This window comes from Octodon degus, unplaced genomic scaffold (assembly GCF_000260255.1).
Source record: "Octodon degus isolate 3935 unplaced genomic scaffold, OctDeg1.0 scaffold00044, whole genome shotgun sequence".
In the NCBI taxonomy this organism is placed as follows: Eukaryota; Metazoa; Chordata; class Mammalia; order Rodentia; family Octodontidae; genus Octodon; species Octodon degus.
In genome coordinates, this window is record NW_004524620.1 from 10216891 (window position 1) to 10288554 (window position 71664).

The 71664-nt window shown below is 47.6% G+C and overlaps 1 protein-coding gene across 1 annotated transcript; it reads left to right on the forward strand.

Moving 5' to 3' along the window:
• The first annotated feature begins 3681 nt into the window (after positions 1–3681).
• On the forward strand, positions 3682–24500 carry LOC101576878 (histone H2A.V-like). The gene is made up of 4 exons (XM_023715855.1): positions 3682–3876; positions 3946–4057; positions 18844–18993; positions 24445–24500. The coding sequence occupies exons 1-4, from the start codon at positions 3682–3684 to the stop codon at positions 24498–24500; spliced, it is 513 nt and encodes a 170-aa protein (XP_023571623.1).
• The last annotated feature ends 47164 nt before the right edge of the window (positions 24501–71664 follow it).

Below are 71664 nucleotides of genomic sequence, written 5' to 3' on the forward strand. Positions count from 1 at the left end.
CTAAGCAAAGTGCTAAGAAATAAGAAGGGCAGGAGAATGAGGCAACTAACTGCACTGGGCAGCACAGCCCACGTGACCTATAACTCTCAGATGGTCAAGGGCTGGAGGAACTTGGTTGTTGGGACAGAGGAAGAGGGGCTTTCAGCTATATGCATTGTACTGCAGTTACAAAAAAGATTGAACAAAGTGTAAGAGACACCCAGAGGCTATGGTCTTTTCTCAGTCTGTGGGGACTGCTGTAACAAGGTATCATAGGCTGGTAATTTACAAATGTTAGGAACTCACTTGGTACAGTGGTGAAGACTAGGAAGCCCAAAGGAAGGCACAAGCGGGACTGGTGTCAAATGAGGGCTTAGTCTTTCCTCAGGGATGGCACCTTGCACTGAGCATTCAGGTGGTAGAGGGGATGAGAGAACTCCCTCCCTGGAGCCCTTCCCTCATAAGGGCTCTAGTCTCACTCGTGAAGCTGGGGCTTTCTTGGCTAGCCACCAAGGGCTCTCTTCTTAGTACTGTTGCACTGGGAAGTAAGTACCCATGTGAGTTTTGGGGGGACACAAACCTTAAAACCATGGCGAATCTGAGCAGGCATTTGATCTGATGAAAAGCCAAGCTCCTGTGTTTACAGCGGCAGCACAGGTGGCCATCTGGGCTCGCAGCACAGCGCTTCAGGGTCATGGGACAGAAGACTTCAGATACTCGGTTACTTCTAACTTCTAGACACCCCTGGGGCAGACAGCACCTGCCGCTCAGCCTTCAGGGAGAGCTGAAATTGGGCCCAAACTGCTGTCTATCCTGATAGGTAACTGGGGGGAATTATCCCAGATCCAGGGTGACCTAGAGCCCCCTCCCCCACCCTGTCTCAGGGCAACTAATTACATGATTGGAAAGTGGCACACTGGGAATGATTTGTTCTGAGAACACTGTCAATGCCACTGTTGGATCATTTGTGTTTTGTTAGAGGGCATGAGTGTGCTGGACACTCCCCAGCAACGGTCCTATGCTCTGGCCTTTGGGCCATTTCCACAGCTGCTTATTTAAGGTGACAATTAACAGGAGAAGGTGGCAACCGCCCCAGGGTGGTCACTCTTCTGAGGGACTCATGTATTAAGTTTCAGTTCCTGGTAAGTCTCCTGTTTAGGTCTCTGAAGGGAAATGAGCCACTTTTCTACTTGTCACAGAAAATCAGTTTCTTTCTTTCTTTCTTTCTTTCTTTCTTTCTTTCTTTCTTTCTTTCTTTCTTTCTTTTTTTCTTTCTTCTTTCTTTCTTTCTTCTTTCTTTCTGTCTCCTTCTTATTCTCTATTTTGCCAGTCCAATTTCAGGAAGTTCAACTAAGAGTTAAACCGAAAGGTTCCCTGGTGTCTCATCTGTAAGAAATGCGTCTATTTCTTCTGCAGTCCAAACTGTAAAAGACAAAATTGGAAGTGGAGACAATAAGAAGCAAAAAATAAAGCCAAATGACACAACCTGTGTCTGGCTCTTTCTCTTCAGGACTCTGTCCCACGTGACTCAGATGCTCCAGGCAGAGTCTCCGGGAGGACACGCATGTCCCACGATCTCCTGCCTCCATGGTCCACGTGCTCGTTCATTCTTCTGCGCATCCTGACCTTGGGTCCCCAGAATGGCACGTGGGCTTGCAGGGAGCAGGGCTCCAGCTCAGCCATGTGCAGTGCGTGGCAGTTTCTGTTGGCTGCGGCTGCCGTGGCGCCCTTGTGCTGCTTCTACTAAGACAGCAAGCAGGGTCTGTTTGAAGTCTGGTCTCTGAGAAGGAGGCCCAAGAGAACATGAACTGGGCTTGTCTGGATATCAAAGTCCAAATTAAAAATTTATTCCAGTGTTTGAAAAACTCCTGGCCAAAACCCTCACATGGATTTTTAAAAAAATATAAACTCCCTGGTTTCTTCACTGTCTCCAGTCAAGGACCAGAGGATTTATTTTGAAAAAGTAAAAATAAAAGCAAGGCCAAATAGGTCCATAAATGGACTCAGGTCAGACAGCTTCTTAGCTAAATCTGTAAGGAAAGTAATCTGTTACAGCACTTGGAGCAACTGCGAAGTGCCGGTTCTAGTGATCATTTTCCAGTCTTCTTTTTTCTCTCTTCCTCTTACGCATCGGATCATCTGGCTCTTTCCCAGGGCTGGAGGGTAGAGAACAAGAAAGAACTTTGTCAATACCGTTCTCCTCACTCCTGCCCCAGTCTACTCAGAAAAAAGGGAAGAGAACTTTTTTTGTTTTTTAAGTTACAGGAAAGAATGGCAAAACAAGTAATCTAGTAGGAGTTATGAAATCATTAAAATTCATTAGATAATGACAGGAAAAGATTAAATAAAGGGGTGAAAATTAAACAATAAAATTAAACCAATGTCATTAATACGATTTTGAGAATTAGTACAACTAACGTGATGGGAAACGCATTTAGGGAAATACTGAAATGGAAGTTGAGAATGAAGAACCAGCTCCAAGGTTAAAACAGTGAGATAAAGACAAGGATCAATATATCAAGTTCAGATCGAAAGCAAACCGCAGACTACAAGAAGCAAGGCGCTGGAGCCATCTCAGCAGCCACAAGCAGCAGGAACTAGGAGCGGAGGGGACAGCGCCGGAACTGCAAAGGCACGGAGCACCCCGCCGGGCAGGAGTTGTGCACTTCGAGTGAATTTGCCCGGGGCCTCTGCTCCAGGGTTTTTGCTATTGTGGTTGCTTTGGCAAGGTTTGTGCTTCAAAGTACAAACTGTAGCCTCATCATGAGCGCATAACGCGATGGATCTTTCAGCGAACCTACTCATGTGACCGTCGTTTCCATCGCGCTGTAAAGTATTGCCACCGCTCCTACGCTCCAAGTCGCAGAGGAGGGTAGTTTTTCCGGTTTTACAAGGTCACATAGAGCCATACAATATTTGTATTTCTTTTCTCTCCTTTTATTCAATACTATATTTATGATTCTTCATATTATGTCACAGAGTGGTAGTTTGTTCACTCGCATTTACACAGGTCACGTGATTGTGCGTGTGCCGTAACTTAAACCATTTTATTGTCCCATGGGCTTCGGTGTTGCTCGGCCTCTGGCGACTGAACATAGCACTTCTGTGAGCGTCCTCTTGTTCGTGTTTAGTGCCCTATACACACATTCCCGGGCATATTTACCAAGAAAATGCTGCGATGTTGACGCACGAGATTCATATGTTAGCTTTGGTAGGCATCATGAAGGGTTTGTTCATTCTGTTTGTTTGTTTGCTTGCCTGTTTCTCGCTTTGAGGCAGGGTCTCACTATGCAGTAGAGGCTGGCCTTGAACTCACTCACTCAGGCCTAGCTGGCCTCAGGCCCACAACGACCCTCCTGCCTCAGCACCACCCTCCCCCCATTGCTGGGATTACAGGCATGCGCCGCCGTGCCCAGCCAACGCGGTTCGTTGAAGCAGTTGCGCCTGAAATATGTGAGTCTCTTGTTGTTCGATTTCTTCACCAATATTCAGTATTGTCCATTTATCTTCAGTTTGCATTGGTGTGGATAAATGGTTGATATTGAATTGTAATTTACAATTTACATGCCCAGTTTTGCATCTTCTCCTAAATTTGTTGCCAACAACTTTATTTTTTCTCCTTTGTAAAGAAACTTCAGGGCTGCGCAGGGCGGGGTGGCAGCGGGCGGTGAAGCGGCTGAGCAGAGGCAGTCTGCCACGACTATGGATGGAGGCGACGCAGCGAGGGACAGTGGCGCGGCCAAGGCCACGGCCGTGCTGCGCTCGCGGAGCGCTGGGCTGCAGTTTCCTGGGGGCCGCATCCACAGGCATCTGAAGACGCGCACTACCTGCCACGGACGAGCGGGTGCCGCCGCCGCCGTCTACACTGCTGCAATCCCGGAGTACCTCACCGCCGAGGTGCTGGAGCTGGCAGGGAACGTGTGGAAGGGTCTCAGAGTCAAGCGCATCACTCCACGTCACTGGCAGCTCGCCATCCGCAGAGACGAAGAGTTGGATTGCCTCATCAAGGCTGGCCGTGGTGTGATTCCTCACATCCACAAATCTCTGATTGGAAAGAAGGGACAGCAGAAAAATCACTGCGGGTTGTCACCCGCCCTCCGCTGCCTCATCCTTCTACTGTCACCTGGACAGAAGACACATGGCATTATTAAAAGCAATTAAATGAAATGTATAGGCAATGATATAGACGTAAACAAACATTGGTCTGCTCTTAGACACCAAGTTCTTTTTTCTGGGGGGGGGGAAAGGGTCTACAGGGTATTCAGGGTCTTACTACTAGATCAACTTGTAGTGATCTGCCTGTTTACAGCCTCCCAAAAGTTGGGATTATACTTACCTGGCAGGGGAGATACCATGATCACCAACAGCTGGGATTACAGATGCATGCCACCATCCCAGTCTCAATTGCCAGCTCAGTGCCAGGGCGGGGCCAGCACCTTAGGCCCCAGGATTGAACCCCAGCCTCTGTGCCTGCTTGCAGGTGCTTTAATCCGCTGAGCTAATTGGCCAGCCCAAATATTCTTGATTCAGCTCCTGTGCTATATTTAGTGAAATGTCTTCTACCCTATGACTTGCCTTTGAATGGTGTTAATCACAGGGCTGTATTTTTTTTATCTTTCATGCAAAGAAATTCATAATATCAAAATGTGTAATTTATCAGTTTTTTGCTTTCTGGTTAGTGAATGTTATGTCTTGCTGGGATTTAGCTACTCCACAATCATGAATTGATTCTCCTGTGTATTATTTTGGAAGCCTTATTGTTTAACGTTTACATTTAGGCCTACAATACATCTATAATTAATCGACTTGTGTAAGGTGTGAGAAGAGGCTAAAATACATTTCTTTTTCTTTTGGAAATCCAGTTGACATAGCTGTCTATGTATTTTGCCTTATTTGTGGTGCTGGGGATTGAATCCAGGGGCTCATAGTTTTCTTCTTTATTCTGTTACTGTCATATTTTTTTTTTATATAGCATCTCACTTCTAGTGGTCTTCCTGTCTCAGCCTCCTCAGTGCTGGGATTACAGGCATGTGCCACCACAGCTGGTTTCAGTGGCCGGCACAGCCGGGTTCCAGAGCCAGCATGGCATGCAGTACCAGGGATCGAACTCAGGACCGTGGGCTTGCCAGGCAGGCCCTTAGACTTCTGAACTATCTACCCGGCCTGCTGTCAAAATTATATTGCTTAAATTTTTAGTGTTAAACCAGCCTTGCATTTCTGAAATAAATTTGATATGTCATGGTACTTGATCCTTTCAGTGTATGTGTAGACTTGGTTTGCTGATATTCTGCTTCGGTGTTTCATGTCTGTGACAATTCTATTTATTTGAATGTTGTCACAGTACTGAAAGGATCAGCTAAGTTGTTTGTGTACTTCATGCAAAGGCCAAGGATTTTCTGAAGTTAAAGAACTTCCTAGAAGGCATCGCAACTCAACTGCATATAATGCTCAAACTTCCCCCCATCAGGTGCCCGTCTTCAGGAGATGGAGAGATTAATCAGAAAGCAGCAACTGCCACTAATGAAATTGAAGGGAACATTTGTACTTGGAGGCAACGTTCCTTCGAAAGAACACGGGAAAATGAGCCTACCAGCGTTATATTACAGTGTTGGGACGTCACACCAGGCAGTGTGAGTAATTGTAACGATTTGTACAATGAATGCTCTTCCTCACATTGCTTCTAGAACTCGTTCATTCTCTTTCACTTTTGGAGTGTTTGGATTCCTCAGCAGGCTTGAAGAGCAGCTTTTATTAGGCTCAGATCATTAATCCAAACCTCTCAGGGTGGGTGTCGCTACCTCCGAAGCTGAGGAGACATTCCCTAGCTAGACAGCAAGTGCTAAAGAGTTACTACTTTCCTCCACCGGTGGGCCAGCCCGCCTGTCACGGAGGCCAGGCTGGCCTTGGAGCTGACCCTGTGCTCCATGTGCCCTGCACACTGTCCTCCACACACTGAGTTCTGAGTGGCCTCAGGCAAGCCTTGTTTCATGCCAAAGCTGAGTTCTTGGGAAAAACACATGTCTAAATTGAATTTGGCTTCTTTGGTTTTATTTGTACTGAATCAGATACTTAGAGCCATACTTCTTCCTGAAGCAAGAGTGTGTCCTGGTCTGATCTGATTGGTTCCAGAGATCCTCGTTTGGGGAGCATGCACACCTTCTGCTCATTGCTGTGGTGACCCCGTAGTCAGCTGGCTTCTCCTGGCCTTTTGGGCTACCTTCACAGCAGCAAGGGTGTGCTCAGCAGCACTGCCTTCCACAGAGCTCCGTGGGGGTGGGCCCTCCTCTCCCTGCTGTCATCTTCTTTCTGTCTCTGTTCCTCCACCTCCCCTCCAGAGCTCCTCAGACCTCCTTGGTCTTGTCTTGCTTGGGCTTCTCTGTGGAAACCATGCCCTTGACCGTTGCGGCTGGCCCGTGCACCTTGGCCTGTTTTGTTAAGACCTTGTGGAATCTGCAGGGACAACTCACCAGTGACCAGGGGCAGAGCAGCTGTATCAACTCAGCTCAGGGAAGCTCAAGTATCCAATGATCTTGGCCATGTGGAGTTTGAAATTAAGCCCAACGCATTACTCACGGCAAAACCTGGGGCCAGCCAAGTTAAATAGAGCACTCCCCGAAACATTCATGGGCTGATTAGAGAAGGAAGCTCTGACTTGAAGAGCAGCTATTTTGCGCCTGCTTTTTATTTTTTTAAACAACACACTCTGTGCAAGTGAGATGAGAAAAGTGGACCCTCAAAGAGCAATATTTATTAATTTCAAAAGCTGAGGCCTAGGAACATATGCCAGGTCTCTTTAATTTCATAACGATGGCCACAATTTAATGGAGCTCTTCCTTTGTCCGGGAACAGCGCTAAGTGCTCTGTAAGCATGGTCCTGTTTAAGCTACATGTAAACACTGTGCTAGGGCATCACTGCCCGTCCTCTTTGCAGATGGGCAAGTGAAAGCCCAGGGAGCAGGCATGTGCTGCCTAGCAGTGGAGCTAGAACCGGAGCCGGGCCGCTCACGCTTGTGTTAGCTCTGCCCCTGCTGTTTTAAGTACTGCGGATGAATCCCAGGGTCTTCAGCAGAGTGAATTAAGTGCTCTACCACAGAGCTATGGCCCCAGCCCTCTTGCCTGTTCTTGAGCAAATGCAGGTACCCAGGAACTGTCACCTAGCGGACACCACAAGAGGAAGGCCTGACATTTCCCCACAGGTCTACAAGTGGAATCTGGGCTGTGTTGGGTAGAACTCTGAAGGTCAAAAGCTGAATAAGGCAGCATGCACTCCACTAAACCAAGCAAGGCTTTTGAGTTTGAAGCTTATCCTCCTATCGCGAGTTCACTGCCTTGCAAGAGGAAAGGCGATCACTTCAGGGACTGACAGACAATATCTGTCTCCTGTTTGTTCTCTCCCAGGACATCTGAACTCTTCCAGGCCACGGTTCACTCCCTCCATTGGCCTTTCTACCTGGGACTGTTTTGAGAGCCCTGAAGCTACACCCTGGTGTCCCCCACTGGCCAGGCCTGCCCTCGCGCTTGATGAGTGTGCCCACACTGCCCTTTGCAGCTGCGTGTCCACCTAGACATGTTTATCGAAGCACTGAGAATCCTGCTTCTCAAAAAGCCCCGGGAATTAGGTTGTTTTCCACACTGAAAGTTTTGATTTGAAAAATAACCCTCTTTGTTTAACTAATGAAAAGGAGGGGCTGCCGCTTACTTCCCTGCCTGGGTAAGAATTCCACGGGCAGTAATTCTATTTCTCAGTGGAAAATGTTTCGGCTTCTTAATGTTGTTTTGCAGCCTGGTCCCTGCCTGGCCCTTGCTCTGAGGACCACACATACACACATGTGCGCACTCACCCATGCGTGGTGCAGCATTTTCCACCCTTCCCTGTTGAGGGGGTGGGGGTGGCTGCATCCTCTTCCAACACCTGCAGGAGGTGGGCCGGTGGCTGTCACCCAGCCAGAGGAACCCCTTCTTGCTGGGAACAGAATGCCTTCCCTGGCCACACTTTCAACCCCAGCCCCAGAGGCTGGGTGGGCCACAGAGGGAGGAAACTGAACTCCAGACTTCTCTTTTTTCTGCACACTTCCATGTCAAGCCAGTCTCTCGCACCAAGTGGGAGGGAGCTCTGCAACATTTGCCCTCGTTATGTTAGTACGAAACAGTGAGAAACGCAGCACAGTCCCCTCGGGGCTACGTGGCCAGCACAGTGCTGAGTGGTCTAGATTGGACAAGTCAAAGCCAAATACAGCCCTAAGAGGCAGCTCAGTAGGAGCGTAAAAAAGGACACATACTAAACAGAGCTGCTCTGTCCCCTGAATAGCTCAGCCCCCAGCAAGTGACCACTCCACCACTCTAAGCTTTAGTATCCACAAATGTGGACAAAGAAGGTAATTTACCTCCCCAGACATGCAGTGCTGTAGACAGTTTGTCCCCTGGAAGGAATGTCCATCTTCTTCCTTTTCCCTTGTTTTCTGTAAACCACCCTCCAGCCATTTAGCTCCATTCCATAAAACAAGCTACCAGCAGCTGAGCGCTGTCTCTGAACACAGAGCCAGGTGTCCTTGCTGAATTCATCACAGAGCAAACGCAGGCTGATATGGAGACAGAGAATGTTCCGGAGCGGTGTGCCCTGTCTGCAGTGGGAATGGTAACGCCTGCGACCCAGGGATGTGAAGAACTCCTGCTCTTTAGATTCTGTGTGTGGGGAGAATTCATCTGCCCTAAGCGTGTGGCTCAGACACAGTGCTGCTTACGGCAGGCAAGAGGAACAGGCCAGAGCTGCTCATGAGAAGGCTTCTAGAAGGTCCATAAATGTAAAGGGAAGCTCGGTTGCTGGCATTAGGTGATGGGTGGCTTTGCAAGAACACATAGATAGGATAAAACATTGGTCGGACGGCTTTTGGTTGTAAGTAGTAGAAACCCTCTTCTATATTAACTCAACCAAATAAACAGATAAGGAATTCACTGGGTCATATACTCAAGATATTAGGGGCTAGCTCTTCAGCTGGGGCATAGCACACAGTCACACTATGCTGCTAGGCCTGCCTTGTTTACTCACTCTCTCCACCTCTTGTCTTGTCTGATAGCCTAATTTTCTCTCCTTCCTGATTCACTTCTTGCCCATCTTAGCAGCAGCTCAATGGAGAAAGGAATGATCTCTCTGTCTCTCTCTGTCTCTCTCTCTCCCTCCCCCTCTTCCCCTTTCCCCTTCCCCTCCCCCCTCTCTCTCTCTCTCCCTCTCTCCCTCTCTCAATATCTGAATACCAAAGCCAGGGAAGATTCTAGCTGATTCAATCTGGAGTCTGTCACTGGCCAGAGGAGAAAGTGCGATGCAGCAGCTCTTTCTTTGCTTGCTAAGTACCTCCTCTGTAGCAGACGCTGTTCTAGCCACTGGGACACTGAAGTAGACAGAACAGCTGATTTCCTGCTCCCTGGAGCTTACTGTTTTCTGGGAGCAAAAATTTTGGTTGAATACTACTGCCTCCTGTCTATGTCAGGAACAAAGCAGAAGTGTAGTATCCTCTCAATTCCCCCCAAAGCCAATTTCTTTGCAGAATTAATAGAAAGCCACCAAATATAATTATAATAGCTGAAGAGCCCCTGTGCAAGACAAGCTTACATGGTGTTGCCTCGTCACACTCCAGTGGCAGCCCAGCGTCAGTGCCCTGTGGAAGGGCCCCTCCTGGAGGCATTCCACAGACAATGCTGCCAGCTAAAAATGCCAGTCTCTGAAGAGATGTCATGGCTTTGGGCTTCCTCACAGAAAACTCTCACATCCATCTGACACAAGGAATGTAAAGTGCTTCTGCCATAGGTCAGGGTGAGCCGGCCGACCCTGCAGCTCATGGCATCTGCCCTTCTCCTGCTGGCTGCAGGAGGTTTCCAGAGACAAGCGCTGCACAACTCCTTCTGAATCACCAATTACTCCACAGAAACCCACAGAGACCATAATAACCCAAGGGCTCTTTTTCAGAGAGAAAACACACACACATAAATTATTTACATGCATATTATTTATCTATATGTTTATTTTTATACAATTGTTTTTATAGACATAAATATTCCCAATTTATGTATTTGAAGAGACCAATAGACTTGTATTTCTTAATAACTTGGATGTTTGATGAGCTGGGACAGAGGTCTCACCAAACGTAATTGATTCAATATTTGTTGAATACCTTCTATGTGCCAATCTGCAGGTCCTCCATAGAGAAACATTACAATGTCTCTGCTTTGTGGATAGAGTGGCTAAGGGAGAGTCTGCACACCAGCCCACAATGCAGTGGGCCTGAAGGCTGTGTGCGTGTGGGACATTACATACAGTTGGCTCTCAGGACTTGTGGCAGGAATGAATTGTTTTCTTTCTGGTTCAGAATGGCTGCCTGAAACCCAGGCGCGAAGCCTTGGTTGGAAGCCAGCAGATCGCAGGACAACAGGAGGACAGGCCTTCACGCGAAGCCCTCCAAGCCATCTAAGGCCACTGCTTGTTAGACGTGCTTAACCTTTGCCGGCCGGAGGTGGTGTGGAACACGCATCCCTGGGGCTTGCTGGACAATCATTACTTTTTATTATGCCTCTTCCTGTCAGGTTCTCCAAAATCCACGTGGACTGCTCCTGCGATTTCAGGTTGTCCCAGAAGAGAAAGTCAGGAGTCGGTGATGAGCACAGCGGGAGAGGGAGCTGGCTGCCCGTCTCTAAAGGGCACATCACCATAATCACAGAGACCGTGAGCATATGCAGAAAGAATGTGCCAGGGGAGTGTGTGTCAGGAGGCGTCCGGAGGATACATAAACCAGGTGCCCCTCCCTGTTTCCTCTCCCTCAGTGAGCAGCACCTTTGAAATATGTGACGGGTATCCACAGCGTCTCTCTGGCCACTCAGGCCCCCTCCCCCAGCAGCCACCTTTGCAGCGATTCCATTGAATCCACACTGGGTCTCCCCTGGGCTGGCGGTTGGCTTCATATTTCATGCGCAACGCACAGCTTCCCAGGAGCCCGAGGCATGCCCTGCATTCTGATGCATCGGCCGCTCTGACACCAGCCTACTCTGGAGCATGCCTAATGAGAAGGCTGACACCCAGGCGGTGGAGTCAGGCCAGGCTGCACTTGGGGCCTGCTGCACATGTGGAGCAGGGTGACAGGAAAACGCTGTGGGCGACCCAAGGAGAACAACAGCAAGGACATCTTTAAGACACCAGGCTAACACGGGACATGACAAACGTGAGTCAATGCCAACCACACCAGGAATGGATCAGTGCTTCAGATAAAGAGCAGTTTGGATCAAGGCTCATCCTTGGGAAAAGTCCAACATTAAAAGGGAAAGGAGAAGCCCTGAAGACTAGGGAGGGTCTGCGGCTCTGCATCCCTCCGTCCTAGGGGCAGGCCTGCTGCCCGCTGCACTATTTCTTTTAGTGGAGAGCATTTCAAGTTTCCTTTGAGACCACTTCATTACCTAAAGGATCCTGCTGAACATAAGCTTTTCCTTCCTTAAAGCCTCATCTACCTTCATTTATGCATTATTCCTCATTTTGACTAGCTCTATCAGGATAAATTGACCTTTCCATCCCCTGGCACTTGGGCCTTCACACACAGAGGAAAAAGAAAACTGACCATGCTCCTGGACTTGCTGGTCAGTGGCCTGGCTGGCACTTTGCCCAGTGCAGCTCCCTGATCACCCGGCCCGCTGGATGAGGTAGGTCAGGCCGCTTCCATTCTACGAGGGTACAAACCAAGCGCGAGAGAAGTGGAGCCAAGACCAAGGTCCCAGCACAGGCTGCGCTTCCAGACTTTTAGTTGAGCTTCACACCCATTTGTGGACTAAAGCCCGCCATCCCCATGAGTGTTTGTAGGAAGAGCTGGCAAAGTATGACCCTCAATATTTTTTTTTTTTAACTTAGATAGTTCAGCTATCAGCTGAGACCTGGAGCCATGTGTTGAAGATTTGGTCCCTGGCTGTGGTGCTATTGGGAAGTAGTGGAGCCTTTAAGAGTAGGGCCTGGTGGAAGGAGGTTAGGTCACTGGGATACCCCTAAGGGTCACGCCACTGGGACCCCAGCCCTTTCTGGTTTCATTTGCTTTCCAGCCCTTAGAACGTGAATGGGCTTCCTCTGCCACACGTCCCCACTACAGGGTCTGTGGCACCATGGGTCCAAAACAATCAGGCAGCCGTGTACTGAGGCCTCCGACACCGTGCAACAAATACCTCTTTCTTCCTTTATTGATTTCCTTGGGTATTTGGTCACAGTGATAGAAAGCTGACTGAAGCAACACGATACTGGTATGAGCAAAAGAAGCTTCACGATTATAAAGAGGGGTCATTACGTGTGACATGGAAGGTAACAAACAAATGTCCTTTAAAACTTAAGGGGTTTGTTGATCCCTGTGCATACCCAACAATCCACCTGTGTGTTTCTGTAGTATCACTCTGTGTGTGTATGTGTGTGTGTGTGTGTGTGTGTGTGCGTGTGTGCATGCACATGTATGTGTATCATATATAATAAACTCTGGAGCCAAAATTTTCTGATAAGCATAGTGACCCATTGTTGAATTCTTACCATGTGCCTCATATATTTCATTGATCATTTCGTGTCACCCTTCTGACTCAGAGCCAGGTAATGCTGCCCCACTCTTTAGCTCCTCAGTCAGAGAAGCTGCACAGACAGGCCACAGCCACAGAGCGCCTGAGAGGCAGGGCCAGAAACAGCTGGACTTCAAAGCATAAGCTCTTACCCGCTACAGACAACGTTCACACCGCTCCGCCGTGTTTTGCAACCACCTCGCACTGACGCATCGTTAACATAACGCAATGCCCCTTTCCTTCTACACCATTGTTACTCATGTGCTATCTGCTGGGTTTGTCAGCACGTCCCTCGTAGGAACCTGTACTTATCTCAAGAGATATCGTCATTTCCACATTCGCCACAGCACTATTCACAACAGTGAAGATATGGAAGCAAAGTAAGTGTCCATCAGCAGAGGAGTGGATAAAGAAAATTCTATGCACATACAATGGAATACTTTTCAGCCTTTCAAAAAAGAAAATCCTGCCATGTAGTACAACACGAATCAAACTGAGGCATATTAACTGAAATAAGCCAATCACAGAAGGATAAACACCACATATTACTTCCTTGAAACTCTGTGATGTTCAGACCTGGACTTGAGTGGGGAACGCCCAGCTGAATTGAGTCAACATGGCTCTGGGCGTGGCAGACCCACTTCAAGGAAGATTGCTGACAGACCGGTATAAAAGGAGAAGAGGAGGCGAGGATTTCAGCTGGCTTCCTTGGGAAGCCTCGGCTGTGCTCTTTGGAAAAGCGCTTCACCTCTGCCTTGGGGCCCTCCCCGGGCTTGTGGCACAGATTCCCTGACTGCCAGCACTGGCCTTTCAGTCTGCCAGTGCACTCTCCAGCCTCTAGTGCCAACCCTCCCACCTCCAGAGGCCGTGGGCCCCAGGCCTTCGGCTGCACCCTTAGGATTGCATGGTCAGGTGTTCTTCACTCGGTGACATTGGACTCCACGGGCACCCACTGTGGATCAATCTTGGAAATTTCTGCGTCCTGCATTAGAGCTGATTCAGCACCTGTGCAGAAGCTGGAGGAGCCGCACTCCAGCCCTGCAAGCCCTTGTAAGCACTAGTGCAAACTACAACGGCCAACACTGAGCAGCAAAAGTAGAACAGTGGATTCCAAGACCTAGAGAAAGAGGAAAACGGAGATGTTGCTCGAAGTGTACATATAAGATTTCAGTTACGCATCATGAACTAACCCTGGAAAAACATACAACACAGTGCCCACAGTTAACAGCACTGTATTATCCATGTAAAAATTTGTTAAGGAGGTAGCCCTCATGATGAGTATAAAAAAATCCCAATGCCTGCACTTTTTAAAATATGGAGTGCTTTTACTGATTTTTTTTTTTTTTGATGCTTCTTTAATTTCTGTGCTCTCCAAGAAAGTTTTAAGTTTTAGGTAATGTTTTGTTATTATTGAATACTTTTTAAGTTCGATTTATAGGTTTTGCAATTGGAGGAAATCTTGCAAGGCTCCTTTCTTCCCAAGACAGAAGTGTCCCTGTGGCATCCTCAGCAGGTGGCTGTCCTATCTGCACCTGATCATCCGCAGGTCTAGGAAGCAGCCTGCCTCAAGGGCGACTTGGCCCTCCCTTGATGGTCTGCATGGTTATAAAGGTCTCCGTCATGTTACTTTGTGTTGAATCTGTCTCCTGAGACACCCAGAGCCTTAGCAGCAACGTCTGCTGCTGAATCTACCGCTGAATGATTTCAGCCCCTGGCTTAGCTCTCTGGGCCCCACAGCTGGGGGCATAAACAATGGCAAGGTCTGGTCTCCCAGTTCTGGGGGCGGCATCAGGAGGGCTGCATGCCCCCAGGACTGCGTACTGCCCTTCCTTCCTCTTAGCTCTGGGCATTCACTGGCTATCACTGGAGTTTCTTAGCTGTAGATCTTTGCCTTCCTCTTCACTGGCCATGCTCTCTGTATGTGGATCTGTCTCCAAAATTCCTCTCTCTGTAACGACAAGTCATACTGCTTTAGGGCTCTCCCTGCTCTAATATGGCTTCATCTTCACTGATTATATATTACAATAGCTCTATTTCCAATTAAGGTCATACTTGGAGAGACTGGGGAGTTAGCACTGCATTATATAATTCCAGGAGGGACACTGTTCGATTCACTGCAGTCTCTTGTCTGCCAGTCAGCCCTTTAAACAGATGAAGGAGGCACTTGTGTTGTCCCTGAGGCTGCTGCTTCTTTTATTTTTCTGGTTTAACAACCTCCAACTTTTTGCCAGACTCCTGTCCTGGGAGTCTCTTCTGAACACACTCTTCCCTTGATCAGGGCCTGAAAGGGTGGCTCCCTGCCAGCTGGGCTCTGAGGACTCCGGTTCTCCGAGTCAGCTCCACACCGGCTCACACTCCGCTGTGGAGGTATGCAGCACGTGGTCCTTGGTCACAGACCTGCCAGTCCCTCCAGATCTCTGTCCCATGCACTGGGGTGCTGTTCTTAAACCTGGGCTTTCCTACCCACTGCCCTGCTCTTTGATTCCCTTTCCAGAACATTAACAAAACAACTGTGGCCAGGGAAAGATCCTCCCGTCCTCGGCTGGAAACCTCGGTCTTGGTCTGAGGCAGTGCCATGGAGCTGTGGGTCTTCCCATCAAATCAATCACCCAAATGAAGATAGATGAAGTGGTCTGAAGCTACCTCGTTCGCTAACCCTAAACTTCAGCGCTCACAGAGGACAAGCTTGGTGAACTCAGCCTCATAAACATGCTGCGTCGACCTCTCATCTTCCTGGGGTTGTGCGTGTACTCACCCAGCCTGTCTCTCTGAAGATTTGTTCCACTTTCTTGCAAAATATTGAAATTCCCAGTTCTATGTTTTCCCTGGATTCTTTCCAGGGAAATAATGCTTTCCTCTTCTGGAAATCAGTCCCACATGTCTTCTTACAATACTTCTGATAAATCTCCTGGTCATGATGCATATTTTCAGTCCTTTAATAAATGCTCTTCTTAAGAAATTGTTTCTGACCACTTTCTCATTTGGAAGTAGGGAAAGGTGACTCTTTCAAATCTACCTGTGTATATTCTTTCCAAGAGCACCTTTTCTTGGCTAGGCTTCCTTTAGAGATGTGTGTACTAGTCCATCTTTTATTACCTGATACTAGGCAATATCTAGAGAAGAGAGACTTATTTAGCTCACAGTTATAGACCTTCGAGAGCATGCCATTGGCTTTTACCCAGATCTGATTAGAGCTCCACGGTGGCTGCCGTGCCAACACAGGGAGCACACGCAGACTTGATTACACACAAGAGAAGGAAGGAGAGACGCCAGCAGGGAAGGAGGTCAGCTTTACCTGTTTGTTTGTTCCTTTATAACAATCACCCTTATGAGAGCCCACAGGGCCCCACAAGATCTACCTTAGTCTTTTCACATCAAAAACCTCCCATGACACAAATGGCTTCCAGGGAGGCCCCACTTCTCATACCGTCTCACTAAAGACCCACTTCCAACACATGAACCCTGGGGGATCAACCACATCTGAACCACAGCGATATCAAAGAACGAAAGCGGGCTTCCCCCCAACAAAAAGTCAGGAAATGGAAAAGGGGTGAAACAAGTATCAGGCTCAGAAGAAAAATAAAATAGTTAACTGTTTCACAGAATCCTTTCTGAAGTAATATGATACAGGGGGTCCAGAGTGGAAAGATTTGGGGAACAGGGAGGAGAAGTGGAGGGAAAGGATGAGATTACAGCTGGATGTGCATTCCTTTGTGTATGAAAATTAGATAACTCTACCAACCCAAGCAAGATCCAGGTCATAAATTTAGGCCTTAATTCTTACAGGGCTGGAAGTCATGGGAGCAGGCTATGGTTTGGTTTGGTTTTGTGTTTTACACAGGAGTAGAGCCTTACTAAATACCCTCCATACCCAAGCCACAACCTTAGCCTTCAGGAGCCAACATCTACTGTCCAATAACTATGGCTTCTATTTGGGATTCAGTGTTAAACTGACAGTTTAGGAAGTACAAATCTCAACTTTAAAGATGCTATTTCAGCAGAGCAATGTATTTCATGTGTACACTAAAATTTATACTTCTAACAAAAATATTGTATCTCCATTTGTATTCTGTCTCACTATCTTGAATTTATACACAAATGAAACTCTGAGAGGTTGAGCAAAATTCAGAATTGCTGTATTCTGAGGTTTGTTTCTTCATCTTTACAAGCTTGTACCATCACATTTTAAAAAAAAAGTGTTAGTTGAGTGTAGGGAGCTGCTCTGTTGTATTGGAGGCTATAGTCTACTCCTAGAGTGTGCTCCAATGGTTCTTAACTCCAAATGGGGTGAATAGCTGTGTCTGTGTCAGAGACTGTATAAATGAAAATAAATAAATTTATTAATTACTAGCAATTTTAGGCATGACAATTGCTAACTCCATAGAGAACATAAAATATGTTGAATTGTATGAAATAAAAATATGTGTATATAAGTACATGCCATAGTTGGGACCTGAGTCCTCTGAGGCCTGTGTGCTAAAGATTGCTCACAGCGGATGGCACCGTTGGGGGGGGATCCCTAGGAGACGGGGCTCAGTAGGAGGAAGTGAGCTCATGGAGGGAGCACCCTGAAAGGGAACACTGGGAGCCCTGCCTCTTGCACTTTCTCCTTCCCTGACACCAGTCTCTTCTGTGACTCAGTCCTGTCATAATGTACTCTGCCACCACAGGTCCCAAGCAAGAAAGCCAAGCAACTGGGGGCTTGAGACTCTGAAACCATAAGCCAAAATAAATCTTTCCTCTTTGTCAGCTGTTTATCTGCAATATTGTATCATAGTGATTTAAAGTTGACTAATATGGGTGTGTGTGTGTGTGTGTGTGTGTGTATGTAAAATTTAAACCCAAAGAAAATTGCAATGATTGCTTAATGTAGACCAACAAAATATTTTGGGGATTTAGCAAAGGTCTATTTTATCATTGACTTTTTTTTTTTTAGAAACATTGGTGCTCAGTAATAAGAAAAACTGGCTACACATAAACAAGTCCTGGGAGCCTCTGCTTTTGCAGCCCTAGCCTTGGTGCTGTTAGGAGGTCTTGCGGGTGGTAGGAAGGAAGATACTGTGCTCAGATGTGCTGGGAATGTGTGGGGAGTACCACTGCAGCAAGGAGCCTGCCCAGAAACTGGGGCCTGGGCATTGTTTATGTGGTTAAATTATGGATGGTTCTTTCATTTTACATATTCATGCTTTGCCTCTGCTCCAAGGCATCTTCGGGACGCTGCTGTCTGGAGCTCTCTAAGGGGCCAATCATGTGTTTCTGTATACTACTCTCTTCTCTGCCAGTCACCCTGGACACAGACACTGCCTGACACACCCCAATCCTCAGCACGGCACAAGTGATAGATTTCTTGGTATCCTGGAAGATTCCAAAGCAGTTGTCTCTGTGTTGTTTGAACCTGTGAATTTCACCCTCCTCTGTCATTTATTACCTGCACCAGTGGGCTTATTCTTCCTTAAGACCGTTGCGTAAGACGCGTGCTTTTCTGCTGCCCTATTAACTCATTTCCACGACTTGGCTTCCGCGGCCCTGGAAGACCAACATGGGAAAGAAAGAACAAAAGCAGGAAATAGAAGAGCGCCAGAGATTTGAGTGCGCTGGCCCCACCGAGGGGCTCAGGGTTGGGGTGTCCCAGGCCTGGAGTCCCCATCCTCTTATGAAGTGGGAGTGCTGCAGCCACCGAGGCGTTCTGGAGACCAGGTGGGAGTGCTTCAGCGAGCCGCGGGATGTACCCACTAGGAAATCTGCCGGCCCGCGTCTGTCTTCCTCAGGGAGAAATTCAGCTCTGTGAGCAGGAGCGATCCCTCCTGCCCACCTCCAGACCCCGCAGTTTAGTTCTTCATTAAAAGAAGGTCCACTGAGGGGCTTAAACACGAAACTCCCGGTAACGGTGAATACTCAGAATTACTTTCCACCTGATGCTGCTTCCCTTAATTGGACTAAAGCAGCCTCCCCCGGCTCCGGATTCCCTTGAAATCCTGCCCAAATTTGCCTGGCTCCTCGATGGGCCTGAGTAAATATGCGGCAGGTGCGCCCAGGGGCTGCGGGCCGGGCTCCCATGAACCGTAATGGTTGCTGCACGACTGGTCCCCAGCCCCCCGCCCTCACGCGCAATCCCACGCCATCCCTGCTTATGCAAAGGCCGGGCTCCCCAGTGCCGCCTTATGAAGCAGTGGAAGAGCAATTTCACTTAATGTTGCTAGTGCTTCCATTAACCTGTGCAGATTGCTCTCCATCCTCAGTTTAAGACTCCCTCTCTCTTGATTATCGCCGCACTTCAGAGCGCCTGAACGTCCTCCCCAGACCGCCAAGCCATCGTGGAACGCGATGAGGATGGAAAGCTAGAGTTCCTGGAGACCTCTGGCTTCCGGGAGCGCAGGCTCCTTGTGCCTCCCTGCTCGCGGCAGCAGGGAGCGCGGCTCTCCACCTTGTCCTCTGCAGGGCTCCCTCTAGGTGACTCAGGTGTTGTCTGCACGCACTTTCTCCTTTATTTCTCTCCTGCCTTCTCCTCCTGCTTCCTCTCCTCCTTTCCTTTTGTTTTTGAGAGTTGTAGGAAGATAAAATATTCTAGAGTTCTGAGTAGGGTACAGGTGGACAGAGGCCGGTCACAGACTACAGGTTCATCTCAAGTTATGAAGCAAGCAGTTACACCCCATAAACCTATCATGAACTGACAAATAGCAACTTTAAGATGTCCTGAATACACCTACCGTATCGAACCTGATAGCATGAAGTGGGGCAGCACTGGTCTGGTGATGGTGAACCTTTCAGAGGCCGGGGGCCCACGCTGCAACCCAAGCCCCACTTCTTTATGCCAAGTGTCAACCTTGCAATTAAGCCTGAGTGAACACAAGCTCTTACTTTAGGCAAAACAATCCACCCACTAACTGAAAAACATAGTAACAGAGTTTTCAATGATACCAACAGCCCGCTGCAGCGGTTGGGCCACAGGGGCCACAGGCTCTATGTCACTGGCGCAACCTGTCTTACGCATGCTCAGAATGCGTACGTTAGACTACAGTTGCGTCTAACCCACCCTCATCTGTAATAGAATACTGACGACTGCATAAAATCTATCCAATATTTTACTGAAAGTAAAAGAGTAGTTGTGCGTGTAAACTTTCACATCCTCGTGACGTTGAAAGTTATCAAACCATCTTGACCCCGGAACCGTCTGTATTTTAAGTCTTCTTGGTTAATACATGTGTCTGTGACATGGGATGGCTGGTGGTTGATTCACTTAATTGTTCAGACATGTACTAAGTGCCTACTGTGTGCCACACACTCTTATTGATGCTGAGCACAAAGTAAAAGCCAAATTCGTAAAACGTTTGTGCGCGTGAAGCTTAAATTCTAATAACAGAACACAAAAGTGAAAGTAAATGATGATACACGATAGGCAGAAAAGAGCAGCCAAGGGTCTGGGAAGGAGCCGGGGCACCAGGAGCCCAGCGTAGCTTCACTCTCTCTGGACTGATGCAGGCCTGGCCATCCTACACAGGCCACAACAAGGTGGAGCGCAGGGCCGAGCTCTGAAGCCTGCCCAGGAGCAAAGGAGCTGAGTAAACTTCCCCCCTTCCCTGCTGCTGTTCCCTGGAGGCTGAACAGGCTGCCCCATGTGCAGCTCCGAGCTTCCTCTGGAGGGGAAGCCCAGGAGGAGAAGTGGGCACTAAGATGACTGCGGAGCACATGCTGGTCCATCCTCCTCCAGTCTGTGGTTGCTCTCAGAATCCCTCACTCCACCACTCTCTGGCTGAGCTCTCGAGAAAACCACTGCTCTCTCCTGCGTGCTCCAGCTTGCCCAGAACTGAGTGAAAGTCAGTGTATCCACACCTAGGACAACTGTCGGTGAGCTGCAGCTAAGATCCCTTCCTGTCCAAGTGCCTTAAAGAAGTAGCCCCAGGCAGTATGGCCTTAGGACAATCATGGCCCTGTGACCTTGGCCAAAATGAGAACGAAGGAGCTGAATGCTCAGAGGACAGAACATTTCTCTAAGGCACAGAGGCCAATGCCAGAGTAGGGCTAAGGAGGAGGAAAAAAGTGGAGACCCTCCTGGGGCTGGGGTCTAGGCCTCTGTGTGCAGCTACGGAGAGACACAGGGCCAGCTCTAGAGCTGCTTGGAGTTTGGATGGTACCTCAGCTCCATCAGTCCCTACTTGCACGGCGTGGGGTAAGTTACCAAGACTCAGAGTCGTAGCATCCTTGTTGGCAAATGCAGACAATCGTGCCTTAATCAGCGGCTTGTGAGGGTTAAAAGTAAAATACAAATGAGCAATGTTAGGCACAGAGCAAGAGCCGGTGCTGAGTCGATGAATGTAGGCGTGATTTCCAGGGACTTCATGTGAGTGGGAAGATATCTTTATATTATGCAGATATGTCCTAAAGAACATAGTAGTGAACTATCCTATCTATAATTTACTTTAAAATACTCCAGAGGACTGGAGAGGTAGCTCAACAGTCTAAGTACCTGCCTGACAAATGCAAGGACCTCCGTTGGATCCCTGGTATGGCAAGCCGTGCTGGCCCTGGAACCCTGGGTGCGCTGTGCCAGCCACTGGAACCGGGCAGGTGGCTCATGCCTGTAATCCCAGTCCTGAACAGGTTGATACAGCAGGATCACCATGAGTCTGAGCTGTGTAGCAAAACCCTGTACCAGATAGATAAACAAACAAATACAAACAAACTCCAGAAATGATGTGAAGTAAATATGGCCCTTTTTTCCTTCCTTGGAAAGCCTCTAACCAACACAACACTTGCTTTTCTCCAAAATCTAGGTAACATGATTCATTGTCATGATTTTAAAAACCATCTACTTGTCAACAACTGAAAATTGATATCTCCAAGTCAGACTTCTCCAAGAAACTCCAGACTGAGATACTCAAGTGCCAAATATTTAACTCTCAAGGCTAACACGGCCCAAATGGAACATTTTACTCTCCTTCTCCAGCCTGATCCCAACACCCTAGCTCCCTGCTACACACCATCCCAGGCTCCTGTCCCGGTGAACAGAATCACCGTTCACCCGGACACTTGGGCCAGGACCTGAGCTGTGCTGGCCTCCTCCTGTACCTCCCCTCCCTCACCCCACATCTGGCCCCTTGGCCCTCCCTCTTTGCTCCCCTTGAGGATCTCCCTATCTGCCCTCACCCACTGCCACCCTCACCCAGGCACCTTCGCCTGGCCTCCTCTCTTGCCCCCTCTCTTGCCCCTTGAGATCTCTCCCCTACACAGCCAGCCTGATCTTTCTAATGCAAAAGCTAAACCATTTCACTTGCCTACTTAAAACCACCTCTAAGTTCCTTCGTGTATACAGTTACCTCTGTGTGCCTCCCCTCGCCTCGAGGACAGGTGTGATTCCATCTCCTTCACCGTCTTCTCCTTCCTTTCCATCCCCACCCCTTCTCTTTCTCAGCACCCCAGCCACTCTGCCTCCTTTCTCTTTCTCCAGCAAACCAATCTAGTCTGTTGCCTTTTCCTGGTATTCTCTTTTTCTTCCTCGTTGCACTTCCAGCTTCTTCCCAATTTGTCAGATCTCAAATTAAGGTTTGCCTCTTCGAATGTCCTTCCATGACACCCCAAATTTCAAATAGACCCCTCTTCATTCTTTTTGTTTTTCACTTATGTATTTGGTACAGGGTTTCACTATGCAGCTCGGACTCCTAGTGATCCTTCTGTTTTCAGCCTCCACAGCACTGGGATTATGGGTGTGCACCACCATGCCTGGACTCAGCACTCCCTGGGGCATGCAGGACCTGGGATCGAACCCTTGTACTTGCACTTACCAAAGCAGATGCTTAGTCCACTGAGCTATCTCACTGGTATGTTATTCTTCTTAAAGAGAAGGGTCATCTACCAATGTATAGCCAGTGCTGGACATAGTTCATATTAAATATTTGTGTATGAATGAATTTAATTAATAAAACAATCCCACTGTTCTTATTTCAAATTCCCAGCTCCCAGCCATGACCACGCCCTTCTCAGTCCACGCACTGGTGTAGTGTCTCTCTGTGTGAAGCCCTGCGGGACGCCCACACTTGCATCCAACCATCACCCTGCTTGGCCTCCCAGCATCGCTGCGCAGTGTCCTGCAGGCTTTCAGAGGCGGGTTGACTGGGCTGGTGGATGAAGTGGAATCCTTACGCACACCTTTGCTTTCATTAGTTATACGTGTTTTGGATGAAATCTTATATTTGTCCTGTAGCAGCTATTGTCTCTGGGTTGCCCATGCAACAACTCCTACAAAGCCAGGATTAACGGCGGAAGCCAGGCTCCCCTCGCTGTGTTGGGCCCCTTGTGCTCTCCAGGGTGGCTTGCCGCTGTTGTCCAAGGTGGCCTTTGAGCCAGCTTTGAACATGGCTGCTTCTCCCACCCCGGGGCACCTCTGGCTTTCCTATCAGGCTCTGCGCTAACGAGAAGTGAATACTGCAATCTCGAGGCGCACTCTGAGGTCGCAATTACGTAAGGATTATTAATGAAACAACAATGTCAAAATTGTGTGAAATCAAACTCAGATTTAAGTACTTAAAATAAACAGATATAAAGTAACAGATGTCCCGTTTCATTCTTAGATGATTTCATCCCTTGTTAAAAATAAATGTCTGGCTTGAAAGGGGAAAAAAAATAAAAGGACTTTACTTCCATGTTAAAAATTAATTGAATCCAGAGGTTGGTAAAGCAACTAAGTGGTGTGGTTTTTTTCTTACGGCAAAGATATATTTGTGTTGATTTTTATTTCAGCAAGTAATGAATTCACTGCATAGCCCCAACTTTGATGGGCCAATCTTACGTCCTTTGAAACCCAAAGGGGAAATTTCTCCAAAGTTATTATGTAGATAAGAATGGGGCCCAGTGTATCTATCTGAGGAGAATGCAGTTCCCTGCGAAACCCCGAAGGACGCAACAGCAGAGGCTCTGAAAATCAGGAGTCCCGACTGTCATTTTCCGCAGCCAGATTCCCAGTGAGTGGCTCTTGCCGTGGAACTTCAGTGTGGAATTCCCAGAGAAGACCCCTACTGAAATTAGTAATGGAAAAGGCAAATTAGGTCATCTTGTCCGTCCTCCTGCCAGCTTCCTACACTGTGGTTAATTTTCTCCTCCTTTGATCAGACACATTTTAAATGTTTCAAGAGATAGAAATCACACCAGTTGTGTCCCTCTGGAGCCCACCATCGACTGAAGTTACGGGACTCCATTTTCTGCCTGTGAGACTCAGAGGAATTTTTCCTAGAGTGGAAGGTTGTTTATGGGTTAGAACTGCCTTCACTTTCCCCAAATTTCATCTCATTGTTCTAGTTACAGCCCAATTCATGGGATTAGAAACCAAAGGAAGTGTTCGTCTGCCCCAAATCACAAAATAGCCCTGGGAATATTCAAAGGAAATAATTTATTTGTAGAAACTGAGAACGAACATGGGATATTGATACTGATACTCTTGAATAAAAGATGGGGCAGCTCACAACCTTGACACAGCTCTGGGCAAGCGAGTTGTGTGTAACAACCCTTAGTGGAGGGGGTATAATCCAGATAGGAAACCACATGATTTCAGGAAGAATATGTGCTTCTAAGCTGATAGATTCTTGGAAAGTAAAGTACTTTGCATTTCTGAATGAATTAAAAATTTCATTGCCTCCCTTTCAAATTCTATTTCTCTGAACTCCATACCTGGAAAACAACATTAGATTAACAATAAGTAGTCAAAGATGAGAGGGGTGATTGTTGATCAAGATTGTGAGTGTATTTAATGCCCTTCAAATTGTTCCCTTAGAGACAAACGTGAAAGTGGAAATCAGATTGGCCTAATTGCTCCAGAGGGAAGCAGGGGCCTTTATGCAATGTGTAGATGGGTGGCGGGGGGTGAAGAGGGTGGCCTTCTCCGCCCCCTCCACCCACGCCTTCTCCCTCTAGGAGATGCGCCAGTGGCCGAGGAAGTGGCCAAGGGAAGGACCTGGGCGCTGGTCTAGTGCACACAGTGCCACCTTTACACCTCTGCACATCGCTCTGTCCTTTAGCCATAGACAAAAAGGGTGGAAAGTTGCTCTTTAAAGCATTTCCGGCCCTTGCCTGTTGCAGTTTGGTTGCAGACCCTGCTGTTGGGAGCACTGTCCACTCCTCTTTCTGCTTACTAACACACCCTCCATATTGACTTCGGATGTCACTCCATCAGCGGTTTAAAAGCAATAAAAATTTAAAACTCACTTCCCTGGCTTCCCGCACAGCATAGGCAGGCCAGAGACGCAGTCCTGACCCACGTGATGTGTATCAGAGTCCCTGCGTCCCCGCAGAGGTGTTTCCTGCTGCTGTGCCCTTTGGCTTCCACCTACCTCTGCACGCCTTTGTGGCTGTGACATTTGAAGGAGCAGATGCCACCTCGCAGCTGTGCAGGTGTGGGACGACGCAGAAAGGGGCTTGGCTTCGGAGACCTCGCAGACAGCTCTCAGACAAGCCCTAGCTGATCAGGGCAAGGCCTCCTGCACAGACATTCTGGGACAAACAAGCGCTTCTGCTCGCGTAAGCCGCCCTAGCATGGCTCGCTGTCGCAGCTGAATGGATTCTTAGGGGGTCTAATCTCTTCGCCATGTTAGTGGAAGTTCTACATTACTTGCTTCTTTTGAGCGAAGTGCTGAAGGCCAGGGTTAAAACACAAATGCTTTCTAGAGGGGAACATCCTAAGTTGTAATAAGCTATTGATATCTTAGTTTGAGAGAGTTTATCAAAATAGCTCTCCATTCCAATAAAGGAACAGGCGAGGCCAGATGGCTCCACATGCAGAAGGGGCTTCTGGCAGCAGAGTCCCGGGGTCCAGGGCGCTTCCCACTGGACCGCTGAAGCAGCTGCAGCGGGGCTGGGTGCTCACCGGGGGCGGGCAGAGCTCAAAGGGAGAGGAGCGAGGCTGGGGCTGGGGGAGGGCCTTGGGGGCTCCCCTGAGGATGTGTCACCCCTGCACTACAGCCAGGTTCTCAGAAGCCGCTCTCGGACCTCCAAAAGCAGGCAGGACAGGTTCACAACCTTTGTCTTGGGAGCTTAGATTTAGTTTGCCGACACTTCGGATGGCCGTGTCTGCTGCTGCGGAGCGTGCGCCCCACCTCCGCCTGGCTGCCTTTATCCACGCTGCCATTTGCGGGGTGTTCAGACTGCCTGGCACCGCTCAGACTTCGTGCCTTGAGCCGGTTCCCTTGATGGCCCTCTGTCGGCTGGCTCAGCCCCACCCCTCGGGGCCTGGCTCTGTCAGTGCTCTTCTGGCGTCGGAGGGGCCGCCTTCGCGGCCTCATCCATCCTCCTCCCTTTCCTTCCTTCAGACCACCATCGGAGGTCATCTCCCTGCTGCTGCTTCGACCTAATCTGAGCCATCTTCACTTTTGCTGTTAAAAGAACTATCACTCCCTGTAAGGTTTTTAGTGGCGCAAATGGCTTCATCACGCAGCTCAGGTAGACATAAGAATACTTGGGCCCTGGAGAAAGAGCGTCTCGGGAACAGCACTCTGAGATCGCTCCCACACCGCACCGCAAGACCCCGAGGGCCTGGATGACAGCACCCAGCTGGGAGCCAAAGCGCCCTGGTGGGCAGAACTAAACTCACGGGCTTATGCCTCCAACAAGTGGCGTGACATCCTCCCTGTGCCGGCGCCTCCCGCATGCTCACGGAGAGGGCCCTTAGCATCCTCCCCTGGCTGCAACTCCGCGGCGGCGCGCGAGCTGCAGCTCAGAGGTTTCCGCGAGCACCCAGCGAGGTGAGCCACGGTGGCAGGCGCTGCGCCGGTCAGCGCGGCCAGGAAGCAGAGGCCACCCCTGGCGTTTTCCTCGCTGAGCAGGAGAGCCTGGCTACAAACGCTTGGAAGGACTTCGGTGGTGAAACCAGGAAGGGGACCCAGAAATCAGTCACTACAGATAGACCTCACCTCTTTGGACAGGAATGCCACAGGAAGGAGAGTTTCAGAACTTACAAACTCTGCCACAGGCTGCTCCACTGCCTCCACTGGCCCACTGCGGTCGCCACAGCTGCCATGACCGAAAGCAGGAGCGAAGGCCCCTGCGGATGCTGCCCCGGCCCAGAAGCTGCACAAACCACAGGCGCCACCATCCGCAGCAGTACGGTGCCCTGCAGGCAGCTCCGGGTGCCTGCCTCCATTGCTCAGTAAACCAGAGAGGCAGTTACTTAAGTAAAATACAGAAACAGAGCTTCTCCCTTGCTCCCACTTGCCAGTTCCGTCAGAGCTGTGGGAACCACTGACAGAGCCGAACCAAAGCTGACAGGGGTAGCTGGGAAATGTAGTTTTCAGGTGTGCAAACCTTGGAGGAGAAAACAGAAGCATTAGTGTGGTGTTAAGAAGGATCCAGCAGGCTGCGGATATGAGCAGTCCCCATAACCCTGGCAGGCAGTGCTTGACTGTGGTAACCATCACCGCCAGCCTCATTATTACCCTTCTTTTTTTTTCCTTCCGCTGACAAGGGACTTGTCAAGTTATTTCACCTGGCCAGTTTTTAATTTCTTTACCTTTAAAGTGAAGAGGGTGTGCTGGGTGGACGTTTGTATGCCTCCTCACTAATTATTTTCTTCTTGCCTCATTCATCCTATCAAGAAGCACGTGCCCAGCACCCACAAGAGCCAGGCACTGAGCAGGAGGCCACGGCGTAAGATCAACAGGATCAGAGCTCCCTACCGCAATTCACGGGCTAGCTACTGACATAGACAAATGCACAACCGTGCCACTTAGTAATCTGGAGCTTGCCCTGCTTTTAGGAGCAAAGCCAACTCCCAGTGCAGCGCTTTTTACTGTCCTCTCATTACCTCTCTGGCAAAGCCCACAACAGGGAAGATCATTTCTTGGGCTTCTGGGCTGCACATAACCTGCCATCCCGTGCTTCAGGATGCTCAGTTTCCCGTTGTCCACCATCCACCCTTCCCCCGCTGCAGCCCAATATCAATCTGTGGATGATGGAAGAGGGAGATGAGCTGCAGAGTGGGACAGCAGCCTGGGGCCTGGTCAGCACCTGCAGAGCAATCAGGGTAATAAGGAATGTAAAAATATGAATGCTCCGGGCCTCCATGATTTCCCTGTTTGCCCAATTCGTCACTCTGCTACCCACGGCCTTCCCACTATTACTCATGACCCTAATGTGGAGTGGGAGACCCTACGCATTCCATCTCTTCTTCCTGCTCACTCTGAATGCATTTCAAATATCACCGTGGAAACATGAATTCCCCAAGCCAAGAAGACCCCTGTTTCCCAGAAGCTACTTCTACAAACTCTAGAATATAGATGAGCCTGGCCCAATCGCACGCTGCATCTGGGCCCAGCGGATTTGCAGCACACCTGCATTGGAGGTAAATCGATTGGCACTTCTTAATCCTGGCTACTACCAGGCAGGTTCTCGCCTACTCATTGAAGCTTAGTAGCAACATGCCCTTCACTGTAAAGAGAATTTTTTGTCCTCTCACTTGGGATGAAAGGTCAAAGTTTAAATCTATATTTAATGCCATTTTCTGAAAACTGGATTTGTGATTCCCTTTATGTTGGTATTACATATCTTAAGGGATTTCAGGGGGAGAAATCTGGGAAGCCCAGTCTCTGAGAATGACCTTTACTTTAAATGTGTAAATAGGATAGAGCTTGTGTTTCTGGTTTTAAAACCTTCTAATTGTGCTTCTAAAGACAGTTCTGGAGAACGTGGGCCGTGGTGAGTGGCTGCGTGGGAGCCATTTCAAAGAGAAGAGACTTTGCTTTTTCCTAACCCAGATGAAAGGCTGAAGGTTAGTGGCTCAGCTCCTCTGGCCTGTGAGGGACAGTTTCTTCTGAAGCTTTGTACCTTGAGCTACAGTGATCCCGCATTAGAATATGCAAATAGTACAGCCTTTAACTGTCTCTGGAAAGAGAAAGTTCAAATTTACTTAATTCTATTTTTCCTCTGAATTTTATAAAACATTATTGAAGTGGCGTCAGAACACCATTCAGAATGTCAGTTTTAGAATATTTCAAATATTTACCTAAAGGTTTTCGAATGGCAGCTTCTACAGGCTAAATGTGGTACTAAAAGCAGATATAAAATTGACTTTCTTTGCACTTCATAAGCTCAAGCTTGCATATTTAAAAGACAGAAATAGGGATTTTTTTTCAGTTTGCCAAGTATTCCCAGCCAGTTCAGATAGACAGATGATAGATACAGAAGGTGAGAGACAGGAAGATAGTTGAAGAGAGGTAAATAATTGTGGTAATTAATAAATGTGCCATGGCTACTTCTTTTAAAAAGCAAATATAATTAGCATATAATCCAAAATTCTCAGGATCCTAAAATTTGACAAGTATTATTTGGAAACAAGGTGTGATCTGTTCTCTCTGGCTATATGGAAAGAAGGATGACTATGAAATTTCATTTCCCATCATTCCACCTCATCATAGAATCTGGCTCATTGTAACACCTTGCTGCCGGGTCCCACCAGCCCGACCTGCCCTCACCCCTCCTGAGGGTTCCCGAGGCCCAGACCAGACCCCACCCACTGCCCTGATGCTGTCCACGCTCTGACTGGACAGGGCCATGGCTGATGGGCTGCTGGGGTTGCTTCCCTACAGACTGGAACATATAGGCTCAGAGGAGGGTATAACTGGCCCAGGTGTGGTTCCAAAGTAGCAGGGTGAGTAGTGACTCCAAGCCTGTCTGAAACCACAGGATTCCCTCTCTTCCATTCAGCCCAAGATGAAGCTCCCTGGACTCTCTTCTGGAAGGCACGAGTTTACCAAGCAAGCTGTTTGTTGAAGCATTTATTTTTTTTTTTTTACTTACTTTTGTCTTTTAGCTTCATTTTATCTTTTATTATTACCTGATGAGAATACAAAATATTTTTTAAAACTAGAAACAATACAGAACTTCACCAAACAAAACATCCATATACACTCATTGAATGCATTCTCCAACAGAAAGCAAACGCTGAACCAGGTTGAGGCAGGGGCTTTCAGTGACCAACTCAGGCCTTGGTGTGGCCCACACTGAGCTGGTTAAATGGACCAAAGCTGCGTGAGCTGGGGCCATATATGTTTAGTTTACAGCCATAGTGAATGTCAGTTTTCAGAAAGGCATCTAAAGATCTACTTATGAATTGCCCTAAACTTTCTTCTTAGGACCTAACTTCCTGCCCCTGGAAACCCCTTAGAGAGGCATCAGTTAGTCTGCCTTTATCTTTTTATTGTTTTCTTGGTTGGTCTTTGTTTCTTTCTTCTCCCAAGCTGGGCTCCTCCCACTGCCTTCCAGCCCTTGTCCCTCTGCCCCCAAACAGCTGTCACAGAAGCCACTGTTGACCCTTGCCTTTCCAGAAGGCCCCTCTCTTCCCTGGGCATCCTTTATTTAACTGCAGGCTGCCGGAGGCAAAGCTGATTAAGCAGGCCTCCTTCACGCCACTTTCTTCCCTGGGGCTTTGTGCTACCTCTGCTTTCTTCTTACCTCTGCTGTGATCTTCTACCTTCTGTTCTACGCGCTCCCTTCATTCTCCCTCTGCACTTTGTTTCCATGTGACCTCTTCTGTTCCTTCACTTTTAACTATAGCAGACTTGAGGGAATGCCTTTACACACACACACACACACACACACACACACACACACACACACACGCAGAGCCCTGAACACACTATCTTCCTCCTATTTACTACCACAGCTCTCCCAGCTCCTCCTTTCTCCTTTAAGGCAGGTTGCCACTGTGTCAAGCTAAAATCGAGTTTTATCATCTTTGCCTGAGGCTGTTCCCTAGCGCACTCCCAGCCCCTAATCTGCACACTGAGGCACTCATGTGATTTGTCATACTGAGACTCTTCCTTTATCCAAAGATTTCCAGAAGACATTCTTCTACACCACTCTCAGGAAAAATGTCTTAATTTTGTGCCCTTGTCTAGGATACTTTGACTAATGAAATATTTGATTTTTCATGATGTAGCCCAAAACCAAAACCGGCCAGATGGAGTGGTGCGTGCATGCAGCCCAGCACCATGGGGGCCAAAGCAGGGGGACACCCTGGGGGCCGAAGAAGGGGGACACTCTGGGGGCTGAAGCAGAGGGACCGCAAGCCCAAGACCCACCTGAGCACCTCAGTGACTAAGCAAGGTCCTGTCCCAAACTATAAAGTATAAAAAGACTGGGACATGTAGCTCAGTGGAAAGGCACTGGGCTTGATCCAAAGTATCTCGAAAAAAAGAAGAAAGAAGAAAGAAAGAAAGAAAGAAAGAAAGAAAGAAAGAAAGAAAGAAAGAAAGAAAGAAAGAAGAAAGAAGAAAGAAGAAAGAAGAAAGAAGAAAGAAGAAAGAAAGAAAGAAAGAAAGAAAGAAAGAAAGAAAGAAAGAAAGAAAGACTTTCACCTTTGAGGCAAACTTGAATTGCTCGTCAATTTGTATAACATATTAGAAGCATCTCATTTATTGTAGGCATTTAATAAATACCAATGTGACTGAGAAATAGTTAAGAAAGTGGTCCCTGGAGTCAGGTGGACCAGGATTAAAATTCTGCCAAAATCTTTGACCATCTCTGTGACTGTGGAAAGTGTTGAGCTCTCTCTGAGCCTTATTTCTTCTTCTGTAGAAGATAGGTTACATTTAAAGTCTCTTTCAAATGGGCTCGTTGTGAAGATTAAGTGAATTACTGTGTAGGATGGCTTAATCCAAAGTCTGACACAAAATATTAGTTCAAAACTATTGTGTAGGGCTGGGGATGTAGCTCAGTGGCATTTAAGCATCTGTCTGGCAAAATTATTGTGTGTTATTAACATTATTCAATAGAACAGATACAAACTCCACAGGTTACAATCATATCTTCATATACCTTAACTTCTTTTAATTTTTTAATCTTTTATTTATTTATTTATTTGCTTGTTACAGGGGCTTGCTACATTGCTGAGACTCATAGTGATCCTCCTGTCTCAGCCTCACCAGTGCCGGGATTACAGGCTTGCGCCACCACACCTGGTTTTGGTGGTCAGCATAGCTTGCTGTACCAGGGTCCAACCTGGGTCCTTGTGCTTGCCAGACAGGTGCTTAGAGTGCCAAGCTATCTCCCCAGCCCCATTCTTACACCTTAACTTCTGGTTCTAATTTTTCTGTTAATATCTCTGCTTATTCCCGATGTATCTGGTTAAGTGATTACCATTGCTCCATAGGCCAGTTTCTAGCCTATGACGTACATTTTGGGTATTAATAGTTCAATGTGAATCAGGCAGCTTTTAGATTTGTGTAACAGTCTCTCACTTTACCTGTTTGCTGTCTACTGGCTTTCCCCATCTGAGGGCTTTGAGGTACATAGGGGAATCTGGGGAGCAACTGTAGCCTTAGGAAGGAATCCTTTCCAGCTCACCCCACAGCCTAGCTCTGTGCGGTAGATGTATTCAGTTGGGCCTGTGAACAGTTCCTCCATAAACATCTCACCACTAGTTTAAGCCATTTTATTAAATTGGCCAATATGTTCAGTAGCATGTTAAATAATAATTGATCAATCAAAGGAACAAGAAATTCTGAGTAGAGGTTTAGATTTTTCTCTTTTCTTTCCTTTTCTTTTCCTTCCCTCTTCCCTCTACCCTCTTCCCTTCCTTTCCCTTCCCTTCCCTCTTCTCTTCCTTTCCCTTCCCTTCACTTCCCTTTCCTTCCCTTCTCTTCTCTTCTCTTTTCCTTTCCTGGTTATGGATAGGCTCCCACTACAACCGAGACTGCACAGTTGGACCTGGACTGTATCACCTTTCTTGAGAGCATTTTCAAGAAGTTGCATTGATCAGAAGGTTATGAAGTAGGCATTTCACTACCTTCTCAGCAAATTTTCCATTATCCCTATACAAATGAAAGTCTGAAGCTGAAATGTTAGCGTTTGTTCCCATGACAAGGAAAGGAGATTGCTTTCATTGTGCAGGACAAGAACAGGAAGCCAGGACAGCCAGAGATCACTGTTCTGATGTGGCCATGCTCCCTGAAGGCGACTCCTTTTCTCTTCTTCCACCTCCACGTCTGTACAATAGGAGTACAGGATAACCTGGGACACCAGAGGCTCGTGGGCAGAGACTGCTTGGAGAAGGTGTCATATGAAATACCCAGTGAAAATCCTAGATATAGACTTATGATGATGACATGGTCATTCACTCACACCCCAACTTGGCATATCTGTTTCTTTCGACACACTAAAAGTTAAAGATAGCAAAAAGTACAAACTTTGTTTCGCAAAAGCTTCACACAATGCAGGTCTGGAGCTGTCCTCTGAGATTCTGGCTTCCTTCTGGCTTTCTATTTTGATTCAAACTCTAACCACAGATGTGATTGTCCTGGTTCTGGAGTGTCCAGGGTCACCTGTGTCACATTGCACCTCTTTCCCTCCCGCTTTGTGTTGTGGCTTTTGTTATGGCTTGTGTCTAGATGTCCCCCCAACACCTCATGCAGCCATGGGGTAGCTTCTAGACTTGGTGATTGATTCATGGTCCAATGCTGGGATTATGGACGTGGGTGCTTTTGCCACACTGGGGCGGGTCGCCTGCCTTACAGTGTGAGAAAGGCTTGCTCTGGAGTGCTCCTCTCTTACCGCTCTTTCTGCTTTTGCTATCTTCTACCACTATGAAGTGCTGCCATGTGCCACCTTGCCTTCGAGCCAGCCGAGTATGGACTGAAATCTCCTCAAACTGTGAGCTAACTAAACCTTTACCTCTTAATGTTGGATGCTGGACATTTTGTCCCAGCAATGAGAGAGAGATAGCCAAGACAGCGTCCAATGCTATTTCACAATAAAGATCCCAAAGCTTCCTTTTGCTGCTAGGACTCAAGTATGCCCTGATGTTAACCCTTTAGAGGCTATGAAGTAGTGTCACGTTTCCCAGTTCTGCTCCAACATTCACATTTCTGGGTCATCTGCATTGGAAGACTATATACCTTCCCTTTCCCACCTTGTAGGACTCCCTGAAACCACTTTTCTTTGAAGGAAGGTGATGCTTCCAAAAATATGCTGGGTGTTTGTTCTCTTTTTTCCCCCAAAATTGAACTTCTGTGAAGAAAGTTGTGTTGCGTCACTGCTCCCTCAGTTATCCCTCCTGGTGAGCCACATTGTAGAAACAGTCCTTCCAGGAGGAGCCAGCACACTGCAGGCCGGCTGCTCTGAGCACATGGAGCTACGTGCTCTGGTCTTTGGGCAGTGGTAAGGCCAGACTGCACCTTCAGAGGAGGGCCTGGCCTTCCTGCTTCCTGAGCCTCGTCCTTCTTCTCCTGGATGCTTGTCTTCTTCCTGTTTCTTCACTCAATTAGACTGACGGACATGGAAAGTGGTCCTCAGAGGCAGCGCGCTGTCCCCTGCACCTCTCCACTGGGAAGCCAGCAGAGTCACCATGCCCCTGACTTCCTGTGTGGAGCCAGGCCAGCAGTCAGTCGGCTCGGAATGTCTAGGGATGGAGATGCTTACAGCCAATCTAATTACCAAACCACACAGTTCCTTCAGGCTGTGAATCACCTTCCATGCAGCAGCCCACAGAGCTTTGGTGTGGCCCTTCCCCGAGGCCTGGCCACACTGCTGACGCACCAGGCCTCCCCGCTCCCCTCGGAGTCCTTATGGGGTGGGGAACAGCACATTTTTCTGTGTCTGTCTGTGCCTAGGACCATGCCTAACACTTTGAAAACCCTCACTAATTATCTGTCAGATGAATAAACACAGATAAAATATCAGTTGACAATTAACCCACTTCAAAGGAGGAAGAACTCTATTTCTGGAAACTATATTGAGGTAATTGGTTCACAGCTTAAATCACTGCAGTGCTTACTGGACCAATGAGTATGTGACTTTCTTGGCACACCCCATAAAAGTGACACATCTTTGACCAGTCACCAAGAATGTGAGTTTATTCATCAAGTATTTATTGAGATCCATCTATGTCCCCAGGCCTAGCCGAATGCTTTGGCAGAATGTGGTACAGAAAGGAACAGATAATGGATTGCTAAGTCCTGTGCCCTGACCCCAGGAACCTTAATTCTAATGAAGAAAAACACATTCAGAAGCCCATGGTAGAACCCTTGTGATGTTCCAAGCTGTTCCAGGATCCTGGGACAAATCTGCTGGACTGTCAACATAGCTCAGTGAGCCAAGTTGGTTCTGGTCACAGTATCTGGAGACCACATTGTGTCTCAAGACAGCATGGTCACATCATTTAAGCATCCAGACATGCGTTCAAGCATTCTGCAGCCAAACCAGTGTCTGTGGGGAGATGAGTGGATCCAGTGAAATCACAGGTCTGGGAGCAGAAAGGCCACGTCAAAGGCCACACTGACCAGGCTGGTGTGGATGCGCCAGCACCTTCCAGGAGAGCTGTAGCCTCTTCCTGTCTGCCTAGATTTCCTAACTTGTTTTTTAATGAAAGTATAGCAAACCCATTTCAGAAAATAACTATACCAATTCCCAAAGTCTCATTCTTCACCTCCTTGTACTTTGATGCTAAGAACAGCTAAATGCAATTCTCTCGTGCTGTGAGCCTAGAGAGCCTCTGGTCTCTACAGCTAATGAGATAGAAGCTTAAGTCTGCTGGGGGCTTCAGGGAAGGTTTCAGCACTCCTAAGAGCACCCTCCCAACTCCCCTCTTCCATCTTGGATACAGGTATGGTATCTCAAGTTGGGGTGAGCCTTGTGAGAGTGTGAGAGCTCAAGATAAAAACAAAAGCATCAGCACCTGGCATCCCTGGGCAGCCTTCAGACTTGTTCCAGGAGAAAAATACAGTTTTTCTTAAACCACTGGTGTTACTTGCAGCTACATGTACTCCTACCGTAGGTAACACTGGAAAGTTTCATCTACTCGAGGAATGATCAAGGATACGTCAACAATGAATAATACATAGGAAAGAAGAAAGTGGTGGTAGACACTGAGATCTCTCAGATGCACAAAACAGCCATGGAAGGGCCACCATGTTTGGATGTGGGTGGTCAGGGGGCCCTTTTCCTGTATCCTACAGAAACTTTTAAAGTGAGTTTTTAATAACAAAACCTTAACTAGAACTATCCACAAGTAATTCACATAATTCATGATTATTTGCATTAATATGTAAATTTTAGAAAGCCTGTGTATATCCAGCATGATTGCCACGAATTTTATTAGCTTCAGAAATACAAGCAGGCGGAGGAGGGCCTGCCTTCCTTTAGAAGGGCAACTGAAATTTCAAGAAAATAGGTCTACTAGCTTGTCAGTCATTGCATATAACATATATGACAGTTTCATCATTTTTCATTTTGTTATTCAAGCCTGGGATTTTATTTGTCACAAAAACCGTTCTTCAACCCAGATTATACATAAACCTGCCTGGAGTTTTTCATAATTTTTACATGGAGTTTATTACCTTTTCTTTATTTCTTTCCTACCAAAATTGACACCTATTATGAGCTTGGTCACTTGAGTAGAAATTTAGAGCACAAACAAAACCACCCACGCCTCACTAGCTGGTAATTACACACATACACATAAAAAGCAATGGTTTTTATGCAAAGCATATGCACAAGCAGGGGATTTCCAGGTGGTCCTCCTTTGTATTCTGGAAGTCCACAAAGAAACTTGATGAGCCTAGAGAGCATCAGCCAACTTCTGCAGGCATCACCTGTCCTTGCCATCTATCCTGGTTCCAGTAGAGTCACCCCAAGAACCCCAAAGCCCCTGAGAAATGTGCATTTTACAGTATCATTCCTAGCCTAGACTTCTGTCTGTGGGCAGGCTGTGGACGCATCCCGATGCCAGAAGCCACCCCTCCCAACTGCACTTCCACCTGGGCCCACGACCGGAAGCACATTCTCAGTCTAGTCCTTTTCTAGTACTCCAGATCTCATTCCGCTAGTCATAGGCTCAAACGCTGTCTGCACACCAGATTCAAAATAGTCCTGCTGTGCTCTCTGCTGTCTTCCTTTCTCTCTTGCCTCTTTCTGCTATCAGTTGGAAAAAACTTTTTAAAGATTCTCCATGGAATTGAAGGAATGATGACAGATTCAGGTAGGAGGTCAAGAGTGGGCCTGTCTACGCTAGCAGGCGTGGCTGCCTGGTTGGCCAGCAAAGGGCTCTAACACTGAGAGCGAGCACTGCCTTGGAGCTGGGAGAGTAGACAGAGTGAGGCACTCTTTTAAGGGCCAGGCAACACCAGTCCATTCAATAGGTGTTAAGTTATTCCTGGTGCCTGGCGCAGGGCCAGCACCTGGGCACCATGGTGAATCACTAACTGCAGAATTAGCCTACACCAGTTTCCACCGAGGTGAAGCAAGAATGAATTCAAACATAATCGCTTCCCCATTGAAACACCAATGCCACACTGTCACCTTTGGCTGAACAAGACATGTTTCCAGCCCAGCCCCTTCAATTCTCTTCATAGAGAATAGAAAGATCAACATTCTTTTATATGTAGTTGATGTGGTTTTATTTTCATGGGCTAGGAGTGGCTTTAATAGACAATAGGCCCCACTCTCCAATTTCTACCAGAAAGAAGAGCTGTACAGCATCTATTCTGGCACCACATCCCCCGACTTTCAACTGACTCAGAGTTCACAGCCCTACACAGTTGCTGCCTTTTGGTCTATAATGTCATCAAATGTATTTGATACTTTTTAATCTAAAACTTCACATTATGCACATTGAGACTGGTTCCCAGCTGGTCACCCTACAATAGTCTACTAGGATAAAGAAAAATTTTCCTGGGGCATGTTATGCAACTTGTCTAAAAGACAGAGTGAAATGTTTCTGGAGGAATTTCGGCAAGAGTGATAGGTCTTACAAATGGAAAGCTAAGCCAAAAGTGGCAGGTGTGCTTGTAGTCCCAGCTACCCAGGAGACAAGGGAGAAAAGTCCTGTGAACCCGAGGCAACACAGGGAAACCTATCTCAAACACAACAAAACTCAGTCTTCATTAACCCAAATATCTTCTCCCTCTAAGAGTTTGGGCTAACAGAAGTGTTGTTATACTTTCTCAAGATAGTGGCCACTCATTAAAAATACTGCTCTGCAAGTCCATACGGGGCCTGTGTCACTGCAAAATGGTACAGAGTTCTAGATCGACACAACAATTGAAAATGGGAACTGGGATGGATAGCTGTGCCCAGCCCATGACAAGATGTTGGACGTCACTACACACTACACAAATGCAGATCCAAGCCATACTGAAATAGCGCCTCATACCCATTAGGGCAGCTGGAAACAATGAAGAACAGAAAGTGTGTGTTGGTGAGCACAGGGAGAAATCGCACTCCTCGTGCACCCCTGGTTGGTGTGAACACGTTGCAAGTTCTACAGAAAACAGCATGAAGGCTCCTCTCAAAAACTGGAAATAGAATTACCTATCCAGTTATAAATGTTAGTTCTTAAGATAAATTCAAAAAATTGAAAGTGCAGTCTAGAAGAGATAGTGACATGTCCATGGTCATAGCGGCAAATTCACAATACCCAGAAAGTAGAAGCAACTCAAATATTTATGGATAGATAAGTGGTTAAATAACCTATAATATATTCATACAACAAAATATTACGCAACCTTTAAAAAGAATAGAATTCTGATCTACACTAAAATGTGGATGAACCTTGCAGGCATTACATAAGTGAAATCAACTGGACACAAAGGGATAAATATAGGGTCACTTACATGAGGTACCCAGAACAGTCCACCCAACTCACAAAGTAGAACAGAGGCTACCAGAGGCTGGAGAGAGACAGGAAGCAGGAGGTGCAAGGAGTTTATGAAGGATGCAGAGTTTCTTTTCTTTTTTAAAAAATCCTTTATTTATTTGTTTGTGTCGCTATGCAGCTTGGACTCATAATCACTTCCCCATTATGAGTGATCCTCCTGTCTCAGCCTCCCTAGCACTGGGATTACAAGCATATGCCACCACAACTGGTTTCAGTGGCATACTGGGCCCGCCCAGGGTTTCAGGGCTAGCATGGCACTTGGTACCCGAGTCCTTTGTGCTTGCGAGTCAGGCACTTAGACCACTGAGCTATCTTCCCAGCCCCCAGAGCTTCTTAAAGGAAAGACAGAAACACTTTGGAGATGATGTTGCTGATGGCTGCCTGACAGTGTGAATGTACTTAATATCGTTGAACTGTACACCTAAAATGATTAAAATGATAAATTTTGTGCTCTGCATATTTTGCAACAGAAATAAAAAAGTGAGTAGGTATATTTAGGATTCCGCTTGCACGCATATGAGAAATTCTCAGGGCCACTTCCCGCCTTCAGGATCTTAGGGCCCCTCCCCACTTGCTGTATTATTGTGCCACTGCCTGCGCCTGGTCTCTGTCCCCATCGTCCACTAAGGGCCGTCTGGTTAGGTGGCATTGTATATCCACATGGGACCGACAGTGCAGCACTTCTTCCTCCCATCTGTGCGGTGGGGTCTGCGGCTACACACTGGACAGGGGTGGTCTCCAAAGGTTCCAGCTGGTCTTCCTCCAAAGGGGAAAAAATTCAACATTTTGAAGGTTTCTCTAATCTTTTGTTGTTTCAAGTGAATGCTTCCTCTGAAGGACAGTTTCAATATTTCTGGGATCTCTTAAGAAGAACATAATGAATGTCACAAAAGCAGCCAAGTTAAAAAGAGAGAAAAGAAAATATTGCCGACTTGCAGAAATCCCCTGTACCCCTCTTATACCAAAAAGTCGTATCTGCCTCCCTTAATAAATGCAAACTTGGATGGCTCAGAGCCTGCCCGCCTCCTCAGCTAAGGGCAGCCTCAGTTATGGGGCCTAATCCTGCATTCCTGACACTCCCCTCAGCCCTGCATAGCTTCCAGGGGAGTCAAAGGGCCCTCAGCCGCCCTGCCCTGCGAGGGAGACTTTAGTTACGCAGGAGCAGTGCCTGGGGCGTGCTGGCCAACTTACGGGTCTGTTCCTGGAACTACACAAACTTGGATGCCTCAGATGCTCACACTTTGACTCTTCACCTTATACTGAAATAAAAAGCCACAGTAACTCTATTAAAAAATATGAAATTCCTCCGCAGGAAATGAAGACTAGTTTGCTTCAATTCGTGTTGGTTTTAGGTTTCTCCTTTCCCGCCCCTGTTTCACTTTTCATATTAGTGTCCAATTCTATAGCAAATTTTTCTATTAGAAAAATCAAAACACAAACACACACATCATGCTGCATCTTGGCATTTTATTTACAAACTAGAAGAAACACCTGATTTGCTGCCTCTCACTCTGCGGTAAATCAACAAGCATTTCTTGCAAATTCTCCCATAGGCAACACTCTTCAAGTCACCCTAGGAGAACACCTAACGACCTCTAGCTTATTGAGAAGTGGCCTTGTTTTCTATAAACTAATCATGCAGCCAGCTATATTAACAACGAGGCTATCACTCATTTTCAACCTGGGCACACACTGCGTTATCAGTCTCCTAATTAATCCCAGGCAGTTCCGGGGGCAGGGATTATTAGCTCCACTCTTCCTCACCGCTCCTGAAGCCAGAGACTCAGCAACAGAAGGTCAGCTCCGTGTCCCGAGGGCAAGGCTGAGTCCCAGCCCCTGCCTCCCTCTGGCCGGGAAGCCCTGGACACCAGCACACCTCTCGTGCGCTCCAGGGCAGGGGGCTTCCTCTGGGAGAAAGACCTTCAGGTCAGCCACCATCCGGTGATCCTGAGCAGTGGACAGAGTCCACAGCAGCCTCTCCAGAGGCAAAAAGCGAACTCCAGGTCTTGGTACATGCAGTGTGGCCTGTGCCTTTGTTCAGGGCAGCAGACACTCTCGAACATTCGCTTCTGCACCCTGCTGGCACCTACCTCAGTCTCCCAAGGAGCAGGGAGGTGGCTCCAGACACCCACCAGGTTGCAGGCTGTTCAGAGTCCAGGATTTAGTGCTCCGAACCACACACAAGCATGCACGCAGGCACACACATACACATGCATGCATGCATAATAATCTCATAATAATCTCAGGGTCTTTGATGATATAATCTCCAAACTAAGAGACTCAGGTTTATTTGACAAAGGAGCTTCCTTTCCTCCTCTTACCTTCTCATTTATCAAAATTTGGCCAGGCAAGTGTCAAATTAGGAGTGTGAGCGACTTTCTGTAATTCTCTTCCAAAGAGGACAGAGCTTCCTGACTATAGGCACCCTGGAGCGGAACACTGGCAACTCTTGCCTTGTTGCATAGGAAAGAGGACGCAGCTGAGGGTCTGCAGACCCGGGCTCCACTGTAACCCTCTTACCCTGCCATTATCTCCCCGAGCCTGATTTGCTCATCTCCGCGACGGAGACAGTGACACTTGTACTGCGTTTCTTCTGCAGCGGGTAGTGGCAGTGAATCAATGGCCATCTCGGTCTCTTCTTAAACTTCTTTCCAACCAGACAATAATCAACTTAGCTCACCACCATGGTTTCTGTGTCTTCCCCCCACACCACCTACTTGTTCTCTGTGCCTTCAGCCATCTGCAGCCCTTGGAGCAGGATAATGAGAAGCAGGAGGAGGAGGAGGAGGAAGGAGAGGAGGAACTGCTCTTAGGGAAGGCCTGACCTTTTGCATCCCCACCAATGAAGCTCCTTTGCTTTGAGTGGGGAAATGTGAGACATAATTTCTTCCCCAGAGCCCCTTGGAAATCACACCTTCCATGGGAATCTTCCTGAGCTCACACCCTCAGCAAGTTCTCTCCTCTCCTGCAAGGCATTAATTACTATGATGTACATGGCCCCATTTTTTCTGGTGTGTGGGGGCTTCCACCAAGCCCACACTTCTGCTCTGGATCCATGTAGCTAAATCACTCCTCAATAATCTTCCTGCCTTCCTAGTGCTTTCCAGGGTCCCCAGCTCACTGAATCCCACTCATGGACCGCACTCATTTCACCAGGAAGAAGAATTCTAGGACAATCCTGAGGTCCCCCCAAACACCCCCCCATCCTACCCTGATTCCACACAAGCCATCTTAAAACTCCTGTTGGTGTTGTCTGCCAAATACACCCCAAGTCTATAACACTCCATCCATCTCCTTTGGCCACCACTCTGTCCGAGCCACCACCCTTCTTTCCAAGGAGCTCCAATAGGCTCTTAGATCTCTCTTCCAGTTTCTAGTATGGCCATTCGCACCAGGCTAATCACACCATTTCCCTACACAAAGCTTTTCTGTGGATCTTCACTGATCCTGAGAGGAGATCAAAGCTCCTTACTGTGGCCCATGAAATTCTACATCATGCATACCTCCCCCTCTTTTCTCTCTAGCCTTGAGCCTGTGCCTTTTCATGTCCTTCTTTACACATACTTTCCTTCCCTTTTACTTTGTTCTTTTTTTTTTTTTTTTGTTTTAACATATTTGGTACAAGGTCTCACACACAGGTGGGACTCATAGGACTCTTCCTGTCTCAGCCTCCCCAGCAATCGAATTACAGGCATGTGCCACCATGCCTGATCTCAGTGGCCAGCTCAGCATGCCTGGGGTGGGGCCAGCACTGCATGTGGTTTTGGGGGTATCTTACTCACTCTTACCAGGCATTCCACTCAGCTCAAGCATCACCTGCTCATGGTAATGTGGTCTGATCTCCTTGCCTAGGAAAATTCCCCATTCCAGCTTCTTGGAACACTGAGTACTTCTTAGGACCCATCATAGTGGCAAGGCACTGGGTCAAGTGGTCACATCTGAGTGTATCTTTGTGGTCACGTGGCTCAGTGAGTCAAGTCCAAGTTCCATGAGGCCAGCGGCTATGCCTGCTATCTGGAGGAGAACGTGGCAAGCACACAATGAATTTCCTCACAACTAACCTTGGAATCTTAGACACTCTGGAACCACGGGAGGTTTTAGGAGGCTCATCTCCTTCAGTAGCAGTGGGAGCAGCGTGTCTCCTGTCACTGGGATCTCACTGATGCTGTTGTGACCTGGGAAATGGGAGGATTCTGCTAAAAATGGGGAGCTCGCTTCTTTTGAGACAGGGAAACACGAGATATACAAGTATATGTTCCAAAACATCTTCCTAAGTCAGTACCATCCCCTGCCTTAGGAAGAGGTACCCGCTGCAGTGGAGCACGGACGTGATCTCAACAGGCCTGGATGACTTAGTATATCCTGCACCAAAATTTAAAAGTCTTTAGTATACAGCAATTAACCACTAAGAAGAATGTATGCAGTGTGTTAATTATTGAAACTGTCCTACCGATTTGATTTGAAACTGTCTCATTGCTATTTGTTTATCAATAAAATTATGTAAAAAAAAAGTCTTTAGAAAGGAATGAAGGTGAAGATGAAGGTCAGCGGTAGAATGCTTAACTAGCAGGGTTCTCAGTGGCACAAAAGGAAACAGGGAGGGAGAGAGAGAGGGAGAGAGAGAAACAGAGAGACAGAGACAGGGAGAGAGGCAGAATACAAAGGAAGAGAAAGAAGAAGAAACAAACACTTGTTTAAATTCTTTAAGTCACTGAACCACGCAGTTTCTCAGTTAAAAGGGGGAAGGGGAAATCGTGGAATATGAAATATCTGTAGTAGTAGCCAAGGGCTCAGCATGATTGCCTGATCTCATTTTATCATCACAGCACCCCCATAAGTACTCCAAACCCCCTATTACAGATGAGGAAACCGAGAGACTAAATGTCGTATCCAACATGATACAGTTTGTAGGAGAAGAGCTAGGCTGTCAATCCAGCCCTGCCTGGGTATAAAGCCTGATTTCTTGTTTGGTGTATCTCCATTTAAGGCTCTGTTTGTACTTCTTGACAAATATCTGAAGGTTTATTTCCTTGAAAAAAGAATGTTCATCTGTGAATGTCTAATATTTCCAAATCAACTATAATTGCTCTTATCTACATAAAGCTTTTCTCTTGATCCAGGAGAGATGTTGTGTTTTAAAATGGTGTGATTCAAAACAAAGACCCCAAGTTTGTGAGGGACAAAGACCACAGACCGCTTGTTTTGCTTACACTCTGAAACCAGTAGGTGCTCAGTAGGAATCTGTGAGATGAACTTGGATCTCGCTCTGTACTGTTTATGTGAAGACACTGTTATGTTGGGGGTTTCTGTTTCCATTTATTTTCCTCTCTCAGCATTCCAATTGTTTTCAAGACCAAGAATTTGTCTTATAAAATGAAGTCATATATTTGGAACCATAATAGTAAAGTTTTATTTTACTATATCAGCGTTTGGGAATGGAAAGGTGTACATTTCAGGTGGGGATGGTGCTTTTGGCCAGAGAAGCCAGTCCACATGTATTCGGTTTCCAGTTCATGCCCTGCGCGGAACCCACACAGCCCGAGGTAAAGGGCAGCCCTAAGCCAGCACTCCGTCTGGGCCTGCCCGGCAGGCACCGTGGTGACCACAGCCTCAGACTCCCTGTGCTGAGGGGGGCTCCACACTCAGAGAGAAAGAGAACACTTACATCTACTCTTGCCCCAGGCGGCTTTGTATTTCTGTGGATGTCACTGGCTCTGCGTTTACTCTAACGAAGTCTGCTCAACTTGGCAGTTTCTTCTGTTCTAGTCAGATGGAGGGGCTGGGAGAGAAAACCAAACTCTCAGCCTTGGGCCCAGCTCTTGACAATACCGCTAGGGCCGGCATGCAGACAGCACTGTGTGTTTTGCATGTTCCTCACTAACTGTAGGACTGAAGCCCGCTGTCCTCTCTCTAGAACATGCTGTCCCCAGACCCACCTCCTCCACTTCAGATCACGGCTATCTGTCATCTTCCCTGACGCTGACAGCAGCATGGTTTTGCACAGCTGTGTGCTTTCTCAAAGCTCCCTTTCCTCTCTAAAAGGACTTAATTCATCGTTCGCTATCTCCTCCCCTCTCTCGAATGTCATCCCCACAAGGGCAGAGACTTATCTTTATTGCTTTCTCCCTGGGGCCTAAAACAGTGCCTGGCACATTAAAAGTGCTGGACACAGTGGTAGGGGAGTAAATGACTCCTTTTGGATGTCTGGGTTCTGCGACAGTCTCAGTCTTCAGCTGTGAAGCAGCTTCTCCTCTGTGGCTGGAAGCTACTAGCCTGAAGTACCACGGTCAAGCTGGTAGTCACAGCTCGAATGCAGGGCTTCTGCCTTGCCGTGGAGTCTCCCTGTTCTCCCCCAGGCTTGGGCTGCGCTGCGCACTCAGAGACAAGCATCCCCCCCAGGCGCAGCAAACGCCAACGCTTTGGTGAGCAAAGGCCTGACAGAACTCTGAATCTCTTTCCCTGTACAAAACAGAAACTCATCCACAAGATGCATTTAAGGCAAGCCCGAGCCTGACTCCCGTGCCAGCTGGCTGCGGGTCACTGCCCTGCCCCGCTTGCGTGCCGCGGCCGGCTCGTCCCTCCGGTGCCCAGCGCGAGGCCCTGCTGGCCTCTGGGCTCCTCCTTCCAGGAGGCTCCAGCCCAGCTCTAGACTTCAGGCAATTTTTCTGACATCCTAATTTCTTGATCACCTGTGCTGACACGATCCTGATTTCCTTCAATATGTCTCTTCTGCACCCCTGGGAAATTTATGTCTGCTCTGGCATATGTCCCCATCTTCCTTTGTGAAAAGAGAGGCCAGGAGTGGGCAAAGGGAGCCTTTTAATATTTTTTAGCAATGTCTTCATGTTCTGTCAATAAATTACCTCTGCCGGCTTTTAGAGGCCCCCCCGGCCCTTGTCCTGACCTCGTGCTACTTCTATGCTAGAAGAACGCCTCATTATTTATCTTAGCCGCTCCCGCAATCTTCTCTTCACTCCTCACCTTTGCTTTCCTTATCATGTTTTTGCACTTTCTTAACTTTCCATTATAATTTCTCAGCTGAGTTACTTTCTTTTTTTCATACTTTCTCACTTTCCTAGTTTTGATTATTTCTCGTACCATTGCCGAAGCCCTTTCAGAACTGTTTGTTTGGCCTGTTCTTTATGTTCTGTGTATGCGTTGCTGGGCAGGCTGTGTTTTCTTTGGGCAGTTGCATTCATTTCTCTCTGATTATGCTTGTCCGTCAACGACTGTTCTTTCCAAGCTCTAAGTGCCCTTGGATTTTCTTGGTGGGACTGTATTTTCTACCCTCACTGATGTACATACCTCACAGGTCCTTCTAAGAGGGCCCTAGTGGCTGCTCTGCCTACTTGAGCTGTGCGTTGGTTTGCTAGGATCGCTCTAGCAAAAAAAAAATACCATAGAGGGATGGCTTAAAGAGCAAACATCCTTGTCCCACAGTCTGGACACTGATGGTCCTAGATGTGTGCACACCGGCCACCCTCTTGCCACTTTTTCACGGTCTTTCTCTATATGACCACATCCCTAGTGTCTCTTACAAGGACACTAATCATACTGGATTAGTGTCCTTCCCTGAAAAGTCTCATTTCTAACTTAATTGTCTCTTTAAAGCCCTTTTCCCAAAGGACAGTGACTGTATCAGTCATATTCTGCTTCCCTGACAACACATGTGACCCACACAGAGGAAAGAAGGCAGAATTCATTTTGGCTCCTCGGTTCTGAGGGCTGAGTTTGTGCTGCTCAGTTCCAAGGCAGAGGCATCATGGTGTAAGGAAAGTTGCTTATCTTGTGGCATGCAGGAAAGAGGAAAAGAGGACAGGGCCTGCCCTTCAGAGGCACCTCTCAGTGACCCACGTCCTTGGACTGGGACCCACTTCCTAATAGCCCACACAATGCCCAAGTCCTTGGGTAACACTCAATGTTCAAACAGAACATTGACCTTCTGAGGTATCAAGAGTTAGGGCTGAAGCCTATTAATTTGGCAGGGATGGAAGGGAAATGGGGCAAAATTCAGCCCATAACAGGATGAGCAGTGACCAAGAGGGAGCCAGGTCCCAGATTTCCAGATTTCCATGTCACCAAGTTTCCTAAAGTCAAGCCTGACTCGGGGCTGCCTGTGGGTGGCCACCTATAAGTATTTCAGGGTGGCCTACCGTCCTAATGCCCATGCTGTATTTCTTGGAGTGAGTCCCAGAAGATAAATCCTATGTGCCACTAGGAAAAACAAGTGGGTATAGAGGTTGTGCTGCTGGGCTACTCGGGCCATCTTCTGGATGTCCCTGGATCCACCAAGTGCTGCTGCCAAGGTTGGACAGTCACCTTCCTGGGCTATTGTCCCCTGAACTCTTTCCTCCACCTTGCTACTGCCAGACACCTGCCCCTTCTTGGCCCAGATGAGAGGCTCTTGGCATCTGAAAGTCACCGTGGGAGGAGTAGAAATTCTCTTCCTTGCCAGGCTGTTGTGTGTCCATGGTAGGACTGCCTTGTGCCACAAGGTTTTACAGAGATTTCAGTGAAGCACAGTGCTTCATTTTGGCTCTGCGATCCCCTCCCTAGTCCTCAGACAGGAGTCTCTGGCTGGAGCCAAGTGTACTTAGGTGTGCTTGCTTCTTTGCTACTGAAGGGATGTACATCTACGCAAGCCACATTCCACCACCATGGGGCCTCCCATGAAAGTTCTTTAATGCCTCCTACAAGAGAACCTCAATGGTTGCACTCAAGTGTGTTTACCTGCTTGAGACCAAATGTTTGCATGCCGCCTTAGTCCCAGCGAATCCCAGTATTAAATCCTAACCTCAAAGTGATGGTCAATAGACCATGTGGGCAGAATCTCCCAGTAAAAAGACATGAGAGAGTTTGCCTGTTCTCTGCATGCTGTCCTCCATGACAGGATCAAATGCTAAGAGGGCTATCTGCACACCAGGAAAAGGCCCCTCACCAGACACCAGATCTGCCAAGACTTCAATTTATTCAAATCTGGGAAATAAATTTTTATTGTCTAAGCCATCCTATTGGTGGCATTTTTGTTATGCCAACTCAAACTAAAGCACTATGCCATACTGATCTCCGTTTAGAATCTCTGTGCCTACACAGAGATTTTGGGCATCCATGGAATCTCTAGTCAAAGTTGTCAATCAAGCAGTGTCCCAAGTATATCTCTATCTTGCCATAGGAAGCTGCAGGAAAGGGTACTACATGGAAAATTAAGAATGGAGGTGATAGCAGATTCAATAATCAGGACAAAATTTTTCAGCCTTATATGTGCCAGATGTTTTGTTATTTTCTGGAATAGCAATGATAGATATGATTAAGAATGATTAAAGTAGCTGCCGTTATTTTAGGACTTAAATTCTGGTGAAAGATCTACGCAAATATATTTTTTATCACAATGTTTTTGCTCATACAGTTTTTGGTGCCAATTTTCCTTCAGGAGATGGCAAAGCCCTACTCAGACTTCTTTGTCCCCTCCCCACTGTGATTCTGTCTCAGTTACTGTTCTATCACTGCCTGGACAGGAGTATTAAAGCAGGAAAAGTTTATTCAGCTCACAATTTGTGGAGGTTGCAGTCCATGATCAGCTGGCTCCAAGGCTGGGTGGCGTGGTGAGTGGCAATAGGCCAAGGCGGAAAAAGACAGCAAAAGAAGCAAGAATAAAAGTGGAGAACAAGCTCATTTCCTGCCTTACATGGAAAGCTACCTCTAGGCTACCTGCCCGAGAGCGGTGTAGTACTCACACCATCCCTGAGCCCTTCTCAGCCCACGGAATGAGGATGTTTACAAAGTGAGGACCCTGGGCCCCTGCTGAGTCATTTAGACTTCTAAACTTCTCAAGTTGACACATGAATCAGCCATAACAACCCTATTCATAGTGCCTGTATTGTAGTGTACTTCATCTGTGTAAACACTCCCTGCCCAGACCACGAGCGCCTCAAGGGGAGATCCCTGGTACCCGATGTGTGCAGAAGTACGAGCTGCCTCAGTGACTCCAGCTTGGTCCCGGCGGCGCCTGCCAGCCAGCGCATCACCCCATCTACCGCTCAATGTTTCCACCACCCAGAGGACTCTGAGTTTATGCTGACTTTGAAACCCACACTTTTCTTTTTGCTTCTGTCTTTTCTTAGTCCTCCTGATATCTGCATTGTTTGCATGCTGGGTTCTCCTGCTCTGTGCAAAGTTCACTACTCTTGGATCAGTGACAATTCCAAGGCGATCCCCACTGGGGCAGGACAGAGGCTGTTGCCTAGGGTTCTAGAATGCTTTGCTGAGTTTTGGCTCTTCTTAATGGCTTGATGCCATTGCCTGGGGTCGCGCTACCTGTGCGTCTGCCCCTGACAGCACCCCGCCTGGTGCAGCCATCTGTTTGTTTTGGCTGCATCTCCTTTATGTCCCCTCTTCTCAGAGAGCAACCAGCAGCTCCTTCCTCAAATCTGCCGGGCGCCCTTGCTACTTGTCCATTGCAGAAAAAATGTCTCTGGATGCACAGCAGCTTTTAGATGTGAGGCAGAGCAGCAGAGCTCATTTGTTCAGGAGAACTAATAAAAACAAAGCCAACCCTCTTACTCCACCTAGCCAGCTTTTCCTTCATGGGTCACTGTGCTCCTGCACCGGCCCTCCAGGCTTGTCTGCCGACTGCCAAAGCTGTATCCAAGCTGCTGTCTTTCCTCTGAGGAAGGGGCAGTTGGGGGAGAGGTGCGGCCCTGGGTGCTTATTTACTTTACCTTTTGTTCTTATACCCAGAGGTTTTCACAAGACACAGTTCTGCTGGTGCCTCGAGCATGCCATCCTCACTCCCGGTAAGAGCACAGGGAGCCATGAACTAAACCCACCTGGATTTCAGTTCCTTTGTCCCTCACTTTGTGATCATTCTAACCTCTGCTTTCAGGGGGAAAAAAAGGCGCAGATTGAGCCCAAGAATCTCAAACAAGACCTCTGTGCAGCTGTCTGAACCCCACTTCTTGTGGCTACAGCGTTGGCTTTTTATAGATTCTGTGGCCTTTCTGTTGCTTGGTCCTGACAGGGAGTCAGAACTTCTGGACAAAATATTAACTGCTGCTGCTTCCAGGAGCCCAGACAGTGTCTACCGTGATGGATGTGGAATTCTGAGCAGGCACAAAGCCACCCGGGATGGGTGGGCGTTCCCTGGAAGTGCCCTTCTTGACTGCGATGAAAGAACCACCCCTTCTGTGCTGGGCGCTGACTCACACTGGGCCTTCAGCTTCTTTCTGTGCTACGAGAAATGAAGGCAGCCTCACGCCAGGGCCAAGCTCACAGTCAGTAGGGCAGTGTGCAGGGTCTACCTTGACCTCTCTGTGGCCTGCCCCTTTCTTCATTAGAAGAATTTAGCAATCAAAATATTTGATAAGGCAACTCTTTAATCTGGGGACAAGACAACACATATTTAATTCAGTTTATCAGTGAAGATAGCTAGAAGTTGTTTGCATCTGACCATCAATAATCCCCAAAGCTGTTCAAAAATGTGTACTTGCTTTTGTGAGGTAGGGAAGCCTATAAGCATGTGTAATAAGAGAGAAAAAGCACTTAGCAAAGAGTTGGAAGCTTCTAACTCTAGCACTAGACTCATTTCTAATGATGCCACTTTGGGCAAATCATTCTATTTCTCTGGCTTCATTAGTGACCTCAGTGGGAGCAGTTTGAGTAGAAAAACTGACATCCTAATTGCCAAATCCATGGGCTAATTTTCATCTCTCATCCTCCTTGACAACTCCATCCATTTGGTCCTCTTGGCTGCTCCTTCATTCTCAACACTGTCTCCACTCTCTGCCCCAGAGCCCAATCTCCAGAATTCTCTCCCCGCTCACCCAGTGCTTCCCAGTTTCCTTTTCCGTCCCTCCTGCTCCCCGATGCTGCCCTCTAGCTGCCTGGTGCTGGGCCACGGAATTTGCCCCAGCCTCCTCTTCTCTTCCCACCTCCTGTTTATAAGTACTCCCTGTCGATTCTGTGGACTCAGCCACCAGTTCTTTCCTGGTAACTGCTATCTCTTCTTTGGAACTCTGTCATCTGTCTCTGGGAAGCTGGCCTGCCTTTCTAGGGGCCCATGAGGTGCCCCGTCTTTACTTGTGTGAGGGGCACTGCAAACTGAGCCCTGGGGTCTCATGAGACTCCACCCATTTCTGAAACCCAAACTTTCTTGCATTTCTTTTCTCAGGAGCGAAACTGCTTTGCATGTTTTTCTTGCCCTAAAAGATGCTGCCACCACCTCTAGCCTAGAGATGTTCCTCACCCCTTCATGCCACTGCTGCTGCCGTGGCTCATGTCACCAGGGTCTGCTTTCTAGATCTGTGAGTATATAAAGTACGGAAAGCAGGTTTAGCTGACATGACACTAGGTTGAATTTGCCACAGCTTAGTGAAAGTTTGATGGTTTTCATACACAGTAAGAAATTCAGATATGGAAGATCCAGCCCCACGGTGCCTCCTGGAACCCTACCTTCCTTCTATACTTCCAGTCAGCCATGCTTGACATGTGGCAGCAAGTTAAGATCAAAACATATACGGCGAGCATTTAAATTTTAAAGTTTATTACAGTGAAAAACACACCGCCAGTGATCCCCTTCCGGATTCTCCCCCTCCTTGGAACACACTTATCCCATCACGCTCATCATTTCCGCCACAGTTCTGGAAGTCCTCTCTCATGAATGTCTTCACAAGGTGTGACAAAAAATGCAGCCTGCTGCTCCTCAGTGCCATGTAGCCGATAGGCAGGCTGGTAAAAAAATTACGATGTGTCCCTTATTGACCGGCGCTGGCATGGTGCAGCTTCTGGCTCTTACCCGGAGTCAAAGTGACCACGAAAGCTAGATGGTTTTAATAAATTAAGGACATCAAGGCAGCCACAATAGTACAACTAAAAATACTCAAGGAAAAGTACATGCTTTTGAAGCAAGGGGAAGAATTTCAATGCTGTGTGCAGGGTTAGTAGGAATGTAGACTCAGCAGGGTGCATTGTCTCTGTGAGTAAAACTTAGGCTCTATTTGAAAGGAGACAAAGATTCCAGAACTTAGGAGGCTACAAGGAGACTGCAAGTTCAAGTTCTGTCTGAGTAGCTTAGCAAGACCCTGGTCAAAATTTATTTTAAAAAATTAAAGAAGTAAAAAGGGCTAAAGCAGTAGCTCAGTGCAAAGGCCCTGTGTTCAACCTCCAGTCAAGAAAAGAAGAAAGCAAAAGCGAAGGAGAACTGGTACAGTACTGTATGTGCGAAGCATGCCCTGCCCTGGCCTGGGCCTTGAGCCCTGTGGGCTACGTGGGCCCCACTACACTTGTGCAGGCGGCTCACGGTTCTGAGGGTGGGGGCTCTGAGATGAAAACAGCGCGGACCCCTCTAGAGCACGCTTCCACTTCTTGCTCTCTCTAGGAGACCTGGGATTGTCCTTACTATTTCACACATGTTCCCCGCAATGAAGGGCCTTGGGCAGAGTGCTCGCCTTCAGGAGCAGCAGCCCGGCCACCTATGTCTCTCCACTCACACCCACACTCCCCCTGCCCTCGCCCCTCCTTCTACCACTCAGCCATGCGGTTGCTTCAGGGAGCTGACTCAGGACCTTATCTACAGATTTAGGAACTCTCTTTACAAGGGTCCTAGAAAGCCCAGTGAGATAGCTCAGCCCTGTTGCCACATGCCATGCAGGCCCTGCCCCCAGGCACACTGAGCCAGCCACAGCGATCAGGCGTGGTGGTGCACACCATACCACTGGGGAGGCTGAAAACACAGGAGCACTGTGAGCCCAAGCTGCATAGTGAGACCCTGTACCAAATACATAAAAAGGGGGGTCCTAAGAGTGCTATTTGTGGAAGGTGAGGTCCCAGATCTAGGCTTCGTATGTATTACTCTTTGTGTCTAGACGTCGCCTCAAGCCTCACGTAGTTTTAGACTTTTTTTAAGGGGCGTGAGACAGCTGAGTCTGGAGTGCGCAATGCTGGGGTTAAGGGTGCTGCAGTTCAGGGTGGGCGATTGCTGGGCCAGGCACTGGTTGGTGGGGCACCTCCTTAATCCCAGCTATCTGGGTAAGATGAAAGGGGCAAACAGAGGCTTCTTTCACACCTTTTGCCCTTATTCACTTTGGTATCTTCTGCCATCATGAGCAGGTACCCTTTTCCGTGTGCCACCCCACCTTGGAGGCAGCCAATTATGGACTAAAGCCTCTACAAGCTGTGAGATAAATAAATCTTTCCTCCTTTAATCTTGGATGATAGGTACCTTGACCCAGCAACAACAAAAGTAACTAAGATGGAATTTGGTACCAGAGAAGTGGGGTCCTTGCCAGAGCTCTACTGACGATGGGGTGCAGGAGCCTTTGGGAATGGTTTGTGGGAAGCTTGTATTTGCTGGCTGAAAAAGTAGAGCTGGAACACCTTAGGCTGTTCGATGTGGGACATTTGATTAGAGCTCAGAGAAGTGGAAGGCTGATAGAATCCCCCTATAAGGACCAGGCTCAGGAGGTTTCTGCTGGAAGAAGGACTGCGTTGGCTGTCAGACAGCAGATGATGTGTGCTACACCTTGGCAGGAAGTTGGCCTGCAGTTCGGGCCAGCCAGCTAGGTCAGTGGACTAAAGCATCTGCTTAAGCAGAGCACAGAGGCTGTGGTTCGACCCCCGGCGTGCCATGTGGGCCCTGCCCTCACACTGAGCTGGTGATTGAGACTGGGCATGGTGATGCACTTGGTAGGCTGAAAACAGGAGAATCACTGGGAGTCCGATCTGTGTGGTGAGACCCTGTACTAAACACACACACACACACACACACACACACACACACACACACACACACAAAGTTTGTCTGCATTTTGCTTGTGTCCAGAGACATTGCCTGACAGCAAGATTAAGGCAGCAGGCTAATTAATCTGGCAAAAGAAATTTTAAGGCAATGTTATGTTGAGGCTGTGGCATGGTTACTATTGGTGTGGTTACTGTTGGCATGGATACTGTTGGCATGGATACGGTTGGCATGCATATTGTCTGACTTTTAGCCAGATTTATGTTGAGAATCAAGAGTGAAGGTCTCCGAAGAATGATTTAAAATGTGAGTTTGTCCAGAAAGGAAGATCCAGTAAACCCGTAGGCTGCAGATAGACCAGAGGAGATCTTGATGGCTGAGAAGGGATAGCATAGAAAAGATGGCCTGAGGGCATCACAGAGAGCAGTCAGTCTCCACCCTTTACAACCTCAAAATTGCAAAAGTGAAAGATTTCGCTTTGAGAAGAAAGCCCAAGAGTATCATGATCCAGAATAGCAGTGGCCGAGAGAAATTTTTGCTCAGAAATGGATTCAAAGTGTTCAGCCAATCCAGGCACTTGACCCCTACAGCCAAGACAGAGGGAAGCCTGGCCACTGCTCCAGCTGGCAGTAGACCTTGGAATCATCCACATGATGCTGGTTGCAGGTACGTGCAGAGTGGAGGAGCTGTGCAGTCAGGAAGCTTCCACTCAGATTTCAAACGGCCTGAAAGGCCTGGGAGTGTGCCCCTGAGAAGGCAGTGTCTGAAGCTGTGAGTGTGAAGTCAAAAGAGCTGTAGAGATCCCAGAAGTTTGGAGAAACTAGGAACATGGATAATCTGAGAAAAAATTTAAGGAGGAAGCAGAGCCGGGCCAAGAGAGAAGCCATGGCAATTACAGCAAGTGGAAGTCCCGTAGGGGCAGAGCTACCCGAGCCTGGTGGAATTCATGTCTTGCCACAGATTGCCTCAGGTGGCACACATGGGACTACAGAACATGGTGCTGGCCCTGCTGGGGTTTGGAGTTGCTTTGGTCCTACTCCTTTGTATCCCCGTATCTGTAACTTTCAGAATAAAAATGTCTGTCTTGTGCCATTGAATGCTGGAAGTGTTTCACTCCCTTTTCATTTGTACGGGGGTTCCCAGCAAAGAGTCTGCCTTGGATCTCAGAGGAGACTTGGGCCTTGGACTTTTCAGCAATGCTGAGTCTGTTAGGGCAACTCTTGGAGATGAGCTAAATGCCTTTTGCATAAAGGATGTGCATGAGTCTTTGGGGGTCCAGGGGTGGAATGCTATGATTTGTGTCTAGATGTCCCCCCAAAAGCATCATGCAATTATGGGGACAAGCTTTTTTTTTTCAGAATTAGCTAAATTTTGAGTTTGTGATTAATTCATGATCCAATATTAAGTGTGCGGGTGCTACACGCACCTAAGGGCACGTAGCCTGCATACCATGGGAGGAGCAGAGAGAGTCTTCTCTCTCTCTTGTTGCTCTTCACAGCAACCATCATAAAAGGCTGCCCCTCTGCCATGTGTCACTCCCCTTGGAGCCAGCCAGTTACACACTAAAACCTCAATAAACTGTGAGACAAATGAACCTTTTCTCTTTTAATCTTGAGTGTTGGGCATTTTGTCTCAGCAATGAGAAAAATAACTAAGACAGTGTGTTTACTGACTTTTACTAGAATTTTGCATTATAATTAGGAATATTTGCTAGGTTTCTGATAAGATTAGTATGTGTTTCTCATATAGCCAGTAATTCTCAGTCCTATTAGTGGTCTGCTGATCCCTGTCTAACATCCAGCTCCCTGCAGATGGGGTGGCCAGGGTGAGAAGCCCGGGGTCATAAAGTCTGCCAATTGCTGTGGTATAAATAATACTCCCACCACACCCAGCATGCTGCAACTGAACATGGAGTAGGAAAAAGTTAGCCACAGTTGGCTCACATAGCTGTAGCTCAACAGCAAGAGGAAAAAACTACAACCATGTCTGAGCTCTAAAACCACACACATAGCTTAGCAGCTGCTGCCTCAGCAGTATCTTTTCTGGACCTTCCCACCTTGTCAAAACAGAGCTCCCTGTCTATCACCATGACAGGATTCTTGAATTAATTGATTTAAAGAAGGAAAGCTTTATTTTCGCTCATTTTCAAGGCATTGATCTAGGCTCACCTGGCTTCACTGGTCCTGGGTGCAGGACAGAGGAATAGCATTGTGGGAGTGTGTGGTGGAATGAAGTTTCTCATCTCAGGGCATCCAGGAAGGTGACTCTGCTTCCTTCAGTTTGGCTCCAACCTCCTGGTTCCATCATTTTCCACTGATGCCATCAAATTATAGACCCATGGACTGGTTAACCCACTGCTGATCTGCTCACCTTCCAGAGGCCCCACCTCTGAATCCCTAAGTCCTTGGAGTCTTTCAGATCCAAACCATAGCACCCCCTTTCCCTGAGCTCACACTTATCTTCAATAATTTTTTCTCTCACAGATGTGTTCTTCAAAACTCTTTTGGGTGAACAAGTTCACTGTCACTCAGTATCCAGTTCCCTCAATCATTGGTGCTAAAACCCCACCGAATCTTATTGAAAAGACTGCCATTCCAGAAGTAACCACCAGGAGTCACTCTCTAGAACCAAGAGCACCCATGCAGCCTCAACAGCATTCAGCACCTAAGAGGGCTAAAGCCCCTATCAAACGGAGGCAGGGACAAGAGAATGATGTTTCTCTGCCCAGAACCCAAGTCCTCCTCTTCAGTGAACTATCTCTCACTTATCACTTGGGACCGTAGGAATCCTTTCTGGGACCTTTGGAACTCCTATCCTCCCAACCGTCCCCAACAGCAATTTTGGTCACACCCTCTTCTTTGAGATTGCATATGCCTTTGTAACGGATAGAATCAATCCATGAGCTTACAGTTCAGAGGTGTTTGTCTTTGGTTCTTACACAAGCCTGTTAGCCCAGAAAGTCCACAGTCTGGTCTGGGGATGGGGCACCATAGTGCTTGGTTTTCAAACACCAAGCAGAGTACCTAACACAAGAGAAGAACTTCACAAACATTTGAGAATGCGTGATGAAGCAAAGTGAAGTACTTTAAAATACTCTCTAGGGAGGCTTAGTTTAATTTCTTTTTATTGCTATTATTATTATGTTTTCCCACAAAATTCCTGCTTTCTATAATATAGGAGAGGAGAGAGAGGAAGAGGAAGGAGGAGGAGGGAGAGATGTCAGCGAATTGCAGCCTCCAGCTGGTTACCATTATTTAAATTTTGGCTTTCTCTTTGTGGGCAGCTGAAGCCTGTGATTTAAGCTATCTCTCGCTGAGCAAGAGTCCAGCACCCGATCAACCACTCACATTTCCAGAAAGCACTTTGCTCTGTCAATGCACGTTACTTGTCACAGTGCCACGAGTTGGAGAAGCTTGATCTCTGCTGTTAGATTGTTGTCCTGCGTCAAATCACACAGCCCAGAGGGAATGACTATAATGTCCAGGAAAACGCAGCCACTGAGCCATGCTCAGATCACCTCCAAGATAAATCTCGCTGTATAGACCAGGAAAAAATGCTGGAAAACAGTGGGAAGTCTCAGGCACTGAAGTTTCCCTACTCTTGTTTTCTTGGCATTCCAAGCTTTCAGGGCTGCCCACAGGTACACACTGACATTTTTCTCTCAACTGTCTTCATTGTGGGGTGCTTCTAGCTTAAGTGGGTGGTTCCATCACTGGTGAGCTGGGGTGGCATCTGATGCGCAGACAGAAGCAGGTGTGACACCTCCACGAACTCCTGCCTACTGTCCCCTGAAAAATGCTCAGCTGAGCGCAGATGTGGACAAACAGCCTCGAGGAAGAGGAAGCCGCCTCAGGGAGCCCAAACCGCACAACGCTGAAGGCTGGGACCATTGTTGGCGGCTAGTGCTGCTCTTGGGTTCTCTTTTTCTCTTTCAGTTCTAAGTTGGCTGGGGGAGGGGCCACAAACAAAATTCCACCGAACAAACGAGTACTAGTTGTTCCCTGTTGAAGCAGAAACGGGCATAGGTCAGTCTCTTCCCTGAAACGCGCCCACACACTTGAAATCTTTCCTAGAAAGGCAGATGCTTAGCACACTCTGAAGGCATTTTTACACCACCTTCCAAATCCTCGACGGCTGATCTCGCGGTGTGACAGCAGTGTGCCACACTCGCCACACCAGACACAGCATAGGAGAGTAAAATTTGTCATGTATGTAAATCGTAATCGTGTTGGACGGTCGTGTGTGCTCATTTAGGCATTTTAACAGTGTGTGGTGCTGTCCTCTCCACAGGACTAATAAGCATTAGCCATAATGAGGTCAGTCAGTCAGGCATTATCAGGGGATTTAATTGGGACATGGGTCTCTGCTGAAGTGAAAATTAATAACTTTTGTCAATGTTCTGGTGAAATGTTCTGTCTTATTAAACTATGAGGGTCAATTAGAAAGCATTATGTAATAAAGTCCCCAGCAGCAGAACTCAAATTGAGTTATACCACAGTCATTATTCCAGGGCGAGTGCATTTGAGAATGGAAAACCGGAGTGCCATATGGAGGATTTGGGTCAGATTTACAAGCATCGCATGCTAAGGCTTCGACAAGAAGGAAACAATTAAACGTAATACCGAAATAAATCAGCGCGCACGCGGGCCGGAGCCCGCGGCTGAGCTCGGCCGACGGGGCTGCGGCAGGCGCAGCTCACAGCGCTTGAAATCTGGGGCACACCTGGAAGGCGCGGGCCTGCACACGGACTCATATAAATAACTCTTTATTGTGTGGCCATTAAGACAAGAGATTGCTTTTATTAAAGTGCAAGTTATTGTGGTACAGCAAATTAAAGAATTTTAAAGCATACTAAACAGCCACCGATATTCCCCATTCGGTCATGTTTTATGGTACTTTAAACCAGCAGTATAGTGTGAGGGAGAGAGAAGCGCATGCCCAGGTTGGGATCTGACGGAACAATCCAGGCGCCTCCTCTGGGCAGGAAGGAGGCGAGAGCACCAGGGAGCGTGGCCTGCAGGAGCGTGCGGGGCAGGGCAGGGCGCAGACTGCCTCTCTCCACGGCAAGGCTTCTGGGCTGTCTATGCGGGACACAAATGACTTCTTCAAACGGAGCAAAGTTTCATAGGTAATGTTAAGATAAAGCCGAAAATGGAAAGGAGGAGGAAGAGGAATAGAAGAGGAGGCGCGCGAAAGGATTTGTAGCGCTTGCTAGGAGAGGGCCGCGGCTTTCCTCGAGAGGCAGCCCGGGTGCCTCGACTCTCTCCCCTCCAGCGAAGTGAGCTGGGGTCTGATTATGCCCCCATTTACCTAATGCCGATTCCACTGCCCGTTAGAAACAGACCAGGCAATGCCAGCGCTGCGCCTTTGCGTCACCTCAAGCTGTCCTGGACCTGGCTGTGTTCTGGCCTCTCGTCTCTAAGGGGGTGCTCTGGTCCCGGTCCTATCCCCCGCCACCAGGCCCGAAGTCCCTCTTCCCACTCTTTCCCTCCTCTCTCTCCCCCCTTGCTTCACATGGGTCGGGCAGTCATCTAAGAAAACTCGTATCTGACAGTGCCACCCTCTGCTTGCAGACCCTTTACCCCCTTCCTTCCCTCTGTACACAGGATAAAGGCTCCTCCTGGCCACAGCCCCCACAGGCTGTCCCTGTGTGTCCAGCACAAAGCTGAGCCCCGAGAGCAGCCCTGCCGGGCTCCTGCACGGAGGAAGTTCTTGTTCGTGGGCTTTTGCCCACACAGTCCGCTTAGTCTGCAGTTCTCTTCCTCCTGGCGGCATAGAGCCAGTTTCTCTCTGGTTCGCCTGCTCTCCGGAGGCCTTTTCTGGTCATCCTACCGCGAGGGGACTCATCCAGAGCTCTGTCTTAGCTCTGTGTGTTTCTACCACTGCCACAGCTTGCAACTGAAGCCACAAAACACCAGAAATGGAGCAAAGCAACAACATCCCAAGAACAACTTGTGACCTAACCCTTTATTCTCTAACACTTCCCACAGGTTCAAAGTTTTATGAAGACAAAGTTTCTATCTGTTTCCTGCCTACTACTATGCTTAGCAGAGGGGGAAAATGGTAGGCAATCACTAGTTGCCAGAAGAGTAGCTCATTAAAAGGAGAGGTTCCCTAGAAGGAAACCTCAAATTCATTCAACTTAATATTCTCTCCCTCTCTCTGTGTCTCCCTCCCTCCCTGCTTCCCTCCCTCTTCAAACATGCTTCTAAGAATAGTGAAATTATCTGCCCTTAGTAGAGTTCACACTGTTAGAAGGGTGAGGACAAGTGACAAGTGCCTGGTTTGCTCCAAAAGTAAGTTTCTTTTATAATTTATTCCGTTCAACCACCTGCTCCCATTCAGTTGTACCTTAGCTTTACCCCATCTGAATAGACACCACTGTCATAGACTGAGTGTGCGCACCCCTCATTCCCACACACTCTGGCTCTCCAGTGTCCCCCAGAGCCTCATGTGTTGAGGCCCCAGCGGGTGGCATTATTGGAAGGGGTTGGGATTTTAAGGCGCGGGGGGGGGGGATCCCATGCCTTGTGGCTGCCCAGAGACAGCAGCTGTCCTCCGCCCTTCCTTTCACCATAGCAGTTCTGCCTTAGAGCCAGCTGCCTGGAGACTGAAAGCTCGGTAGAAGTGAAAATAAACCTGTCCAGCTGTAAGTTGTTATTCTCAGGCATTTTATCACAGCAAGAGAAAGCTGACTAACATGCTGAAATACTGATCCTCAGTAAGATAGTGTTTGGCAGCGAATCCTTAAACAGGTGGTTAGGTCATGGAGGGCGGAGTCCTCATGCGTGAGATGGGCGCCCATAAGACAAAGGGCCCAGAGATAGCTCTTGCGTTCTTCGTCATATGTGAGAATAAGACAAGAAGACAGCAACCTGCAAGGCCACTTAGGGCCCTCCCATGACCTGACCGTGCTGGCACTCTGATCTCAGCTGCCAAGCTCATTTCTGTTGTTTATAGACAGCTTAGTTTAGGGTTTTGTGATAGCAACACACACTGCATAAGAGGACTCACCAAATCCTGGGTGAAAACATGTTTTTTAATTAATTTCAAATGAAACCTGCTCCATCAGAAAGAGCATAGATGCCTGCAGCCTGGCACTGCAGTTCACAGAGTGGAGTGCTGCGGAATGAGAATGAATGAATCTGACTTATAAGGAGAAAAAAAAACATGAACACAGTAACTCACAGAAATGCACATATATAAGAACATTTGTATCTGTTTCCTGCCTAATACTATGCCTAGCAGAGGGGGAAAATGGTAGGCAATCACTAGTTGCCAGAAAAGTAACTCATTAAAAGGAGAGGTTCCCCTAGAAGGAAAAGATAAGAGCTAAAAAAAAAAAATAAGCAAAACTTGGTATGGTTACATAACTATATAGTAAAACCATAATAAAAATAGGAATGAGGAATATTGTAAAATCAAAGGTATGAGAGATTATTTGCCCTCTAATGGGGGAAGGAAAGGGCGCCCACATGAGGAAGAGCAGCTGGGACTGTGTGGAGAGTCCTGATGTCCTCTGCCTTTACGTAGATGGAAGTTTCATGAGTATCTATGTTTTTCTTATGCTTCATAACTTATAAGTTTGTGTATACAAATTGCTAAGTTAAATAGAAAATCTGAAACTGACATGACTTCAACTTTGCAGGAATATGCCACAATCACAGAAAGAAAAGCTTCTTCTTATTTCCACGAGGGTTCCACAAGGGTACCTCAAGGGCCTCCCCTAAGCTGCTGAGCACCCCATTCGCTTTCCTGCCCCTGCGAAGGAAGCCTAGTGTTGTTTTTATCTCTAGGCTCCCAAAGGAGAAATACTAGCACAGTAAGAGGGACTCTGTGGAGGCCTAGCGCAACATGCCAAGGGATGGTGACCCCTCTTTATTGTAGCCTCTCATGATATTCAACATTCAGCAAAGGCCTAGTAGAGTATCACTTGCTCAGAGGGCTCACCAGCCTCGTGGGCAGATCGCCTTTGTGTGCGGACCTTCGCTCTGCTCTGTCTGGGACAGCCCCACGGTGCACATCTTGGTACTGCCCTACAGGTGTTCATTTCTGCGTCTCTTACACGGTTCTTTCACATCTGTTACCTCATTTGATTCATCGTACAACACTGTATGGCAGACACTGTAGCAATCATTTCCAAATGCTGCTTCCTGTGCTGGGGGATGTTCCCATTCCACTATCACACCCCTGTAAGGTTGCCAGATGCGATCACCTGGTGTCCTGCCCTGAACCTGGTCAGTTCTACATAAAATATATGTAGTAATCAGGTGAGCAGTTGGAAAGAGCTAGCTTTGGGTACAACCCTCTAGCAAAAATAATTTTTACTGTAGGCCACTATTAGTAGCCTATTCTGCCCTATCTTCAGGGATTGTCTATTGTCTGTTGGAAGGCGGATACAGTGGGAACATCCACATCAAAAACCAACCCCTCAAAGGTCTTCCTTAAGTGGAGCGGGTGGGAGAGGTAGACACAAGGGCAGAGCAAGCAGTAGGGCAGGAGACGGCATTGAAGAAGGGAAAGGACATGAGGGGGGAGAAGGGAAGGGAAGCCTCCAGGGAATCGCGCCGCACCACCCCACGGCAGGGGAGCGTGCTGGGTGTTTCCACGAAGTCCCATGAGTTCCTTCACCCTCTCCATTTCTCACTTGAGCACCCAAACTTGTGACCAGCGCAGGACGCCCCGCCCGAGCTGGCCAGCCAAGGTGCCCAGCTGACTTTACCACCAGCTGCTCGTCCCTCCCGAAGCAATTCCTCTTTCTAATGGTAGTGCAGGGTTCTCACCAGAAGGGTTTCTGCATCATTTGTGTTGCTGGGTCTCCCAGGGCCACACTTCTGTTTGGGGAGAGATTTTGGCTTCAGGCTCCTTCTGACATGTCAGGCTGAAAAGTGAATTTGAGCCAAGAAGTCTGTTGCTTCATTGTGGTTATTTATGAGAAGCTGGTATTTTCTGCTCACAGAGACAATGGGAAATTTTGAAAAACCTCAATATTATCAAGATATCAATGCAGTGGTGGGAAAATAAAAATTAAGAAGTATTTCTCAAGCAGATTGAATAACTTGGGTTCGATATGTTCTTTCCCAAGAATAACAAATAAAAATGTCACTTGCCTTTTGGAATCTTTTGGCCAAAATGTACAAAGCTACTTCAGAGAGATTCTGGAGACAGGATCCCCAGCACCACACAGTGCTATAGGCAAACGCAGTCGGCCTGCACCTCCAACCCAAGGTGAGGAAGGAATGACTGAACAAGCCATTGAGCTACACATCTTCATTCTGCACAGCAAATGCCTCCTACTCATGCATTACACTTTAGCTTGAGGCCTGATTATTTATCTAGCTAATGTGGGGGTTTCTTCAATTACAAATATACAGTGGTACCTCCGTTCATGAACTTGATTCTTCCCATGTTTCTGGTTGCAGACGGACTTGGATAAGAACCAGATCAAATTCAGTGGGTCGGTTCAGTGTCAACCTTATGGAGAAGTTTGAGTCACTTCTTGTCCAGTTCAGTTTGTGACCAGCATCATGGAAAGAATTCAGCTCATGAGCCAGGCAGCACCATATGCTCCTAATGATCTTCACGCCACTTCTAGCAGGGGCTCTCCCAGGGACCCTCCACCTCTCTGTGGGTCCAGCAAGTGATGGAGAAGTGGATCTCTTAGAGAGAAATGGGGGAGTCAAGGCTGGTGCAGGGAGAAGCAAAAACTTAGTTAAAATGTGGAAAATATTTTTTAAAAAATAAGAATAAGCATTTACACATTTTTACACAGAAATTTGGAAATCTAACAATATACAGCCTTGTAGCAGGACAGTCCTGTGACTTTTTATTTTGTCTCATGTTTTCATTTATTACCCTTTTTTTTTAAAACAAACATTTACTTGAGAGACAGTATGGCTATAATTGGTATATGATTTTTTTATCTTTTTAATCTTTTTTCTTCATATTCTGGAGAGACTCAAAGTTTAACATATCAATACTTGATGGAAAATACCTGTTCCATGTTATGTCTAAGATGTTTGATAATCAGACAGATAGTGAAGTTAAGCCCAACTGCCTATGTTATAGGGTAATAATATCCTTAAGCTTCTCTTCTGGAGGATTAATAGCTTAAGTTTGCAGATCAAAAATTAAAGAAAAAGAAGGGCTACAAGGACAGCCAACATATTGGCCCTAGCCTTCCAAGGTCAGTAAGGACTCAGGAAATAGGAGAACCTGTACTGTACCATCGTGTAACTCAGTTGTGTCCCAAATTTTCTGATCAAGGAGATTATGGGGCCACAGAGGAAAGTGATCGATGATGTAGAGGGTGCCTAAAGAGAGTCACATGGAGAGAAAACATTCTCTCAGGCTTTCACAGAGAGCAAATTTGGTCAAGCATTTGGCCATGACTCATCCACATGGCTGACACTGACAAAGGATCTACAAAGTATGGTACAGGGTTTCAGGTTAAATCCTGTGGGGATTTGACTGACCTTATCAGATACAAAGGTTACATTTCTTTTTGTATAGTTCTTGCTCTTTCTTGGTCTTAATCATCCAGCAGAAAAGTATGAAAATGAAGAATAAAAAGTAAAGCCATATTAATATGATGAGCTATAAAAGGATCAAGTCAACAACTTCTGACATTGTCAGCCTTATGGAAAACCCACTACTATTATGAACTATTGGACTATATTGGGATATTTTGCTGAATTCACATACCTACAGTATTTAAATGACAATGGAATGCCCTTCTCTGACAAAACTAACCAAAAAAGTGATACAGAAATGAACGATCCTTTTGTATCTGTATACTCAAAATAGAATAGATATACGGCTCCACTCTCTTAATTCAATGAAAAGAGAGGTTTGTTCTAATCGTGTTTGATACAGGATGTCAGGTTTGCATCTTGTACAATGAATAACCACTGAGACAACAATATACAATGTATTAATTATTGAAAATGTGCTAGTAATCGGTTGTGAAACTCTCTCATTGCTATTTGGTTCTCAATAAAAATATTTTAAAAATAAATACATACATGTGTCAAATGCAGAGAAAGCAGAAGGAGAGGTATCTTAGTGGCAGAATGTTGTGCGAGATAAGAGACACTTGCTCAGGATGCTCCGGTGAGGATAAGAGACTTTTCATGTCTATAGGATGAGCTGGTTTCTAAAAAGCTCTGAATGGTGGTTGAGGCCAACTAATAACTGTGAGTAGCACCTTTCTAAGGATACAGGAGGGACCATTTTCTAAGTACATGGTATGCAGATTAGCACGAGTTGGTCTTACAATCTCCAGGCACAGGTAAGCATGTAGTGATTTTACAGTGTTAGTCACTGGTTTTTTCTTAATGTATTAAGTACAGAGTCTACATGGTCTCAATATGTAGGTCAGACTTGTAGTGATTCTCCTGCTTTCAGCCTCCCAAGCACTGGGATTACAGCATGCACCACCACACCCAGTCTCAATCGCTGGCTCAGTGCACCCTGGGGGCGGGGCCGGCATGGCACAAGTCATTGGGTTTTGTCTTGTGTTTTTCCTTTTTCTTTTTTTTGGCAGAACCGGGGATTGAACTCAGGCCCTTGTTTATTCCACTGAGCCATCGCCCTGGCCCCGTCCTGTGTGTTTTCTATGATCTTCTTTTCCTACACTTGGAACATGGGGTAAAGCTTATAGAAGTGAGTGGTCACTCCTACTTTGACCCTGGAAAATCGCATTGAGGCTCATATCACACCAGTGCTTTCCTGAGCTCACATGAGCTCTGTGGCTGGGATCCCGCTATCGACGCCATGGATGTCTGTGTCACACAGAATTCTCAGATGACCTCCCACCATCTTGCATGTGGAGTGTTCAGGGACACCACCTCCCTCATCTGGCCATGTTATGTGGCACAGCTCACTGTTGGGAAGGAAGATGTTCCTGGATAGGTGGGTCTTCAAAGGGGCCGGGGTTTTCCCGAGGACAGAAATATAAAGCAGGGCGGAGCCGGGCACAAGAGAGACTGTCCCTTAGTGGTGCTGATGACAGAGGGGGCCACAGAGCAAGGGATGCTAGAAGCTTCCAGGCGTTGAAAGCAAGTCCGAGGTTGTGGGTATGCAGCGGGGCCCACAGCCACAAGGCGTAGGATTCTGGCAATAATCTCAGGGAGCCCCAAAGACCCAGCTCCCAAGGGGAATGTAGCCTGGCGGCACATAGGAGCCTGACAAGAAAACCACCGAGCCTGCTGTAATTCTGACCTATGGGCTGTATGATGGTAAATGGGTATGGCTGTAAGAAGCTAAGCTTGTAAGAGCAGCAATAGAACTAATAACAATTTATACTTCTTTTTTACTTGATGCTACAATGTCAACCTTTTCTCCTGTATTGCTAACTAAAATTTTAATGCCTATGAATGGAGCGTGCATAGGTCAGAGTGAACATCACCAGCCTGTGTTGTTGTGTATTTAGATGTTGCCATTCTCTGTGTCACTGATTCCTTAAACATTAAACATTGTCATCTTGTTTTGTTGTCTATGCTTGTTTTAGTTTATGCGATCACATGGAAGAAAGATGAAATGTGTCTTTCCCAATCCTCCTGTGTGCTATATGACACAGACACAGACACACAGACACACACACACACACACACACACACACACACACACAGAGGGAGAGGGAAAAGGAGAGGAAGAAGGCGAGAGAGGGAGAGAAGGTTCTCTTTCTCCTTTAAAGGACAGTATGGTTTAAAGGGCTGCAGATATTGAAGAGACACTACTAGGCTCTCCCTGGCTAATGGTTCCCCCTAAGGCAGAGAAGGAAAATAAGATCTGAAGTGTGGCGGACACATGGCCCCACTTGAATGCCGTCATGTGGGTGAGCTTGGCTGGAGCCTGCTTCCCACGTGACTGTCCAGGTGGCTGGTGCCACATGCCACACTTAGGGAGGTTCTGCTAGGTCCTAAAATGCAGTTGGATGGAGGAATCAGGACCTCTTCTTGCCACCCTAGCCTAAGATTAGTTTCAACCAGAATTCATTTTCCTTTCAAAAATAAAGAAATATGACATTTCATCCTTTCCCCTGCACCATAAATAGTGCTGTGATAAATCTACATAAACATGTACCTGTACTTATTTTATTTGACTAGGTTTCTAGATATAGGTTAAAAGATGTAAATATTTTAAGGTCTTGCATGTAAATAATCGACTTAGTAGGTTTCCAGATCTTTTAAGTAACAGTATCTGTAGACACTGGATTCATAATAAATCTCCCTTTGGGCTTGGTCCCCAAACCATCCCAACACAGCCACCCCAAAAGGCTCCAGGCCCACATGAGCCCATGCAGCTGCTGGCTTTGCACATCCTCAGGACAAAGGCCAAGTCGGGACAGCAGGGCAGGCGCAACCAGCGCACACCTGAGGCCTCGGCCACACACGAGCTGTGCGACCTCACACATTCATTTCCAAGGAGCAATGAACTAAGTGGCTTGAACAACATTGTGATGTTACCTCATGACTTCAGATGCTGCGACCTAGGACAGAGGCGAGGGCAGGGCCTGTTCTCACCAGGGGCCGGGAGGGACGTATCTGCTCCTGACGCTCCTAGTGCCTGCAGGTTTATCCGCCCTGATCAGCATTGCTTGGCTTGTTGATGGCCACTTCTTCTGTGTCTTCACATGGACCCCCGCCAAGTGTCCCTGCTCTAGCACGAACAACAGTGACATTGGATTTGGACTCATCCTACTATCCTGATTTTAAATTGATTATCCACAAAGGTCTGAATTAGCTTCTGCCCAAGTGTGGCAGAGTTTAGGACTGCAGCATCGCCTGGAGGGGACACGATTTCACCACAATACCTTGGCAAGTCACACACTCTCCCAGCTCTGTTTTCAGGTCAGCTAAACAGGGCACTACACTTTTCATATTGAGGATTAATTCAGACCACAAATGGGAAGATAAACTCATGATAGAAAACTTTCCCAGTGCTTGACACGCATAGTAAGTGCTAAAGAAATATTGGTTAATTATTAACTAAAACTTTTGCTAAAAGAAGTCCATTATACTCACATGGGGTACCCAGAATGCCAAGCTTCACTAGGTAGGAGCTAATGTTTATGTGGCCATTCCTGGGCCACAGGGAGAACATCTCCTACTCACCAAGGGCCTGTGGCTTTTAAAATTGAGCCTTGACAGGCACGTTGTTTGTCCAGATAGCAACTCCTCCATGTGCAAAGCCCATTTTGGAGGTTGGCGCCTGCCTTCTCTTGCTAACTCCTTGCTTCAAAAGTGCTGACACCGCTCTTCATTCACAGTGCCAGGACTCTGAGCCAAAGCTGCCCGTATGAGCAGGCTCTCCCTGCACACCAGGGATGCAGAAGGTGGACCTGGAATCAACCACGCATAGGAAGATTTGGCATGCACACAGCATGTGTACACACACACACACACACACACACACACACACGCACCAGGCAGAGATCCCAATCAGTACTCAAAGAAATTTTTAAATGGAATAAAAATTGCTCAGTCTCTTTGATGCTATTCAAAAATTCTTTTCTAAGACATGAGAAAGCACATTTTAAATTCTTAGCACATCTGGTGTCACCAGCTCTTTCCCCCCTTTAAACCTTCTTAATTCCATAATTTAGAAGGTCCTAAGAGGCCACAGGATCTCCTTGAGGTGTCATCAGGTATCCCATGCACTCTAAGTTGCATCAAATGCCCGCCTCAGTAGGCAAGTTGTCCACTGAGTGGAGAGGAAAGGCTGAGGAGGCGAGGAATCAAGGACAGTGCCTTGTCTACTCAAGCCGACTGAGCTGCCTGCAGGAAAATGTTTGCTATTCATTCTGCCTTGACACTGCAGGAGAGGAGCACAATTTCTTTTGTGATTGGAGGTAATGTAATCAACAGGAAAATCAATGTGGGCTGACAGGAGAATTGCCCAGCTGATCTGCAGACCAGAGACACTGAATCACAGCAGGCTGAAGGCAGAGGGCAGCCAGGCAATTCCTGCCACCTCTGGGAGAAAGTTTTGCAGAGCTCACCCCCTGGGGTGCTCCTGACCCCAGGTGTGGACCTGGATGCCCCGCCCCTAGTGGCCAAGGATTAAGAGGTACGTGGTCAGTTGGGGGAGGGGTGGCCTTTCAGGGCCAGAGCAAGCCATACTAGGCTACTGAGAGGCATGAGAAGAGAGACAGAGAGCCTGAAGTTGTATTTCAAGGACAGAATAAGACAGGGTGAGACAGATGGACGTGCACACGCAGGGACCTCAGTTTCTAATTGTTCTCTGTTACTTCACTACATTTCAAATTTAAAATATTTGGATTACTTACTTATGACCCCAACATAACCATGACCTGAGTAATCAGCAAAGAAAATGTTGCAAAAATAAATAAATCAAAGAGACTTAACAAAAGAGAACTCTCACCCCCCCCAAACATCTGTGCTTCTGCCAGCCGCATCTTCCAACCTGTTCAGCTGACATCAGCACCCACAGCGGCATAGCAACAGCAGCAAAGTTAGCAGGTGTCACCCCAATATGGCTGCGAACCACTTCCTGGGATCCAGACATAAATCAGAATAATAGGCCCATGGTACTGCTGCCCCGTAGGTTCCCCCTAACCTAAGCCACAGCCATGGACAGCCTTCCGGGCTCTGGATGTCTGCTCTAGGGCTTTATAAATTCCACTGCTGGACTCTGGGGGTAGGTGCTCTTCTCAGGTCTGTGTAGTCAAAACACCCATGTAGTTTATTGCAGGAAACATGTGGACAGTTGCATTTGGGAAAGTAAGAACCACAACTCAGCTAGAGCACTGGATAGGGTGGTGGGTGGCACCCGTTGCTGATCTAGGTACCTGCAGGAGGCTTGGGAGGCCCAGAGTGGGAGGGGAAGAGTTGTTGGATTGCTAACAAAACTAGGCCATGCAGATCTGCCTTTCCGTATTTTCTTCTGTCTACAGTACGGACTGTGTCCCTCCACCCCACCGGCCTGCTTCCTGATACTGGGTTTCTACTCCACCTATTATGTCCCTGGCAGGAACTTTCATGGCCCCGAAGGCATCAGCCTCAGTACTGTCTTTCTGAAAACAAGGGGCATGACTTCTGAGCCCAAGTGGGCTCTTTCCCTCTCCCACATACAGTCCCTGCATTACAGAGAGCCATCACGGGCTCTGGACAACAGGACAGAGGGATCCAATAAATCTGAGGCCTGTCTCGGTGTTTCATTTATCAAGAGGCCTAATTTACCCAAGCCCTTTAGACTAATTGCAGATTTGCAAAAACTGCTGAGAGTGTAGAACCGTGTACTGCGAGTGTCCCTTGCCATATTTCTGCTAATGTGTTTCATCTGGAGTACATAAAGAGGCAGGGGTACTGATTTTAGACACAGCACTTTGGGGCTAATCCAGCTAAATGATTAGCCCTAAAATTCTGCAGTGATGTCATTTTCCCTACAGTGCTCTGCCAGTCGGGTTGTTTGCTTAATGGTGAGAAATATGTACAGTACTTGCAGGCCCTGGACCACTCTAGCAGTCTCAGCATCACCGGAAACTCTGACCTCCATGTTTGATTCTGGGCAGCACCACAGCCTTCCCACTAGTCCCCACATTATCCTTGTCCTCAGAATGACCAGGGTTGCTAGCAGGAGAGCAATATTGGAAAAACACAGTTTCCTTAAGGGACTCTTAGGTAAATGTTACTCCCCTCCGCCCCTCGTGAGCTGGTTCTGATTAGAGTAGAAGCCATCCTGTTTGGCTGAGGAGGAAGACCAGTGTTTTAGGAGGGGTGACTTCCAGCTCTGGCCCAGGCTGTGGGAACGTGTGACGGCTACCTGCTCTGAGCTTTCATTTCCTCCTCTAAATAAAAAGACATGACCGTCTGCCTTGCCTGATGTCTCCAAGAGCTGAGAAGGTATTTGCCAGGGAGCTCGGCAGTGAGGCACTCCGTCATGTCTGTGCTCTGAAACCCTGGGTACCACCCCCCCACCCCCACCTCCACCCCCAGTCCTGGGCTCCTCCTGTACAGATGAGACTAGCAAGAGCTGCCTGCAGAGCTGCTGGCCCAAAGGTCCACCTAGCATCCAGCCCCCCACCCAAAGCCCCGCAGCCACTCGGCACTTAGCAGCCCTGATTCAGATTGACGTGCTTCCCGGGCATCGGGCTAAAGAAGAGCAGAGCCCCAGTTGGTGGCATTTGGATGCGTTTTGCATCCCAGTAAATGGATGAAAGGCTGTGTTGGCAAATGCGAGGTTAGGGATAAATGCTCCAGAAGTAGGTCGTGCTTCCTGGTTTCTTTGGCATGTGGCGGAGAAGGGACAGAAATACCTGCATACACATGCAGCCAGGGCCTTTGCACTTTATGATGTGCATATCCTACGTTTTCTAATGAGAATATGATGAACGTCTACTCTATGCCAGGCACTGTACCATAAACATTTCACGTGGAACTGCCCGTCCATCCTTAGCCACAGCCCCAGTGCAACTTGCTGTGCCTCTGTCTTACTGATGAGGAGACGGTGTGAGTCACAAGATCCAACAAAATACCCAACATGTGTGGCTGATAAGGAGAGGAACAGAAACCAAGCCTAGGTCCTGATGCCCAGAGCTGGCCTTTTGAGCTCGGTCACCACCACCATGCCGAGGCAGAACCACAGAGAAGGAAACCTGCAAGTGTGGGACACGACCCAGACTCGGCTTGCTGCACGCTAAGCGCCAGCCTGGGCGCTTTCGGCAGGGTAGCTGTACTCTTCACAGCAAACTGGTGGTTTCTAGTGGTGGCTCCCTTACAGAGGAGGAAACAGCCCTTGCTCAGTTCCCACAGGCTACTCATCTTGCAGTGGAAGTTACTGGGAGAGGAGTCCAAGGCCAGCTGCCTCTGAAGCCTGCCTCTCTCTCTGTGGTGCCCGGAGAAGATGAAGGCCCCTTGGTAAGGGCTCACAAAGCCGATATCCATGATGGAGTCTCTGAGCGCAGAGTCTGTAGAAACTGGCCACATTGCCTTGTGAGCCTGAGCTTCACAACCAGGCCAGAATAAATGAGGCTGCACCTTAGATACCTTCATAGCGGCCTCTGCCTGCTACAGAACTCCTGGATACAGTCCTGTAGTTTAGAAAATGATTCAATAGCAGCCGGGGGTGCCCGAGGGCGAAACCCTTCTTGGTGTTCTAAGAGCTGCAGTATGGAGTCACCTCAGCCATCAGCCTGCCTGGCAGGAAAGCCTGGGCCACGGGAGCAACTCTGGAAGCTGAGACAGAAGCACCCCGGCACAGAGGCAACGTTTGTCCTTGCATCTCCCATTTCTTACTAAGAACTGGGAGCATGGGCAAAACTGCACGATGAATTCCTCACACACCATGCCATAAATTCACCCCGCGGGCAGGCGCCGTGGGTCCTGCCTGTGTCAGCTCGCCAGCACGCAGCCTCAGCACCATAACGTAGTGTTCTAGGGGGAGGCTGAAATTGATGAAACTCCGGCTGACATTTTGAGCACGCACACACGTATCTCAAGATTATCCCACAAGTATATTTCTTGTGGAGAGTAGTTTTTCCATATTAAAAGATGGCATTAACCTTCAATAGTCCATCACTTGCTTTAATCCTTTCCACCTGTAAATATTTCAGATAAAAATATCACATCGCCTGGGCCCGGGTCGTATAAATGTGGCTTATATCCAGACTTAGGGGGGAGATGACAGGTTGTGCTTTTCACTGTCAAATACCCATCAAAACTAGAGTCTGTGGGTGGCAATGAGAGGAATACAGAATTTGGAACCTGAAAGATCTGGGTTCAAGTCCCAGCCTCTTGGT

What these genes read in the sequence shown, in the direction of transcription:
- LOC101576878 (XM_023715855.1), top strand. Translation starts at nt 3,682, where the DNA reads ATGGATGGAGGCGACGCAGCGAGGGACAGTGGCGCGGCCAAGGCCACG. An exon ending in CGGAGTACCTCACCGCCGAG is followed by an intron (nt 3,877 to 3,945) that starts GTGCTGGAGCTG and finishes CGTCACTGGCAG; the next exon opens with CTCGCCATCCGCAGAGACGA. An exon ending in GGGACAGCAGAAAAATCACT is followed by an intron (nt 4,058 to 18,843) that starts GCGGGTTGTCAC and finishes CGTCCTCCCCAG; the next exon opens with ACCGCCAAGCCATCGTGGAA.